General features: G+C 46.1%; 1 protein-coding gene across 1 annotated transcript; it reads right to left on the bottom strand.

The window, feature by feature from the left end:
• Positions 1-41,177: 41,177 nt before the first annotated feature.
• On the bottom strand, positions 41,178-42,119 carry LOC130360462 (olfactory receptor 13C9-like). Its single transcript, XM_056562951.1, has one exon. It carries the CDS (start codon positions 42,117-42,119, stop codon positions 41,178-41,180), a length of 942 nt encoding a protein of 313 aa, XP_056418926.1.
• Positions 42,120-72,089: the final 29,970 nt, after the last annotated feature.

Genomic DNA, 72,089 nt, shown 5'->3' with positions numbered 1-72,089 from the left:
TTTCAGGACACATGACATACTTGTATGTCATGTGCACGATCGGTGACTATGACATGAGTTCAGTGACTGATCAACACCCCTGCAATGCCCTTTTTGAAGGCCTCTATTCTAGCCATATTGGCTCTGCTAATCCAGTCTGCCGCAGGGAGACTGTACTAGGTCAGTCGATCAGTACAGTGACCCCCCGACCTACAATGGCCCCGACATATGATCATTTCAACATACAATGGCCCCGACATATGATCATTTCAGCATATGATCACTCTCAGTAGCCATCGCATGGTGAAGGCAGCATCAACATATGATGCCTTTGTATGTCGGGGCCATCGCATAAACGGCTATCCGGCAGCGCTGATTGCTTCAGATGCCATCGGATAGCCGTTTACGGTGCCCCTTGTGGTCCGCTGATGATCACTTACCTGTCCTCGGGGCTCCGGCACATCCTCTTCGGGCTCCTCTGCATCGTCGGTGCTCTCCATCATCGTCATCACGTCGCTGTGCACGCCGTCCCATCATCCAATAGGAGTGGCGTGCGTAACAAGGTGATGGCGGCAACGGAGAGTGAGGATGCCGGGGAAGCAGAGGCCTTGCCGGAGCGTCGGGAACACCCCGGGGACGCAGCGACAGCGATGGAAGGCAACATCCAGGGCAGAGGTGACGAGCGGTGATGGTTCGGAGTGGCGGGGACACGTGAGTATAACCTCCAATAATAGTGGTCTTCAACCTGCAGACCTCCAGATGTTGCAAAACCACAACTCCCAGCATGCCCGGACAGCCGTTGGCTGTCCGGGCATGCTGGGTGTTGTAGTTTTGCAACATCTGGTGGTCCGTTGGTTGTAGACCACTGTCCTATACTTTACATTGCACGGATCCCTCAACATACGATGATTTCAACAAACGATGTTCCATTTGGAACGGATTGCCATCATATGTTGGGGGACCACTGTATAAGCAATCAAATGATTACCCATAATAGTTCCCTATGGGGGCTCAAAAAGTGTAATAAGAAAATAGTAATTGAAAAAAAAAGTTTAAAAAAATAAAACCTCCTCCTCTAATAAAAATTCTCCCCTTTTCCCATTTTTTTCAAATATAAAAATGTAAACAAATAAGCCAAAAAAAGAAATCTTATCAGTCTGACCCGTAAGCAGAATTCTTGAATCGCTGATTATATAGATTTTTTATCAAATAATCAGAAAAGACAACATTCTTAAGAAATGATCAAAAAGTCCAATCTAAACAAGTATTATACCAATAAAAACTACATATAAAAAGGCTCATTTATTGACTTTGTAATAATTAATTAAATAATTCCCCTCCCCTTCCATACAACACATTTACTACATTATTATCAGACCGAAAGGCCGGGCTCACAATTATTTTGGTTTGTATTTTTAGCCAAAACCAGGAGTGGAAACCAAAACTGAACAAAAAAAAAAAAATACAATTATAATAACAATTCAATACAATTAAAAACTATAGTGGTAGTGGAAGAGATTTCCTTTTTTCGTATCACATCCACTTCTGGTTTTGGCTGAAAGCACTGACCAAATATCCAAAATACACAAAATGTAAACCAATCCATAAAGGTTGAAACAATTGTAGCAGTTTCAGTGCAAATTTAATTAAATTAAAATAAATTAAAGATATTGATCAAAAAACTTATCCTGGAGATCTATAATAGTTCTCTATATGGACTTAAAAAATGTAATAAAAAAAATAGTAATTGAACAAAAAGATTTTAAAAATAAAACCCACTCCCCTAATAAAAATTCTCCCCTTTTCCCATTTTTTTCAAATATAAAAATGTAAACAAACAAGCCAAAAAAAGGAAACCATAACAGTCTGACCCATAAGCAGAATTCTTGAATTGCTGATTACCGTATTTTTCGCCCTATAGGACACACCGGCGTATAAGACACACCCAATTTATAGGTGCAAAATCTAAAAAAAATAAAAATTTTAACCCAATAACGGGTGTCCGGGCATGCTGGGAGTTGTAGTTTTGCAACATCTGGAGGTCCGCAGATTGAAGACCACTGCATAGGAGGTAATACTCACGTGTCCCCGCCGCTCCGGACTCGTCACCGCTGCCCTGGATGTCGCTCCATCGCTGTCCCCGTCGCTCCGGAACATCTCTGCTGCCGGCCGGATATCCTTGCTCTCCGTCATCACGTTGTTACGCACGCCGACGCACGTACGCGACGACGTGATGATGAGGAAGGAGAGCGCCGGCCATACAGGGGATCCCTGAACGGAGAAGACACCGAGGAGGCAGGTAAGGTCCCTCCCGGTGTCCTGTAAGCACTAACCCGGCTATTCAGTCGGGCTGTTCGGGACCGCCGCCGTGAAATCGCGGCGGGCCCGAACAGCCTGACTGAACAGCCGGGTTAGTGTCACTTTCCCTTCAGATGCGGCGGTCAGCTTTGATTGCCGCATCTGAAGGGTTAATACAGAGCATCACCGCGATCGGTGATGTCCTGTATTAGCCGCGGGTCCCGGCCGTTGATGGCTGCAGGGACCGCCGCGATAGGGGTGTATTCGCCGTATAAGACGCACCGACTTTTCCCCCCAGTTTTGGGGAAGAAAAAGTGCGTCTTATACGGCGAAAAATACGGTATATAGATTTTTTTTAATCAAATAATCAAAAAAGACAACATTCTTAAGAAATTATCAAAAAGTCCAATCTAAACAAGTATGATACCAATAAAAACTACATATAAAAAGGCTCATTTATTGACTTTGCAATAATTCATTCAATAATTCAAATATCCACCAAAATACACAAAATGTAAACCAATCCATAAAGATTGAAACAATTTTAACAGTTTCAGTGCAAATTAAATTAAAATAAATTAAAGATATTGATCGATCTAGAATAGTTCCCTATGGGGACTTAAAAAGTGTAATAAAAAAATAATAATTGAAAAAAAAAAAAGATTTTAAAAATAAAACCTCCTCCCCTAATAAAAATTCTCCCCTTTTCCCATTTTTTTTCAAATATAAAAATGTAAACAAACAAGCCAAAAAAAGGAAACCACAACAGTCTGACCCATAAGCAGAATTCTTGAATTGCTGATTATTTAGATTTTTTTTTATCAAATAATCAAAAAAGACAACATTCTTAAGAAATGATCAAAAAGTCCAATCTAAACAAATATGATACCAATAAAAACTACATACAAAAAGGCTCATTTATTGACTTTGTAATAATTCATTCAATAATTCAAATATCCACCAAAATACACAAAATGTAAACCAATACATAAAGATTGAAAAATTTTAGCAGTTTCAGTGCAAATTAAATTAAAATACATTAAAGATATTGATCAAAAATACTTATCCTGGAGATCTATAATAGTTCCCTATGGGGACTTAAAAAGTTTAATAAAAAAACAGTAATTGAACAAAAAAGATTTTTAAAATAAAACCTCCTCCCCTAATAAAAATTCTCCCCTTTTCCCATTTCTTTTCAAATATAAAAATGTAAACAAACAAGCCAAAAAAAAGGAAACCACAACAGTCTGACCCATAAGCAGAATTCTTGAATTGCTGATTATATAGATTTTTTATCAAATAATCAGAAAAGACAACATTCTTAAGAAATGATCAAAAAGTCCAAAAATATATTGATCAAAATACTTATCCTGGAGATCTATAGAAAGACGATAGATTTCTGTGATACATTACATGGAAAGGGGATTGGAGAAGATCCCTAACACAATTGGGGTCAACCATATATCACTGTGCAGTGTCCAGGAGATTATAAAATAAGATATCAAACAAATGTCAACTTACTAAGACGAGGGTGACCCTGTAAGTTTAGCCCAAGAACAGAACAGAATGGGGGGGGGGGGGGGGGGGATTGAAAAATGTTAGCACCAAAAACTGCACATTTTTGTGCAAAGCCTAATTCAAAGCCTGAGTTTTATTTACATCAATATTTTGTGTGAATTTAGAAGAAAAAGAAATTGGGAGAAACTTTTAGGGCAATACCATGTATTAAAACCAGGGGGTGCCTACTTTTCCATAAAATAAACTAACATTTTTGAATTTTTGGTGTGATATATTATTGCAAATGTATTTTATTTTTGATCCAGTTATGTCACCTTTTATTTACTGTTTGAAATAAGTTCAAACATTGATAGACACAGAAATCTTTAGATTCCAATATAAATGTAACTTTATGTTAGTAAATATTTAAAATAAGTGTTATCTCAAATAAGCAGTGTCACCGTTATGTAGTCTGTATCTTGTCTATCTGTCCTCACTGAATGCCCTTTATAAATCCTTTTTTTATAATAACACAAGAGGTTAAGAAGCCCAATGCTCATTATTTTTAATGAGAATATATTTTGAATGAATAGTTACATGTGAATTATTAGATATGAATTATTTCCCACAAGAAGAAAAAAAAAAAAAAAGAAAAGATAATGAAAACTGATATACAGGGTGGGCCATTTATATGGATACACCTTAATAAAATGGGAATGGTTGGTGATATTAACTTCCTGTTTGTGGCACATTAGTATATGGGAGGGGGGAAACTTTTCAAGATGGGTGGTGACCATGGCGGTCATTTTGAAGTCGGCCATTTTGAATTCAACTTTTGTTTTTTCAATAGGAAGAGGGTCATGTGACACATCAAACTTATTGGGAATTTCCACAGAAAAACACTGTTGTGCTTGGTTTTAACATAACTTTATTCTTTCATGAGTTATTTACAAGTTTTTGACCACTTATAAAATGTGTTCAATGTGCTGCCCATTGTGTTGGATTGTCAATGCAACCCTCTTCTCTGTATACTACTATATACTACTATATACACCGCAGGAGAAATGCTAGCACAGGCTTCCAGTATCCGTATACACAGCTATATACTACTATATACACCGCAGGAGAAATGCTAGCACAGGCTTCCAGTATCTGTATACACTGCTATATACTACTAAATACACCGCAGGAGAAATGCCAGCACAGGCTTCCAGGATCCGTATACACTGCTATATACTACTATATACACCTCAGGAGAAATGCTAGCACAGGCTTCCAGTATCCGTATACACTGCTATATACTACTATATACACCGCAGGAGAAATGCTAGCACAGGCTTCCAGTATCCGTATACACTGCTATATACTACTATATACACCGCAGGAGAAATGCTAGCACAGGCTTCCAGTATCCGTATACACAGCTATATACTACTATATACACCGCAGGAGAAATGCTAGCACAGGCTTCCAGTATCTGTATACACTGCTATATACTACTAAATACACCGCAGGAGAAATGCCAGCACAGGCTTCCAGGATCCGTATACACTGCTATATACTACTATATACACCGCAGGAGAAATGCTAGCACAGGCTTCCAGTATCCGTATACACTGCTATATACTACTATATACACGGCAGGAGAAATGCTAGCACAGGCTTCCAGTATCCGTATACACTGCTATATACTACTATATACACCGCAGGAGAAATGCCAGCACAGGCTTCCAGGATCCGTACACTCTGCTATATACTACTATATGTACGGCAGGAGAAATGCTAGCACAGGCTTCCAGTATCCGTATACACTGCTATATACTACTATATACACTGCAGGAGAAATGCCAGCACAGGCTTCCAGGATCTGTATACACTGCTATATACTACTATATACACCGCAGGAGAAATGCTAGCACAGGCTTCCAGTATCCGTATACACTGCTATATACTACTATATACACCGCAGGAGAAATGCCAGCACAGGCTTCCAGGATCCTTATACACTGCTATATACTACTATATACACCGCAAGAGAAATGCCAGCACAGGCTTCCAGAATCCGTATACACTGCTATATACTACTATATACACCGCAAGAGAAATGCTAGCACAGGCTTCCAGTATCTGTAGTTTCCGGTGCTGCACATCTCGTATCTTCACAACATAGACAATTGCCTTCAGATGACCCCAAAGATAAAAGTCTAAGGGGGTCAGATCAGGAGACCTTGGGGGCCATTCAACTGGCCCACGACGACCAATCCACTTTCCAGAAAACTGTTCATCTAGGAATGCTCAGACCTAACACCCATAATGTGGTGGTGCACCATCTTGCTGGAAAAACTCAGGGAACGTGCAGCTTCAGTGCATAAAGAGGGATACACATCATCATGGAGCAATTTCACATATCCAGTGGCCTTGAGGTTTCCATTGATGAAGAATGGCCCCACTATCTTTTTACCCCATATACCACACCATACCATCAATGTTTGTGTTCCAACAGTCTTAGAGGGATCTGTCCAATGTGGGTTAGTGCCAGACCAATAGCGCTGGTTTTGTTTGGTAACTTCACCATTCACATAAAAGTTTCCTCATCACTGAACAAAATCTTCTGCGGAAACTGAGGGTCCTGTTCCAATTTTTGTTTGAGATGCTGCAGTAGCTGGAGTTTGTAAGGGTGCCATTTGTGAGTAGCTAATACTGTATCAGCAGAAGGGATGTTCGACTAATGGCACTCTCCAGTGACATGTGGCGAGTGCTACGCTGTGGGCTCTTGCTGAATGAAGCTAGGACAGCCACTGATGTTTCTTCATTAGTGACAGGTTTAATGCGCCCACATTTTGGCAAATCCAACACTGAGCAAGTTTCACGAAACTTAGCAAGCAGTTTGCTAACTGTAGCATGGGAGATGGGTGGTCTCGTAGGGTGTCTTGCATTGAAATTTGCTGCAATGACCCGGTTACTGCGTTCACCAGACATCAACACAATTTCTATCCGCTCCTCACGTGTTCACCTCAACGACATGTTAATGGCTGTAAACAAAGAGAAACTTGTAAATATCTCATCAAAGAATAAAGTTATGTTAAAACCAAAAACATTATGTTATGTTTTTCTTGTGAAATTCCCAATAAGTTTGATGTGTCACATGACGCTCTTCCTATTGAAAAAACAAAAGTTGGATTCAAAATGGCCGACTTCAAAATGGCCGCCATGGTCAACACCCATCTTGAAAAGTTTCCCTCCTCACATATACTAATGTGACACAAACAGGAAGTTAATATCACCAACCAATCCCATTTTATTAAGGTGTATCCATATAAATGACCCACCCTGAATATTGAGGCTCTGTTGAACTGTTTGTACTAATTGACTTATTAGAGTCTTGTTTCTCGATATTGGGTATAATGTTTATGAAGAAATGCTGTAAATGCTTGGTTGTATTGAAATCAAAAAGATAAAAAAATATGTTTGCCTAAAATTTCGTTACCACCGTGTTGTGATTTATACATATCATTAGCATGAGAAAGGAAACCTCACCGTGTTTGCATTACATAAAAGTTCTGCCCCACAGTATTGTTGTAAACGGGTGAATGAGTGTAAACATACAAAAATTCTGTTGTGGTGTTGGTAGAGGGGGTGGGGGGGGGAGGGGGGGCACATGTGTTATCAAGTGGACCTCCAGTTGGCCTGTGTGATGGTTTAGGCCTGGGTTCTGTCCATTAAAAGAGTATTGACAAGCTGAAGGCCAAAGTGGGTTGGTTCAATTGGGGGTGAATTGGTGGGCTTGTTAATAGTAAGAGTGAGTGGGGTTGGGGAACCGTAAAGTAGTTGCAGCATTTTACAGACACTCAGAATACTGAGTCACCCCACATGTTTTGGGTAGACCTAGTGGTGTTCCTATCAGGTGTCATATTGCACTAGGGAGCTGCCGGTGAGCTGACGGTGGAATCCTTGTAGAGCACAGGAGCTGGGATAGTCTTAGCTACAGGAAACAGCAATTTGTAGGGAGGGAGCCAAGCAGGGTTGGGTGATGCTTGACTCACACCCAGTGAAGGCTCCACTTATGACTGGCTGGAGGTTGGTACACATAGTCTGGTAACATAGGCATCAGCAGCCTATTGCATTAGTGTGCACCTTGTACAAGTAAAACCTGGTGATGCACCATGTAAACACGAGGACCACCAACCTTATATTACTAACCACCAACCTTATACTACTGACCCCCAACCTTATATTACTGACCACCAACTTTATACTACTGACCACCAACCTTATATTACTAACCACCAACCTTATATTACTGACCGCCATCCTTATATTACTGACCACCCACCTTGTATTACTGACCACCGACCTTATATTACTAACCACCAACCTTATATTACTGACCACCAACCTTATATTACTGACCACCAACCTTATACTACTGACCACCAACCTTATATTACTGACCACCAAGCTTATACTACTGACCACCAACCTTATACTACTGACCACCAACCTTATATTACTAACCACCAACCTTATATTACTGACTGCCATCCTTATATTACTGACCACCCACCTTATATTACTGACCACCGACCTTATATTACTAACCACCAACCTTATATTACTGACCACCAACCTTATACTACTGACCACCAACCTTATATTACTGACCACCAAGCTTATACTACTGACCACCAACCTTATACTACTGACCACCAACCTTATATTACTGACCACAAACCTTATATTACTGACCACCAACCTTATACTACTGACCACCGACCTTATATTACTGACCACCAACCTCATATTACTGACCACCAACCTTATATTACTGACCACCAACCTTATACTACTGACCACCAACCTTTTATTACTAACCACCAACCACATATTACTGACCACCAATCTTATATTACTGACCACCAATCTTATATTACTGACCACCAACCACATATAACTGACCAATTGCCTTGATGGGAGCCACAAGCCAAGGAACCTCCCCACTCCACCTGCTCACACACACAAAAAAGCTTTACATACATATATGATTATCATAATTAGAGATGAGCAAATCGAAGTTGACGAACCCGAATTCGTTACGAATTTCATGAAAAATTCGATTCGCAATGAATGCGAATATCGCCGTGATTCGTTCGCGCAAATCGCTTCATTAAACTCCATTTTACAGCGTTCCAGGCTATTGGAGACCTAAGATGGCGGATCCACATGTGAGTACATGGGGCAGGTGATTATGGGAGGGCGGGAAACAGCGGCGGAAATGAAGGTAGGCGGGTTGACCCTGAATTACATGTGAGATGCAGCCTATCAGTGTTCACTGACCCCTGTGATGTCACAGCCCCTATATAATCGGCGGCCATCTTGCCTCTCTTCATTTCATCTATGCACTCAGATGGAGAGGACGGGACTGTGTGTGTGTGAATAGCTCATACCACAGCGTTACACTGCAACTGCTAGTCACATCAGCATTAGGGAAAGGCAGGAGTGCAGAGTGCTGTGCTGTTACTCTGAGAAGGATAATTGATTGCTAAACCTCCTATTCACGTTATTGAGCATTGCAGCAGAGAGGGGCAGATAGCTGTCAGCTGCCTCATACAGATCTCCAAGCTGCCTGAACTTTATCAACCATCTTATCTCCTAATTTTTCAGTGCAATTCAGTATTTTTTTTGCTCCACAAATCTTCTGCTGCTCAGAATTGTGTGACAGAGTGCAATTTAGGGTTTAATCCCTGGATTTTTTATTTTTTTTTGTGGCGCTGCACTGTTGGGTCCTGCTGCTGTTCAGAAATACGTGATTGTTCAGTGGACTGTAGTGCATTTGTACCATTTTGTACCTGTTAATCTTTCAAGGGGCTACATACTGTGCAAGTCCAAACAATAGTATTCACCGGCTGTTTTTTTTTTTTTTTTTAAATACAAAGTTTTTTCTGCGTATAGTTATGCAGATTACTGCCCTCATCAGTGCATACCGCATAGGTACATCCAAGTATTGCACCATTTAGTACCTGTTAAGCTGTCAAGGTGCTCCATACCGTCAAAGTCCAATCAATAGTATCCACCGGCTGGTGTTTTACAAAAATAAAGAGTTTTTTTCTGCCTATAGTTGCGCATCTTACTTCCCTCATCAGTGCATACCGCATACGTACATCCAAGTAGTGTACAGTCTTGTACCTGTTAATCTGTAAAGGGCCTACATACTGTCAAAGTCCAAACAATAGTATTAACCGGCTGGTGTTTTACAAAAATACAGAGTTTTTTCTGTGCATAGTGTCACGATTCGGCTTACAGGTAGTGGATCCTCTGTGTCAGCGAGGGATTGGCGTGGACCGTGCTGGTGGACCGGTTCTAAGAGGCTACTGGTGTTCACCAGAGCCCGCCGCAAAGCGGGATGGTCTTGCTGCGGCAGTAGCAACCAGGTCGTATCCACTAGCAACGGCTCAACCTCGCTGACTGCTGAGAAGGCGTGGGACAGAAGGACTAGGCAGAGGCAAGGTCAGACGTAGCAGAAGGTCGGGGCAGGCGGCAAGGTTCGTAGTCAAGATGGATAGCAGGAGTTCAGGTAACACAGGCTTTGGACAACACTAAACGCTTTCACTGGCACAAGGCAACAAGATCCGGCAAGGGAGTGCAGGGGAGGTGATCAGATATAGCCAGGGAGCAGGTGGAAGCCAATTAAGCTAATTGGGCCAGGCACCAATCATTGGTGCACTGGCCCTTTAAGTCTCAGAGAGTTGGCGCGCGCGCCCTAGAGAGCGGAGCCGCGCGCGCCAGCACATGACAGGAGGGGCCCGAGACGGGTAAGTGACCTGGGATGCGATTCGCGAGCGGGCGCGTCCCGCTGTGCGAATCGCATCCCCGACGGCCATGTCAGTGCAGCGCTCCCGGTCAGCGGGACTGACCGGGGCGCTGCAGGGAGAGAGACGCCGTGAGCGCTCCGGGGAGGAGCGGGGACCCGGAGCGCTAGGCGTAACAGTACCCCCCCCCTTAGGTCTCCCCCTTTTTTTGTCCGACAACTGCTTTACCTGGGACGAGGACACCGGGAAAGAATGGAGGGTTTCCTCAAAGGCAGGCAGTACAGCAGGAGTGGGAATGGGGAGGGAGGGCAGAGGGTGAAGCTTGGCACGGGGCAGGGTGACACAAGGATGGGGGCCATGAGGAGGCACTGAGGCTTGCCTGACGGAACTGGGAGGGGGGGAGAGGCATTTCTTGTGGCAAGCAGAGTCCCAGTTCTTGATCTCCCCGGTGGTCCAGTCAAGGGTGGGAGAATGAAGCTGGAGCCATGGCAGACCGAGGAGGACCTCAGAGGTGCAGTTGGGGAGGACGAAAAATTCAATCCTTTCGTGGTGGGGTCCAATGCACATTAAGAGGGGTTTTGTGCGGTAACGCACGGTGCAATCCAATCTAACTCCGTTGACCGCGGAAATGTAGAGCGGCTTGACGAGACAGGTCACCGGGATGCAGAACTTATTCACCAAAGACTCCAAAATGAAATTCCCAGAGGCACCAGAGTCCAAGCAGGCCACGGCTGAGAGGGAGGAATTGGCTGAAGGAGAAATCCGCACGGGCACCGTGAGACGTGGAGAAGCAGACTTTGAACCAAGAGACGCCACACCCACGTGAGCTGGGTGCGTGCGTTTCCCAGACGTGGAGGACGAATAGGGCAATCCACCAAGAAATGCTCGGTACTGGCACAGTACAGACAAAGATTTTCTTCCCTACGGCGATTCCTCTCTTCCTGGGTAAGGCGAGACCGATCCACTTGCATGGCCTCCTCGGCGGGAGGCCCAGGCGTAGATTGCAAAGGATGCTGTGGGAGAGGTGCCCAGAGATCTAAGTCTTTTTCCTGGCGGAGCTCCTGATGTCTCTCAGAAAAACGCATGTCAATGCGGGTGGCCAAATGGATAAGTTCTTGCAGGTTGGCAGGAATCTCTCGTGCGGCCAGCACATCCTTGATGCTACTGGATAGGCCTTTTTTAAAGGTCGCGCAGAGAGCCTCGTTATTCCATGATAATTCGGAAGCAAGAGTACGAAATTGGATGGCGTACTCGCCCACTGAAGAATTACCCTGGACCAGGTTCAGCAGGGCAGTCTCGGCAGAAGAAGCTCGGGCTGGTTCCTCGAAGACACTACGGACTTCAGCGAAGAAGGACTGGACTGTGGCTGTGGCAGGATCATTGCGGTCCCAGAGCGGTGTGGCCCAAGACAAGGCCTTTCCTGAAAGAAGGCTCACTACGAACGCCACCTTAGACCGTTCTGTAGGAAACAAGTCCAACAACATCTCCATATGCAGGGAACATTGAGACAGAAATCCACGGCAGAGTCTAGAGTCCCCATCAAATTTGTCCGGCAGGGACAAGCGGAGGCTAGGAGCGGCCACTCGCTGCGGAGGAGGTGCAGGAGCTGGCGGAGGAGATGGTTGCTGCTGTAGCAGAGGCAGAAGTTGCTGTAACGTGGCGGTCAACTGCGACAGCTGCTGTCCTTGTTGGGCAATTTGCTGCGATTGCTGAGCGACCACCGTGGTAAGGTCAGCGAGACTTGGCAGCGGCACCTCAGCGGGATCCATGGCCGGATCTACTGTCACGATTCGGCTTACAGGTAGTGGATCCTCTGTGTCAGCGAGGGATTGGCGTGGACCGTGCTGGTGGACCGGTTCTAAGAGGCTACTGGTGTTCACCAGAGCCCGCCGCAAAGCGGGATGGTCTTGCTGCGGCAGTAGCAACCAGGTCGTATCCACTAGCAACGGCTCAACCTCGCTGACTGCTGAGAAGGCGTGGGACAGAAGGACTAGGCAGAGGCAAGGTCAGACGTAGCAGAAGGTCGGGGCAGGCGGCAAGGTTCGTAGTCAAGATGGATAGCAGGAGTTCAGGTAACACAGGCTTTGGACAACACTAAACGCTTTCACTGGCACAAGGCAACAAGATCCGGCAAGGGAGTGCAGGGGAGGTGATCAGATATAGCCAGGGAGCAGGTGGAAGCCAATTAAGCTAATTGGGCCAGGCACCAATCATTGGTGCACTGGCCCTTTAAGTCTCAGAGAGCTGGCGCGCGCGCGCCCTAGGGAGCGGAGCCGCGCGCGCCAGCACATGACAGGAGGGGCCCGGGACGGGTAAGTGACCTGGGATGCGATTCGCGAGCGGGCGCGTCCCGCTGTGCGAATCGCATCCCCGACGGCCATGTCAGTGCAGCGAGAGAGACGCCGTGAGCGCTCCGGGGAGGAGCGGGGACCCGGAGCGCTAGGCGTAACACATAGTTGTGCATATTACTGCCCTCATCAGTGCATACCGCATAGGTACATCCAAGTATTGTACCATTTAGTACCTGTTAATCTGTTAAGGTGCTCCATACTGTCAAAGTCCAAACAATAGTATTCACCGGCTGGTGTTTTAGAAAAATACAGAGTTTTTTCTGCGTATAGTTGCACATATTACTGCCCTCATCAGTGCATACCGCATACGTACATTCAAGTATTGTACCATTTTGTACCTGTTAATCTGTCAAGGGGCTACATACTGTCAAAGTCCAAACAATAGTATTCACCGGCTGGTGTTTTTCAAAAATACAAAGTTTTTTTCTGCGTATAGTTGCGCACCTTACTGCCCTCATCAGTGCATACCGCATAGGTACATCCAAGTATTTATACTATTTTTTACCTGTTAATCTGTCAAGGGGCTACATACTGTCAAAGTCCAAACCATAGTATCCACCGGCTGGTGTTTTTAAAAAATACAGAGTTTTTTCTGCTAATAGTTAGGCATATTACTGTCCTTATCAGTGCATAGCGCATAGGTACATCCAAGTATTGTACCATTTAGCAACTGTTAAGCTGTCAAGGTGCTCCATGCCATCAAAGTACAAACCATAGTATTCACCGGCTGGTGTTTTTCAAAAATACAGAGTTTTTTCTGCGTATAGTTGCGCACATTACTGCCCTCATCAGTGCATACCGCATACGTACCTCCAAGTAGTATACCATCATGTATCTGTTAATCTGTCAAGGGCCTACATACTGTGAAAGGACAGCCATAAGTAATCACCTGCTGCTGTTCTAGACAAATACTGTTTAAAGGGGTACTCCGCCCCTAGACATCTTATCCCCTATCCAAAGGATAGGGGATAAGATGTCAGATCGCCGGGGTCCCGCTGCTGGGGACCCCGGGGATCGCTGCTGCAGCACCCCGCTATCATTACTGCGCAGAGCGAGATCGCTCTGCACGTAATGACAAGCAATACAGGGGCCGGAGCATCGTTATGTCACGGGTCCGCCCCCTTGTGACGTCACGGCACGCCTCCGTCAATACAAGTCTATGGGAGGGGGCGTGGCGATCGTCACGCCTCCTGCCATAGACTTGCATTAAGGGGACGGGCCGTGATGTCATGAGGGGCGGAGCCATGTTGTCACGCTGCTCCGGCCCCTGTATCGCCCGTCATTACGCACAGAGCGAACTCGCTCTGCACAGTAATGATGGCGGGGTGCCGCAATGGCGATCCCTGGGCTCCCCAGCAGCGGGACCGCGGCGATCGAACATCTTATCCTCTATCCTTTGGATAGGGGATAGGATGCCAGGGGCGGAATACCCCTTTAAAGAGTAGTGTAGCGTATTGTAATACCCTCATAAACGCACTAAGTATGTCAGGCAGAGAAGTGCCAGGACGTGCACAGAGGAGTGGCAGAGGCCTAAATACTTCAGGCAGAGTTGGCAGCAGACTTGGGGCGAGTGGCAGTAGGAGTCACAGAGAGAGGCCTGAGCTCCCTTTATCAGCCAGCGGTCGTGTCTCCACCAGCAACCCATCTGCCGTCGTGGATTGGATAACACGCTCATCCACATCATCACAAGTGACATCTGACACCCCCAGTCAACAGTCGGTGGGTTCCTCAGACACAATCCTCAGTTGGCATGGCCCGGGAGCAGTCCGTGCCCTCCCATTGCCTTTGTACTATGCTGTTCCCTCTCCTAGAGAAGTATCTTATGCTGTGGGTTCAGCGCCACTATTTACTGAGGACGATCTAATAGAGGACAGTCAGCAGCTACTGCCCAGCCAAGAAGGGGAGGAGACATGCGCCGCTTGATCCACTAGGCGGCCAAGTAGTGATGCGGAGAGTGACGTGGGAGACGGTGTTGCAAGGTTTCTGAAGCAGGCACTGTTGGGGAACCTGAGGAGGACATCAGTGATGTGCACACACCTGTTGATGATGATGATCATCATCAGGAGAAGAGAGTTGCAGGTTGCCCTTGAGGCAGCAAGGCGGTAGCATGGCTGGCAGTCAGCGTGGTGGCAGGAGTCGAAATTCAGGAGCCAAACGTGCCCAGGGGAGACCACCTGCTTCGCGGCACCCTTCCTTTCCGGGAGGTAGTGGAACAGGGGTTCCTGGAGACGGCGCCAGTAGCAGTCAATTAGTGCGGACTGCAGGTGGGAAAATCAGCTACTCGGTGGTGTGAAAGTTTTTCATCAGGCATATGGAAGAGGTTCACTTAGCCACATGCAAGATCTGTGGCCAGGGTCCCAATGGCAGCACCACAGCCCTGCGTCAACACATGCTTCGCCACCATAAGGCGGCCTGGGAGAACCGTGGCTCCAATGTGGTGGTCCAGCCTGCTGCATCACCCAGTGGCACGCCACTATCTCCTTCATCCTGCCAAGGCTCCACCACCTCAGCCGAAGGGAGCTGTGTGTCAAGACCTCCTTCTGTCGCTCCTGCTTCTCCCGTTTTAATAAGCCATTCCACCAACAATCTATCGGCGAAGCCATGTCCAAGAGACAACAGTATGCGCCCACTCATCCAACGGCGCAGAAGTTGAATGTGCTCCTGTCCAAATTGCTGGCGTTGCAGTCCCTCCCTTTTCAAGTGGTGGACTCTACACCTTTCAGAGAATTGATGGCTTGCGCCGAGCCGAGGTGGAGAGTCCCAAGCCGTCATATCTTTGCGAAGAAGGCAGTACCAGCCCTGCATAATTTTGTGGAAGAAAAGGTGGGCCAGTCCTTGAGCCTGTTGGTGTGTTCAAAAGTGCACAGCAGCGCCGATGTGTGGAGCTGTAACTACGGATGGGGACAATACTTGTCTTTTACCGCCCACTGGGTAAATGTGGTTCCTGCACAGCCACAACAGCAACTTGGACAGGTCACACCGCTTCCTCCTCCACGCTCTCACTCCCAGGCAGTTGGTCCTGTTACAGTGTGTGACGCCGCCTCCTCATCCTCCACCGTGTCCTCGGCCTCCACTGCACACACAAATCTCGGTGGCCCTTCATCGTACCATGTGTGTAGAGCTTGGCGGTGTCAAGCTGTTCTTCACATGTTTTGCCTTGGCGAATGGAGTCACACAGGGGAGGAACTGCTAAAGTTCATTCGTAAAGAAATACGAGTATGGCTTACTCCACGACATCTGGAAATGGGAACCATGGTGATCGACAACGGGAAGAACATCGTGTCCGCGCTGCGACAAGGAATTGTGAAACATGCGCCCTGCATGGCACAAGTGTTAAATCTGGTTGCCAAGCACTTCCTCAAGTCTTCACCCCATTTGCAAAACATTCAGAAAATGGCAAGGAAACTGTACATGCACTTCAGCCACTCATACACCGCCAAGCACACCTTCCTTGAGCTGCAGTGTCAGAACGCTATCCCACAACATAGTCTTATTTGTGACGTTGCCACACGTTGAAATTCCACCCTCCATATGTTGGACAGACTATACGAACAAAGTAAAGCCATCACCGATTTCTTGATGATCCAAGCAGATAGGAGTACTCCCCTGTGTAACTTCAATGTGAACCAGTGGCAGCTCATACGTGACACCTGTCGTTTGCTGAGGCCCTTTGAGGAAGCCACATTATTTGTAAGTCGCCTGGATTACGATATGAACGACGTAATTCCACTACATTTCCTACAACAAATTATTGAAACCATGGCTGGTCACGGCAATGGAGACGTTGCGCCTACAACTCAAGGCTACATGAGCCCTGTGGGGGCTGAACTGGAGGAGGAGGATGATGAGGGGCAGAGAGGAGCACAGTTTAGGTTGGATGAGATGGCCGGTGTTTCTAGTCATCGGACAGGAGAGGAGGAGCTGGAACAGCTAGAAGAGCTGGAGGGTTATGAGGAAGGCGAGACAGAGGGCCCAGACACACCGTGGAGTATGCAGTGGAGATGGAGGCAGGTAGTCCCTCCGAGTCACTGGTGCAAATGGCACGATGCATGCTCAGTTGCTTTGCGTAGTGACCCCCGAATTGTCAAAATTCATCAGCGGGATGACTTCTGGATCTCCACCTTATTAGACCCTCGTTACCGTCCCAAAATGGGGGCTTTTTTTACACCCACTTAGAGGGAGGACAAACTGACCTACTACAGAGAGATTCTACGTAGTCAGTTGGCCAATGCCTTTCGGCCACATGGTCCATCCACTCGCAGGTCTGACTGGGGGGCACTCTGCGCTCACCTTCCACTGCTATAGCTGCTGGGGAGGGGTGGCAGGAGCAGTACCAGCTCAATCAGCAGCAGCCTGAGTCTACAGTTGCTGATGAGTAGCTTTCTTCACCCGCATAGTGAAGCAACTCATCAGCAGCAGGTAGACATGGAGCAGGACCTGAACCAGCAGGTGATGGCATACCTTGACATGACCCTGCCCACAACCATTGAAGATCCGCTGGACTTCTGGGCAGCCAAACTTGATTTATGGCCGCAACTAGCAGAGTTTGCCCTGGAAAAGCTGTCCTGCCCGGCCAGTAGTGAGCGGGTGTTAAGTGCGGCCGGGGCCATAGTCACCCCAAGGCGAACTCGTCTGTCCACTAAAAAAGTGGAGAGACTGACGTTTGTCAAGATGAATCAGGGATGTATCAGCCAGGATTTCCAGCCACCAATGCCAGATGCCTCTGAGTAGATTGACCATGCTGCTTCACCAACGTTTCCCAATTATGGTTGGTTATGAAACCCTCTTGGGTTATCAATTAGGGTTATGAAACCCTCTTTGGTACTGCCATTGCCTGCTCCTGGCTCATCCTGTGTCTTTCAGGAACCACTTGCCTCACTGATCCTTCTGGCCTTGGGCCTTTAATTTTTGGAAGTTTAGCAGTAGCTAAATACATGCTTAATGCAAATTTCAACATTGATCTTTAAATGTAAGGGGTTATGAAACCCTCTTGGGTACTGCAAATGACTGCTCCTGACTCATTCTGTGTCTTTCAGGAACTACTTGCCTACCCGATGCCTCGGGCCTTGGGCCTTTAATTTTTTGAAGTTTAGCAGTAGCTAAATATATGCTTAATGCAAATTCCTGCATTGATCTTTAAATGTAATGGGGTTATGAAACCCTCTTGGGTACTGCTCCTGACTGCTCCTGACTCATTCTGTGTCTTTCAGGAACTACTTGCCTCCCTGATGCCTCAGGCCTTGGGCCTTTAATTTTTGGAAGTTTAGCAGTAGCTAATACATGCTTAATGCAAATTTCAGCAATGATCTTTAAATTCTTGGCGCTCTGCCAAGGCCTTCTCGTACCCCGCCGGGGACGATCCGAGGACCTCATTAAACCATCCAATTGGTAGTAGAGACATGCGGTGTGTACAAAGGGCAGGGACTTAATGATCCTGAGCTTATGACCCGCACTTAGTTGGGATTCTTCTTTCCTGGCAAATAATTGCAATCCCTGATCCCTATCACAAACGGGGTTCAGCAGGTTACCCGCACCTGTCGGTGAAGGATAGACACACGCTGGTCCGTTCAGTGTAGCGTGCGTGCAGCCCCGGACATCTGAGGGCATAACACACCTGTTATTGCTCGATCTCGCGATTGATCATGCAATGTAAGGGGTTATGAAAGCCTCTTGGGTACTGCTGATGCCTACTCCTGACTGCTCCTTGTCAGGATCCGGACTGGTATGCAGCGAGGACACTGGAGGTGGATCCTCTGTGTCAGTAAGGTGATGGCGTGGGCCGTACCAGGGGAACGAAATCTAAGGGGTTACTGGTTTTCACCAGAGCCCGCCGCAAAGCGGGATGGACTTGCAGTGGCAGGTAACCCCCAGGTCATTCCACCCGATAGCGACTCAACCTCACTGACAGCTGAAACAGGCGCGGTACACAGGGACAAGGCAAGAGCAAGGTCGGACGTAGCAGAAGGTCAGGGCAGGCAGCAAGAGTCGTTGTCAGGGGCAACAGCAGAAGGTCTGGGTACACAGGCTTGGGAACACACTAAAACGCTTTCTCAGGGCACTAAGGCAACAAGATCCGGCAGGGACAGGAAGGGGAAGTGGGTTTTTATAACAATGGAAGTGATTGACACTGATTGGGCCAGGCACCAATTAGTGGTGCACTGGCCCTTTAAATCTCAGAGAGCCGGCGCGCGCGCGCCCTAGAGGGCGGGGCCGTGCACGCCGGGACGTGACAGCCGGGGAACGGGACAGGTGAGTGGATTGGGATGCGTCCTTCCAGATAACAGAGAAATCCCAGGTTACTTCATCTACGGCAGGAACTCCAGAAGAAGTGGGAATGGGGAGGGGGGGCAGAGGGTGACGGCTGTACACCACAAAGAATGGGGATTTGGCGGAGGATTCAGAATTTTTGAAATTGTACGAGAATTCAGCCCAGGGCAGAAGGTCGACCCAATCATCTTGGCGGGAGGAGACAAAATGTCGCAAGTAGTCACCAAGAATCTGGTTTACTCTCTCTACTTGTCCATTGGATTGGGGGTGATAGGAGGACGAGAAATGTAATTTGATCATTAATTGATTACAGAGAGCTCTCCAAAATTTTGACACAAATTGAACGCCTCTATCCGAGACAATATGCGTGGGAAGCCCGTGAAGACGAAAAATGTGCAGAAAAAATTGCTTCGCCAACTGTGGCACAGAAGGAAGGCCTGGAATCGAAATGAAGTGAGTCATTTTGGAAAAACGATCAACGACCACCCAGATGACGGTATTGCCATGGGATACGGGAAGATCAGTAATGAAATCCATGGCAATTTGAGACCATGGTTGCTCAGGGACGGGCAAAGGAAGGAGGAGTCCAGCAGGCTTCTGGCGAGGGGTTTTATCCCGGGCACAAATAGTACAGGCCCGAACAAAATCAGTAACGTCACCCTCTAGTGTAGGCCACCAATACAGACGGGAAATGAGCTGAATGGACTTTTTAATGCCAGCATGACCAGCCAGATGAGAAGAATGCCCCCATTTGAGAATCTTGAGGCGAAGGCGTGGAGGAACAAAAGTCTTTCCAGGGGGGGTTTGCCCCAGTGAGGCTGGAGCAGAGGAGACCAGGCACTCAGGCGGTACGATATGCTGCAGAGGGGCTTCAGATTCGGAGGCATCAGTGGAACGAGAAAGGGCGTCAGCTCTGACATTCTTGTCAGCGGGACAGAAGTGTATCTCGAAGTTAAAGCGGGCAAAAAACAACGACCATCTAGCCTGGCGAGGATTCAGACGCTGAGCGGACTGGAGGTAAGAGAAATTCTTGTGGTCAGTGTAAATGACAATGGGGTGTTTGGAACCCTCCAATAGATGCCTCCACTCTTCGAGTGCTAACTTGATGGCCAGAAGTTCACGATCTCCAATAGAGTAATTCTTTTCTGCCGGAGAGAACGTTTTTAAGAAAAAAACCACAAGTAATGTTACGTCCGGTAGCGTTTTTTTGAAGAAGTATGGCTCCGGCTCCGACTGAGGAAGCATCTACTTCCAGGAAGAATGGTTTCAACGGATCAGGTCTGGACAATAGTGTTGCTCGCGAATATTCGCAATTCGAATGTTATTCGCGAATATCGCATATTCGCGAATTCGCGAATTTCGCGAATATAGCGCTATATATTCGTAATTACGAATATTCGTTTTTTGTTTTTTTTTGTTTTTTTTCCTTCACAGTACACATCACAGTGATCACCCCTCTCTGCTTCCAGCTTGTGTGGTGTAAAGAAGGCTGTAATACTACTGTGTGAGACTGGCGTGCGAAAATTCGCATATACGAAAATTAACATATGCTAATTTTCGCATATGCGAATTTTCGCGTGTGTTAATTTTGTATATGCCAATATTCACTTATGTTAATTTTCGCATATGCGTATTTTCGCATATGCGAAAATAAAACGAGAATATAACGAATATGCGAATATTCGCGAATATATGACGAATATTCGTCCATATATTCGCGAATATTCACGAATTCGAATATGGCCTATGCCGCTCAACACTACTGGACAAAACTGGTGCAGAGGCAAGGCAGCTTTGAGACGATTGAAGGCCTCATCCGCTTGTGGAGGCCACGATTTAGGATTAGCATTCTTCCTGGTCAGAGCCACAATAGGGGCCACAATGGTGGAGAAGTGGGGAATAAACTGTCGGTAATAGTTGGCAAATCCCAGGAAGCGTTGGATAGCGCAGAGTCCAGAAAGGCGTGGCCAATTCAAAACCGCCGACTGTTTATCTGGATCCATTTGAAGGCCTTGGCCAGAGACTAGGTAACCTAGGAAAGGAAGACTGTTGCATTCAAAGAGACATTTTTCAAATTTAGCGTACAGGTGGTTTTCGCTGAGTCTTTGGAGCACTTGACGCACATGATGACGGTGTTCCTCTAAGTTAGAGGAAAAAATCAAGATGTCATCCAAGTAAACCACACCACAGGTATACAATAAGTCCCGAAAGATCTCATTAACGAAGTCCTGGATGACTGTAGGGGCGTTGCAGAGCCCAAAGGGCATAACTAGATATTCAAAATGTCCATATCTGGTATTGAAAGCGGTTTTCCACTCATCACCTTTCCGGATGCAAATAAGATTATACGTGCCCCTTAAGTCCAGTTTGGTGAAGATACTTGCTCCGCGTAGACGGTTAAAGAGTTCGAAGATCAAAGGCAGGGGATAGCGGTTTTTTATTTAACTGCGGTAATCAATACATGGTCGTAAGGATCCATCCTTTTTTGAAACAAAGAAGAACCCCGCTCCAGCAGGGGATGAGGACTTCCGAATAAAACCTCTCTTTAGGTTCTCCTGGATATACTCTGACATGGCTTGAGTCTCTGGGGCTGACAGAGGGTAAATCCTGCCACGGGGCGGAGTGGTACCAGGAAGGAGGTCAATGGGACAATCATAAGGTCTATGAGGAGGTAAGATCTCTGCTTGCTTTTTGCAGAAAACATCTGAAAAGTCCTGGTAAGCCTTGGGAAGGCCCGGTAAAGGTGAAGCCTCAGGGGTTTGACAAGTGGGAGCAGATGTGAGGCATCGCTTGTGACAAGAAGGACCCCAACCTTTGATCTCGGTAGCTCACAGTGCAGTTCAATTTCTCTCCATTAACAGAAGAGATAAAGAGCGGTTTGACGAGACGGGTTACTGGGATACTGAACCTATTAACGAAAGAGGCCAAGATAAAGTTTCCTGCAGAACCTGAGTCCAAGAAGGCCACTGCTGAGAAGGAGGAGTTGGCGGAAGGAGAAATCCGCACAGATACAGTCAGACGTGGAGAGGTAGAATTCACACCAAGAGTCGTTTCACCCTTGTGAAGTAGGTGTGTGCATTTCTCCTGATGCAGAGTGCGGATAAGACAGTCTTTTAGGAAGTGTTCGGTACTTGCACAGTACAGGCACAAATTCTCATTACGGTGGCGAGTCCTCTCTTGTAGGGTCAGGCGAGACCGATCCACTTGCATAGCCTCCTCGGCGGAAGGCACAGGAACAGATTGCAAAGGACGTTGGAAGAGAGGAGCCGGAAAGAGAAACCGCCTGGTGTGAACAAGATCCTTTTCCTGTCTAAGTTCCTGGCGTCTTTCTGAGAAACGCATGTCGATGCGGGTGGCCAAATGGATTAGTTCAGACAGATTAGCAGGAATTTCTCGTGCGGCCAGGACTTCTTTGATGTTACTGGATAAGCCTTTCTTGAAGGTCGGGCAGAGGGCCTCATTGTTCCAGGAAAGCTCAGAGGCGAGGGTGCGGAACAGGATGGCGTATTCGCCCACAGAAGAACTGCCTTGGACGAGGTTCAGCAAAGCAGTCTCGGCTGAGGAGGCCCGGGCTGGCTCCTCAAAAACACTATGTACTTCTGAGAAGAAGGACTGGATAGTGGCGGTGGCAGGATCGTTGCGGTCCCAGAGCGGTGTAGCCCATGACAAGGCCTTTCCAGACAGGAGGCTGACCACGAAAGCCACCTTAGACCGTTCATTATGGAATTGGTCCGACATTATCTCCAGGTGTAGGGAACCACGGAATCCACGGCACTGTTTAGAGTCCCCATCAAACTTGTCCGGTAGAGACAGGCGGAAGCTGGGAGCAGCCACTCGCTGCGGAGGAGATGCAGGAGCTGGCGGAGGAGATGATTGCTGTAGTTGCGTCAGAAGCTGTTGCAGCATAACGGTCAGTTGACTCAGCTGCTGTCCTTGTTGCGCGATCTGTTGAGATTGCTTGGCGACCACCGTGGTTAGGTCAGCGACACTAGGCAGCAGGACCTCAGCGGGATCCATGGAGGGATCTACTGTCAGGATCCGGACTGGTATGCAGCGAGGACACTGGAGGTGGATCCTCTGTGTCAGTAAGGTGATGGCGTGGGCCTTACCAGGGGAACGGAATCTAAGGGGTTACTGGTTTTCACCAGAGCCCGCCGCAAAGCGGGATGGACTTGCAGTGGCAGGTAACCCCCAGGTCGTTCCACCCGATAGCGACTCAACCCCACTGACAGCTGAGACAGGCGCGGTACACAGGGACAAGGCAAGAGCAAGGTCGGACGTAGCAGAAGGTCAGGGCCGGCAGCAAGAGTCGTAGTCAGGGGCAACAGCAGAACGTCTGGGTACACAGACTTGGGAACACACTAAAACGCTTTCTCAGGGCACTAAGGTAACAAGATCCGCCAGGGACAGGAAGGGGAAGTGGGTTTTTATAACAATGGAAGTGATTGACACTGATTGGGCCAGGCACCAATTAGTGGTGCACTGGCCCTTTAAATCTCAGAGAGCCGGCGCACGCGCGCCCTAGAGAGCGGGGCCGCGCGCGCCAGGACATGACAGCCGGGGAACGGGACAGGAGAGTGGATTGGGATGCGATCCGCGGGCGGGCTCGTCCCACTACGCGGATCGCATCCCCGCCGGCAGAGACAGTGCAGCGCTCCCGGTCAGTGGGTCTGACCGGGGTGTTGCAGAGAGGAGAACGCCGCGAGCGCTCCGGGGGAGGAGCAGGGACCCGGAGCGCTCGGCGCAACACTTCTGTGTCCTTCAGGAACTACTTGACTTCATGATGCTTCTGGGCTTGGGCCTTTAATTTTAGGATTTTTGAAATACATACATACATGCTTAATTTAAATTACAAAATTTATGGTGCAATGTATGGGGTTATTAAACACTCTTGGGTAGTGTTCTTTTCAAATTTTCCGATAGTTATCACAGTAATAAATTTGAATTTTCCAGAATAATAACCATTACACCATTGAACGCTTGTTGCGTGTGATTTTTTAAGTAAAATTTTCCAAAAAAATATGGAGAGGGATGAACTCTGTTTCTTTATTTCCCAAAAAAATTTTTTATAGAAGAATGTCTTTTGGTGGTCCACCGTCCTGCATTATAGAGTCTTCTGGACTCTTGGATATGCGCTTGTTCTTAAACAAAGGTACAAAAACTAAAAATGGCCGGTCAGGGCTATGTAGATGTTGCGCCTACATCTTATGACCTCATGAGCCCTGTGGGTGCTTGTGAGATTAAGTCCTTTGTACCCACACGGCGGGGTCCGGGACACACATTTTGATTTAAATTTCAAATAAAAAAATTAGACATTTCAATGGTCAAAGCCAACTCAAGGCTGCGTCATTCAGGTAATATATAGAGAGCACCCGCTGTCCTAAAATTTCGTCAACATTTTTCGTCAAAAATGTTTGACTTTTTTAGTAGGGATTGTGAAGCCCTAGTGTGTACTCATGCATCAGCCAACTCCAGGCTGTGTCATTCAGGCAATATATGGTTTACTGATTCCACTGCTGAGCCTGAGTCTGGGAATTTCAATTTTTCTCATAGGTAGCACTCGCTATCCAAAAGTCTTCTTCATAAATTTCTACAATTGTTGTGTTTTTTAAGGGGGATTGTGAAGCCCTGCTGTGTCCTTGTAACAGTGAGCGCTCCGGTCCCCTCCTCTGTACCGAAGCGCTCGCTGTCTCGGCCCCTGTCTACTGATTCCCGGCGCTTCCCGGCCAGACACGCTGGCCGAGAGCGCAGGGATTCTTCCGGCGGGGTTGCGGTGAGCGTGGCGGCTGATCCCCGCACACGCGCCGCATCCCGTTCCTCCTTACCTGCAGCTCCGTTCCCGAGTGCTGTCTCTGTCCCCCGGCACGCGCGGCCCCGCTCCTTAGGGCACGTGTGCGCCGGATTCATGAAATTTTAAGGGCCAGCGCACCATTGATTGGTGCCTGGCTCTCACTGTGTGTATTTTTTGCATTGAAATTCCACATCTCCCCCCCCCGTCACATTCCCCCTCCCTTGTCACATTTCCCCCTCCCCCCATATCACATTCTCCCCCTCCTTGTCACATTCTCCCCCTCCTTGTCACATTCCCCCCCTGTCACATTCCCCCCCCTTGTTGCATTCCCCCCCCCCTGTCACATTCATCCCCCCTGTCACATTCTCCCCCCTTGTTACACTCTCCCCCCCGTCACATTCATCCCCCCCTGTCACATTCCCCCCCTTGTTACATTCTCCCCCCCCTTGTTACATTCTCCCCCCTCCATGTTACATTCCACTCCCCCCCCCTGTCACATCCCCCCTTTGTCACATTCCTCCCCCCTGTCACCCCCCCCCTTGTCACATTCCCCCCTCTGTCACATTCCCCCCTATGTCACATTCCCCCCCCTTGTCACATCCCCCCCCCCCTTTGTTACATTCTCCCCTGTGTCACATTCCCCCCTCTGTCACCTTTTCTTGTCCTGCAGTAACATACACTAGGTTTGCCGGCAGATTTCAAACCTAGTGTATTTGCTGCAGAACAAGCCCTTTCCCCTTCAGCCAATCACAGGCTTTACACCACTGCGGCCTGTGATTGGCTGAAAAGGGAAAGGTCCTGTAAGATGAAGAGAGCAGTGACCAGAGCGCACGGAGGGGAACGACATCTTCAGGGACCGGGACTAGGTGAGCAAAAGGTTTTTTTATTTTCTTCCTTTTTACTTTTACACTTAGTTCAGGGTTTTTCTACCAGGGGGCCTCCAGCTGTTGTTAAACTACTGCTCCCAGCATGCCCGGACAGCCTTTGGCTGTCCGGGCATGCTGAGAGTTGTAGTTTTGCAACATCTGGAGGCCCCCTGGTTGAGAAACACTGACTTTTAGTATATGTCTTTACCTGCTCTGGCCGGCCCCCGCCACGGGAGCCGACCCGAGCAGATAATCACATATTTTCCCGGGGGCTGCATCACTACATCGCAAAAAGCAAAAATCGCGATTTGATTGCTTTTGCGATATACTGTGCAGCCCGCACAGCAACTCTGCAATTCTACCCCGAGCATGACTCGGGGTTACCGCTTCTAGCAGCGAAAATTAACCCCGAGTCACGCTCGGGAATACCGCTAGGCTGGTTAAGATTTTAAACATTTTTAAAACAAAAACTATACACCAACAGTAAACCCCTCCCTCCACCCACCCCACCCACCTTACAAACAAAACATCCGTCTCTCCCCGCCGCAGCATCAATAATACACACTAGTAGTGAACTAGAAGTTCAAATATACCCACATCCCGATGAACTCGCTCCCTCACACCTTGCACACATACCTCAACAAGCAGCACCTACAGGCATGCCAACAGAGCTACCAGAGAAACACAAAGATAGTGAGTAAGGAAGGAGGGATGCCACATACAGAAATCCCCAGAGTTCGAGCCAAACATACCACGGCAAGTACAGCCCAAGGACTCACAGTCATTTACGAGTCAGTCGTCGGGGGATCAAAATAGTAAACCCAGGGTCCCCAAACACCATCAGATTTCCGTTCAACGTTACGTTTAATATATATCCCTTTCTCCAAGCGCACTATCTGCCGTAATCTTTTAATAAGATCAGCCACTCCCGGAGGAGACGGTCTGATCCAGAACTGCGCGATCAGCTTCTTGGCTTGATACAACACCCGTAAGATCCCCACTTCTCTCAAGGAGGGTTCATCATCACAACCAATAAGGCCAAGTAAGCATACCTTAGGTTCTCTAGGCAGGGTAACCCCATAAATATCCCTGATAAGATGTAACACATCAGCCCAATATGTATCTAAGACGGGACACGCCCACATCATGTGAAGCAGATGGGCCTCCAACGCACCACACCGAGGACAGGCAGAGTCAGACCGCACCCCAATAGTATGTAAGAACAGTGGGGTCTTATACACCCTGTGCAAAAAGAACAGCTTTGACAGTCTATTAGACTCCGACAGGGACAATGACGGGGTAAGCGACAAAGCAGTAGACCATTCCTCGTCACTCAGCCCGCCAAGGTCTCTCTCCCACTTTGTTCTGACTGTTAAGGGTAAACGTTCATGATAAAAACTCAAGAGCTCACCGTACAGCCAAGAAATAACTCCCGCAGAGTCCCTCTTCGTAACTACAGATTCAAGGACCCTGTTAGTTTGTACCTCCAGCACTCGCAGCCGATTCTGAGTTTCGTACACATGACGGAGTTGCAGGTATCGATAAAATGAGGAACGCGGTAAAGCGAACTCCTCCTGCAAATCCTCAAAAGATCGGACTACCCCCTGTACAGCCAGCTGCCCCACTTCACACAGTCCCTTTCTCTCCCAATAACCAGCATCCACAAAAGAGCAGAATACTGGCAAGCCCGGGTTATGCCACAGCGGTGTACACGACATGAAACTTGTAATACCTAGTAGCTTACGCGTGTGGCCCCAAAGCTTGCAGAGAAGTTGGGCAGTGGGAGAGGAATCCGGAGGTCTGGTCAGGGCTCCATTTTCCAGAATATACAATGGCACCCTCCCTCCATGTTTGGCCATAAACAATCTACCCGTAGGACCCAGGAGAGACGTCTTTGCCCACCCCCTAACCTGATGCAGTTGCGAGGCAAGAAAATACAACCAGGGATTAGGTAGCGCCAATCCACCCGAAGATTTTCCCCTTTGCAATGTCTCAAGTTTGATCCGAGCAGTCGCACCCCCCCACACCAACTGCCTGAAAAGTCGCTGTATCCTATCAAAGTAAAATATTGCAATCCACACAGGTGAGTTCTGCAGCACATACAACTGCGGCATGAGCACCATTTTTATTAGATTAGTCCTGCCAACCACTGATATCGGCAATTTACACCAGACGGCTACCTTCTGAGAACTCCTGTCCAGTAGGGGCGTCAGATTCCGGGGTAAGAAATCATGTACAAGTGGTGTGATGGTAATACCCAAATATTTAAATTCCTTAACTACATGGATATTAGAGAGGGCAATCTGAGGAATACTAGGCAAGGGATCCAGGGGCATCAGTACCGACTTCTCCCAATTAATGAGCAGGCCAAAGTAGGTACCAAACTCAGAAATAATAGACATAGCAGGGGTCAGGGACCTAACAGTATCACCCAAAAACAGTAGCATATTATCTGCATAAAGCGCTACTCTCTCGTCCATGGAACCATAACGAAATCCAATTAGATCAGGTGAAGAGCGCAGGAGGCAAGCCAGCGGCTCTATAACTTGTGCAAAGAGTAGGGGCGACAGGGGGCACCACTGCCGCGTACCTCTCCTCAACTCAAATGATGGGGAAAGCCGTCCATTAACTCGAATACGGGCAGTTGGGCGCTTATAAAGGAGTTTAACATAGGAAATAAACCTGGGCCCGAACCCCATAGCCCCCACCACCTTCCATAGATATGTCCATTCGACACTATCAAATGCCTTGGCAGCGTCCAATGAAAAAATCGATCTAGCCCCCGCACCCTCCTGAGTCATCTGCAAGTTAAGATACACCCTTCTAATATTATCTACCGTAGATTTACCCGGAATAAAGCCAGTCTGATCCCCATGGACAAGGGACAGTACAACCTTAACTAATTTGTTAGCGAGTACCCGGGCCAGCAACTTCACATCAGCACACAACAATGAGATCGGTCTGTAAGAACCTGCACATAGAGGGTCCTTTCCCGGTTTTGGGATAAGTACTATAATGGCCTCCATCATTGAACGAGGCAGAGCTCCCTCCAAAGCCGCTGACCCGATCACTCGCAATAGCTGGGGGAGGAGTATCCCTGAGAATTTTTTATATACCTCACTCGGAAGGCCATCCGGCCCCGGGGCCTTTTCATTAGCAGCTTCCTTCAGTGCTTGTTCCAATTCCTCCAGAGAGATGGGCGAGTCCAGCTCGTCCCTCTGCTCCAGAGAAAGGGAAGGAAGCGAAGCCCTGCCCACAAAATCCACCAAGGCCTCCTCAGTACAAGAGGCCTTAGGCCTTGACCAGTAGTCCAGTAGTCCCTTAGACTCCGTTCCCCTGGTACGGCCCACGTCATCGCCCCTCTGGTTCAGTGGATCCACCTCCTGTCGCCTTACCGGTACGTTACAGTAAGATCCGGCTATGGATCCCGCTGAGGCGCCTCTTCCTAGCCTTGTGGATCTTACCACCGTAGTGGCTAAACAGAATCAGCAGATATCCAAGCAAGGTCAACAGTTGGCCCAGTTGGCCACCATGATGCAGCAACTCCTGTCTGCCCAGCAACAGCCGTCACCTCCGCCTGCACCTGCTGCTCCATCTCAGCCTGCAGTCGTCTCCAGTGCCAGAGTCCGTTTGTCCTTGCAGAACAAGTACGACGGTGATCCGAAGCAGTGCCGTGGGTTCCTGTCGCAGTGCTCACTCCATCTCGAGTTACTGGCCGACCAGTTCCCGTCCGAACGAGCCAAGGTGGCTTTCATACTCAGCTTGCTCTCCGGGAAGGCCCTGGCCTGGGCTACACCTTTATGGGACCGCTTTGATCCAACCACCACCTCCGTCCAGAGCTTCTGTCAAGAATTCCGGAGTGTGTTTGAGGAACCAGCCCGGGTTACCTCTGCAGAATCTGCTTTGCTGTACCTGACCCAAGGAGGCTCTACCGTGGGTGAATACGTCATCCAATTCCGTACCCTCGCCTCCGAGTTGAATTGGAACAATGATGCCCTTTGTGTCACTTTCAAGAAGGGACTAAGTAGTGAAGTTAAAGACGTCCATGCTGCACGGGAAATACCGTCTACCCTCAGTGACCTTATTCTACTGGCCACAAGGATCGACAAGCAATTCGCCGAGAGACAAGAGGTCTCGCCTGACCCCGCAGGAACGGAGCCGTTGTAGAGACGAGAACCTGTGTCTGTACTGTTCTAGTACCGAGCACTTCCTCAGAGATTGTCCTCTTCGTCCACCACGTTCGGGAAACGCTAGCACCTAGTAAACGTAGGAGAGGCATTGCTAGGTGTTGATTCTTCCTCTCCACGTCTCAGTGCAGCTTTCCGTTCCCTCCAAGTCTACCTTCACTGCCACTGCCTTCTTGGATTCTGGATCAGCTGGCAACTTCATCCATGCCTCCTTGGTTGACAAGCACCAAATCCCTGTGGTCCGGTTGCCCAAGCCATTTTTCATCTCTACTGTCAATGGGGAGAGACTTTCAGCCACTGTGCAGTACCGCACCTGACCATTACAGATGGGCATTGGATTTTCGCATACCGAAACGCTGGAGTTCTTGGTCCTCACCTTCTGTTCCTCAGAACTCCTCTTGGGTTTGCCCTGGCTTCAGCGCCACTGTCCCATCCTGGGTTGGACCTCTGGAGAGATCCTGAAGTGGGGTCCCTCCTGCTCCGGTCGTTGTCTCAAGTCTGTTCTTGTCAAACGAGACCCCGTTTTTCCTCCGCCACCTGGTATTCCGGAGCCTTACCACTGCTTCGCTGACGTTTTCTGCAAGAAGCAAGCCAAAGTTCTTCCACCTCATAGACCTTACGATTGTCCAATCGATTTGGTGTCCGGTTCTACTCCACCCCGGGGTAGAACCTATCCACTCTCACCACCAGAGACTCTCGCCATGTCAGAGTACATTCTTGAAAATCTGCAGAGAGGTTTCATAAGGAAATCTTCCTCTCCCACTGGGGCCGTTTTTTTCTTTGTTACCAAGACTACATAGTTGCATAGACTACAGAGGTTTAAACAAGATTACTGTCAAGAACTGTAACCCTCTTCCCTTGATCTCAGAGCTATTTGACCGTCTCCGTGGGGCTAGGATCTTCACCAAGTTGGATCTGCGAGGAGCCTACAATCTGATCCGAATCCGAGAGGGTGACGAGTGGAAGACCGCCTTCAACACCCGGGATGGCCATTTTGAATACCTGGTGATGCCATTCGGTCTTTGCAACGCACCTGCCGTATTCCAAGAATTTGTCAACGACATTTTCAGAGATTTGCTTTACACCTGCGTGGTCGTATACCTTGACGACATCCTCATCTTCTCCTCCAACCTGGACCAACACCGGGTCCATGTCCATCAAGTTCATTCTCGTCTTAGAAGGAATTGCCTCTATGCAAATATCGAGAAGTGTCTGTTCGAGTGGCCCAGTCTACCCTTCCTTGGGTACATTATTTCAGCCCAGGGTCTACAGATGGACCCAGCCAAGCTCTCAGCGGTACTGGACTGGCCACGCCCCTCTGGACTCTGTGCTATTCAAAGATTTTTAGGTTTCGCCAACTATTATAGGCAATTCATTTCCCATTATTCCACTCTGGTGTCACCCATTGTAGCTCTGACCAAAAAGGGGGCTAATCCCAAATCTTGGCCTTCTCAAGCTGAAGAAGCCTTCCAGTCATTGAAAGCTTCTTTTGCCTCCGCACCAGTACTCTCCAGACCTGACCCCACTAAGCCATTTTCTCTGGAAGTGGATGCCCCCTCCGTGGGAGCCAAAGCCATACTTACCCAGAAATCACCCAGGGGCAGGACTCTTTCTTGCAGATTTTACTCTAAGACCTTCACTCCCGCCGAGAGAAATTATTTTATTGGGGATAGGGAACTATTGGCCATAAAATTGGCACTCGAGGGGCGGAGACATCTTCTCGAGGGTTCCATCCACCCTGTGAGTATCTTCACGAACCACAAAAACCTGGCCTACCTCCAATCTGCACAAAGGCTGAATCCACGCCAGGCACGCTGGTCCTTGTTCCTTGCCCTGATTCATTTTCGTCCAGCGAGCAAGAACATCAGGGCTGATGCCCTTTCCCGCTCTTCCGACGTGCTGGGAGATGAGCAGCAGCATATAATTCCCAAAGATACTGGTGGCCTACTATGGAGAAAGATGTCTCGGATTACGTCCAAGCTTTGTGCTCGGGACAAGTCACCTTGCCAGAAGCCTGCTGGTCTCCTCTTGCCTCTCCCTATTCCTGAGGTTCCGTGGTCTCACATCGCCATGGACTTTGTTACCGATCTCCCCTCCTCCCATGGAATGACGGTCATTTGGGTCGTAGTTGACCGCTTCTCGAAGATGGCCCACTTTGTACCTCTGCCAGGTCTTCCGTCTGCACCAGTGTTAGCCAAACAGTTTTTCCAGCATATTTTTCGCCTCCACGGTCTTCCCAAGCACATTGTCTCTGACCGTGGGGTACAATTTGTCTCCAAATTTTGGAGGGCTCTATGTGGTCAGCTTGGGGTCAAGTTGGATTTCTCATCTTCCCATCACCCTCAGTCCAATGGCCAGGTGGAACGGGTGAATCAAATTTTAGGAGACTATCCACGCCATTTCGTGTCCTCACGCCACAGTGACTGGTCCGATCTGCTTCCCTGGGCAGAATTTTCTTATAATTGCAAACACTCCTCTGCTTCTAACAAGTCTCCATTTTTTGTAGTCTTTGGTCGCCATCCTCTTCCACCTCTGCCACTGTCCTCCTCTTCTCCCGTACCGGCTGTTGAAGACTTTGTCAGAGATTTCTCTTCCATCTGGCGAGAGACCCGCACTGCTCTCCTCAAAGCCTCTGCCCGCATGAAGTCCCAGGCTGACAAGAGACGCAGAGCTCCTCCAGAATTTTCTCCTGGTGACAAGGTTTGGCTCTCCTCCAAATATATCCGATTATGGGTTCCTAGCTACAAATTGGGTCCTCGCTACTTGGGACCCTCTTAGATCAAGAAGCGAATCAATCCAGTATCCTACCAACTCCATCTTCCTTCCTCCCTCAGGATCCCCAACTCTTTTCATGTCTCCCTCCTAAAACCTGCCATCTTTAATCGCTTCTCCCCAGAGGTCTCTACTCCTACCCCTGTGACCGGCACTACGGACGTATTCTCTGTCAAGGAGATTTTGGCATCCAAGTTCATCCGGGGGAGAAGATTTTTTCTGGTCGACTGGGAGGGCTGCGGTCCTGAGGAGAAATCTTGGGAGCCTGAGGAGAACATCTTGGACCGCAGCCTCATCCTCACTTTTCTTGGAACCAAAAGGAGGGGGAGACCTAAGGGGGGGGGGTACTGTAACAGTGAGCGCTCCGGTCCCCTCTTCTGTACCGGAGCGCTCGCTGTCTCGGCCCCTGTCTACTGATTACCGGCGCTTCCCGGCCAGACACGCTGGCCGAGAGCGCAGGGATTCTTCCGGCGGGGTTGCGGTGAGCATGGCGGCTGATCCCCGCACACGTGCCGCATCCCGTTCCTCCTTACCTGCAGCTACGTTCCCGAGTGTTGTCTCTATCCCCCGGCGCGTGCGGCCCTGCTCCTTAGGGCGCGCTCGAGCCGGCTTCATGAAATTTAAAGGGCCAGCGCACCATTGATTGGTGCCTGGCTCTCACTGTGTGTATAAATGTTTCCTGCCCCTTCCTGCCCTCGCCGGATCTTTAGTGCCTTGTGCCTAGTGAAAGCGTTCCTCTGTTCTGTGTTTGCCCTTGCCTGTTGCCGACCCGTTGCCCTGTTGCCTGACTACCGCCTGTGAACCTGTGCCGCCTGCCCTGAACTTTGCTACGTCTGACTACGCTTCTGCCTGCTCCTCCTGTACCGCGCCATTCTCAGCTACCAGAGGGGTCGAGTCGCTACCGGGTGGAACGACCTGGGGGCCACCTGCCGCAGCAAGACCATCCCGCTTTGCGGCGGGCCTTGGTGAAGACCAGTAGTCCCTTAGACTCTGTTCCCCTGGTACGGCCCACGTCATCACCCCTCTGGTTCAGTGGATCCACCTCCTGTCGCCTGACTGGTACGTTACAGTAAGATCCGGCTATGGATCCTCATGCATCAGCCAACTCCAGGCTGTGTCATTCAGGCAATATATGGGTTACTGATGCCGCTGTAGGGCCTGGGTCTGGGAATTTCACATTTTCTCATAGGTAGCACCCGCTATCCAAAATCTTTTTCAAAAATTTCTAAAATTGTGGTGTTTTTTGGTGGGGATTGTGAAGCCCTGCTGTGTACTCGTTCATCAGCCAAGCATCAGCCAACTCCAGGCTGTGTCATTCAGGCAATATATGGTTTACTGATGCTGGTGCGGGGCCTGGGTCTGGGAATTTCAAATTTTCTCATAGGTAGCACCCGCTATCCAAAATCTTTTTCTAACATTTCTAAAATTGTTGTGTTTTTGGGGGGGTATTGTGAAGCCCTGGTGTGTACTCATGCATCAACCAACTCCAGCCTGTGTCATTCAGGCACTATATGGTTTACTAATGCCGCTGCATGGCCTGGGTCTGGGAAAGTCAAATTTTCTCATAGGTAGCATCCGCTATCCTAAATCTTCGGTTAAAATTTCTTAATTCATCTTTTAATCTTAGGGATTGTGAAGGCCTAGTGCCTACTCATGCTGTTGGTAACTCCGGGCTGTGCCATTCATCCACTATATGGTCTCCTCATGCTGCCAACACCTCCACGCTGTGTCATTCAGTCACTATATGGTGTCCTCATGCTTCAGCCTCATCCAAGCTGTGTCATTCAGACACTATATGGTCTCTTCATGCTGCCAACACCTCCACGCTGTATCATTCAGCCACTATATGGTCTCCTCATGCTGCCAACACCTCCACGCTGTGTCATTCAGCCTCTATATTGTCTCCTCATGCTGCCAACACCTCCACACTGTATCATTCAGCCACTATATGGTGTCGTCATGCTGCCAATACCTCCACGCTGTGCCATTCAGCCACTGTATGGTCTCCTCATGCTGCCAACACCTCCACGCTGTGCCATTCAGCCATTATATGGTGTCCTCATGCTGCCAACACCTCCAGGCTGTGTCATTTAGCCACTATATGGTCTCCTCATGCAGCCAACACCTCCATGCTGTGTCATTAAGCCTCTATATAGTTTTTGGGTGTGTAGACTAGGGTTTGAGTGATGCTATAATTGTATAAGCCAAGTGTGATGATGAAATTTGGAGTAATGTTAATCCCTTATGGTCACACATCGGACCAGGGACTGTCCATGATAGCTGGGAAGTTACCCCTTACCATAGATATGTGGGGAGGGGGTTATTGGGGAAATTCAACATATATACGAGATATATCATTGCAAAGAATTTGCATATATAATAGAAAAAAAGGGGAGGGGAGAGACAGGTAGGAGCGCAACTTGTGTTACTCTGGTGGATACCAGTTTGAGTGAAATAATAAAGTTTAGGCTAACCTGGGGATGTTGTATGAAGAGTACAACATCTAATACCCAAATCCAGGGTAGGAAATCAGGAGCTGCCCGAGGAGAGTCCCGTGTCGGAGAGGATCTCTGACCGGTGGTAGGAAGCTGAAGATGTTCTGGGCGAACAGGCAAAAGAATCCCCGTAGTGGCGCTCACACAGTAGATTTCTTGTAGTAAAAGCAGGAGGAGAATATATCTCCGACAGTAAGTAACCGTTGTGGACAGGCAAAGTAAAAGAAACAAAGTGCGCTTTATTAAAATACAAGTAATGGACTACGCGTTGCGAGGGGCTAGACCCCCTCTTCCTCAGGTCCAATAGTGTATCAGCCACACATGGCAACATTATATACAGGAATAACCCGTGAAAAACGGGTTGGAAAGAAAACATGGATAACAGAAAAACAAGGTTAGTAGCCTATAAACATCTTATAAGAATTAAATCAAAGTGAAAATCTTTATAATCAGCAATATAGCGCATACGCACTATTCAAAGAAGGTATAGCCGGCTAAAATCTAAAAGATACCGTATGTATTGTTGTATTCAATAGAACTGCCAGAACTTATAATAAGTAGCAGTAATTAGCTTATTATCTTCGTGTGAAATAAAAAGATCAAGAAACTCTATAGATGTTTTTGAATATTTGGGGGTTTAGGTTATTCTCCAATTATTTGAATTAAGCTAATTACTGCTACTTATTTTAAACCTGTCGATTCGAATAGTTGTGTCTCGTTTCTCAGTGGTCACTGTCGGACATGGCGCGAGAACATGCCATACAGTCAATTCCGCAGAATTAGAAAAAATTGTACAAAAGATTCAACATTCCTCTCTGAAGCTGCTATTTTTAAATTACGTTTTATCAAGAAAGGATACCCCAAACAATTAGTGGATGATACCCTAACAAAAGCCTCCGCACTCACCTTGAGATATGCTGTCAGAAACCGGGGGATGACAAGGACAAGCCTGCAAAGAAAAATAAAGAAATCATGAGGAAAAAATGAAAAAATAAGAACAACCAGAAATACATTACAAACTTAGTCACGACCTATTCAGGAGGACACAAAAAAATAAAAAATGTCCTAACTAAATAATGAGACATTCTAATATCTGACCCTTACCTTAAAAAGATCTTACCCTCTAAGCCAGGTCTCACTTTCCACAGAGCACCCTCTTTAGGAAATATCATAGCGCCCAGTCAGATTAAGAAACAAACTAAAAAATATACCCAGAGGGACACTCCCCCTTCTATTTTGAAAGGAGTATTCAAGTGCAATGCTCCATAGTCTCTCCCGAAACATTACCCTAGTGCAGAAAGAGGAAGAAATTGACAATATTATTTCTATCATACCAATAGATTATATTCCACCGCATATACATAATAGATTTGAAGTTTTATCTAAAAAATAAATCTTTTGGATTTATAGTCTTAATTGTTTACAACCACATGGTCTAAATGAGGCGACTGAATTAAAGGGTTTATCCAGGAAAAAACTTTGTTTTTTTAGATCAACTAGCTCCAGAAAGTTAAACAGATTTGTAAATTACTTCTATTAAAAAATCTTAATCCTTCCAATAATTATCAGTTGCTGAAGTTGAGTTGTTCTTTTCTGTCTAAGTGCTCTCTGATGACACGTGTCTCGGGAGCTGTCCAGAGTGGAAGCAAATTCCCAGAGCAAACCTCTTCTACTCTGTGCAGTTCCTATGGGAATTTGCTTCTACTCTGGACAGCTCCCGAGACACGTGTCATCAGAGAGCACTTAGACAGAAAAGAACAACTCAACTTCAGCAGCTCATGAGTACTGAAAGGATTAAGAATTTTTTAATAGAAGTAATTTACAAATCTGTTTAACTTTCTGGAGCCAGTTGATATATATAAAAAAGTTTTTTCCTGGATAACCCCTTTAATTCATTTACTGGTTATCTTTTTTTGAGATCGAGTTACCATAATTAGCTTTTGCCTCTTAATTTAATACAATTGTATTTTTATATTAGTTTCCTATATATATATTTATATATATATATATATATATATATATATATATATATAATTGTATTTATAATATATTCTTTAATAGATATGTGAATAATGCAACCTTTTTATTTATTTCACCCTTGGTCTCCCATACCACATAAGACCATAGTTATACCTGCAGCAGCCCATTTCCGATATAGAGAATCATCCCCACACGCCACTTTACTGAGACCTTTTTCCTATAGTAAAGACCTGTATTGTAATTTCTGGCAGTTCTATTGAATACAACAATACATACGGTATTTTTTAGATTTTAGCCGGCTATACCTTCTTTGAATAGTGTGTATGCGCTATATTGCTGATTATAAAGATTTTCACTTTGATTTAATTCTTATAAGATGTTTATAGGTTACTAACCTTGATTTTATGTTATCCATGTTTTCTTTCCAACCCGTTTTTCGTGGGTTTTTCCCGTATATAATGTTGCCATGTAATGCTGATGCACTATTGGACCTGAGGAAGAGGGGGTCTAGCCCCACGCAACGCGTTGTCTTACTTATATAGTTACTTATATTTTAATAAAGCGCACTTCATTTTTAGTACTTTTCCTGTCCGCATCGGTTACTTACCGTCGGAGATATATTCTCCTCCTGCTTTTACAACAAGAAATCTGCTGTGTGAGCGCCACTACAGGGGTTCTTTTGCCTGTTCGCCCAGAACATCTTCAGATTGCAAAGAATTTGTGAGAAGTGGAACAATGTAGTAAAAGGTTTTGTATTAGAATGGTGAATAATAAGTAATGTTCACAAGCTACGCACATGTTTTGCGCCGATCACTTCTCTTCTTGACCACAGGTTCTGATCTTAGGGTATTTTGAGGACTGAACAAGAAAAATGTAAACTCCAGCTAGGTGCCAATAGAGTGGGGAGTGACTATTAAAACATAACTTTTACTTATTATCAATAAAATAATAATAAACTCCAAATCCCATTTCTAGGGAAAGATTACAATGTCATTAATCCTGCCGCACAAAAGTTATAGGTGACCAAGTTCGACAGCGAGCTGCAGTCACCACAATTCTACCAGAAAATTAACACATAAAGCTCAACAATAGCTCATGCACTGTGTCCACAGTTTGTCATGGAAAGAGTCCATGAACTGACTAGATGGTTTCTCAACGCGTTTCTGCTGAGATATAACGGCGTCCTCAGGGGAAACCAAAAACAAATATTGTATAAAGTGCAGCTTGCATACAGTGATTCTAATGCAAATCTTATAGTCAACCCATGCAGCCCTATGGAAGTCTGATACATATAATGTCAAGTATGCCGATATATTAGACTTCAGGGAAAGCAGAAACCTACAGGACTCTGGGTACAACCAGTCAATGCTGTAATCGGTGGGTGTTTAACCCCTTAGTTTTCAGTTTTTGCACCTTCACCTTCTAAAAATCATAACGCTTTCAATTTTGCACATAAAATTCCATATGATGGCTTATTTTTTGCGCCACCAATTTTACTTTGCAGTGTCCCACTTTGAGTTAGGGATATCATTCCCTCTTTAAGGACACCTTAGAGGAGTCCCTTTACTCCGGACATCTAGTGATTTGTAAGTTTTGTAACTGATTTTAGTAAATAGACTTTTGGATACTAGTAAAGATTTGTTAATTTTAGATGTTTTTTCTCTTGGTATTTTTTGGTCTATGACAGCTATAGGGGATCTACAGGTCCCCATTTGTCAGTGAATTTTTGCAGTGACATTAGTCATTTTACTAAAAAATCCATGGCGAAACGGAAAAAAAAATTAATTGTGCGACAAAATTTAAGAAAAAATGTCATTTTGTAACTTTTGGGGGCTTCCGTTTCTACGCAGTGCATTTTTTGGTAAAAATTACACCTTATCTTTATTCTGTAGGCCCGTATGGTTAAAATGGTACCCTACTAATATAGGTTTAATTTTGTCATTCTGAAAAAAATCTACATGCAGGAAAATTTCTATGTTTAAAATTGTCATATTCTGACCCCTATAACTTTTTTATTTTTTCCGCGTACGGGCCGGGATGAGGGCTAATTTTTTGTGCCATGTTCTGAAGTTTTTATTGGTACCATTTTTGCATTGATCAGAATTTTTGATCACTTTTTATTCACTTTTTTAATTATATAAAAAGTGACCAAAAATATGCAATGTTGGACTTTGGAATTTTTTTGCGCATACGCCATTGACCGTGTGGTTTAATTAACAATATATTCTTATAGTTCGGACATTTACGCACGCAGCGATACCATATATGTTTAGTTTTATTTACACATTTTTTTTTTTTTATTAGGGAAGGGGTTAAATGACCTTTGTTAACTTTTTTTTCACTTTTTTTTTTTTGCAGTGCTATAGCTCCCATAGAGACCTATAACACTGCACACACTGGTCTTTTACCCTGATCCCTGCAAAGCCATAGCTTTGCATGGATCAGCGAGATAGGGGCTCGATTGCTCAAGCCTGTAGCTCAGGCTTGGAGCAATCAAATGCCGATTGGACACGACGGAGCAAGTTAAGGGGGTCTCCGCTCGCGTCCTAGCTGATCAGCACATCACGATTTTATCATGATGTTCCGATCAGCCCGACTGAGCTGCTGGGAAGCGTTGACTTTCACTTTCAGACGTAGCGGTCAACTTTGATCACCGCGTCTGAAGGGTTAATAGCGCACGGCACGACGATCGGTGCCGCGCGCTGTTAGCCCAGGGTCCCGGCTATGAATAGCAGCCGGGACCGACCCGGTGTGAATTTAAATCCCGGGATCGTGCTCAGAGTCCTTAAGAGTCCTTAAGAGGTTAAATGGTGGAGTGCATTAGTCGGGAGCTGTAACATTCGGCTGTGCTGCACACACGGTGGTAATTATATACCTTTTGTCCGGCAGGGCTTAGGACATTGTAATTTTTCCCAAGAAATGGAATTTGGAGTTTATTATTATTATTTTATTGATAGAAATTAAAAGTTATGTGTTAACAGTCACTCCCCACTCTATTGGCACCTAGCTGGAGTTTACATTTTCTTGTTGTTTCTGACTGGGAGTTTGGGTTATCTGCTAGACCCAATGGCCCACATTTATCACTGTTTTTTGTGTTTAAAAAGGGGCAAAAAAAAGGAGCAAGCAGGGTTTTTTGCGCCTTTTTTGCGCCTTTTTTTTACACATTTCTGCTGATTTTGAGTTGCAATCCACTGATTTTGGCAATGCACATGATATAGAAGGGATTTATCAATGCCTTTTTGTGAAAATGAGCAAAAAAGGCGCAAAGCCACTGAAAAATCTCTAAAACTACACTAGCCCAGGCTTGGTGTAGCTTTTTGGTGTATGTGACCTGCACAAAATTTATCACATGCTCTTTGACCATTTAATACATTTGGTGCTCCTACACATTACAGCACACAAAAAAAGGTGTAGAAAAATGCTTCACTTACACTACAATGATAAATGTGGGCCAATATTCCGATAGCAGCTTTTATATTTTCGGTTTTTTGAGGACTGTGAGATGTTTACACATATATGGATAATGAGGGACACATACATCGTTTATATTCTCCTGAAGATCTCACTAAATATTCTTTATTGATGACATCTTTAATGACAGGATAAATGGTCTGATGAGAAGTTAAAATATTTCCTGCACATCTGGGTGAAGAAATATCACATTCTTTGGGTTCAGGTGGAGCTTTTCATTGTTTTTTTTTTTTTTTACGATTGAAGAGCCGAGTATCTTTGCAGCGAGCCCCGATCTAGTTTCTTTTTAACTCCCTTCACTGAATTAATCTTTTTATTTCTATAAATGTTTTAATTTCCCATCACTACTGAATAATATGTTCTCTCACCTATCGAAGGGGCCTTCTTATTACGATCTCTAAACCAATTTAGAAAGTTCTACAGCATCGTATGTGTCATACACCCTGTGGTCAGGATTTTCAGGAATCCCTCTTTTACTTCATTGTTCCTCAGGCTGTAGATCACTGGATTTAATACAGGAGTAAACATTGCATAAATAAGGGAAATATACTTGACATGAGATGAGAACCTCCTTGTCTGCCCCATGTACATGATCATAATCGTAACAAAATATATGAACACCACAGTGAGGTGGGAGGCGCAGGTGGAGAAAGCCTTGGATCTTCCTTCTACTGAATGGATTTTTAATATAGAAATAATAATACAAATATAAGACACAACAATGAGGACAAGAGGGGATAATAATGTGAAAAACCCTATAGCAACTATAGTTATCTTGTAAAAGGAGAGGTCACCACACGCCACCTCCAGAAGGGCCAAGACCTCACAAACAAAATGGTTCAATATGTTTTCTTTACAAAATTTAAGAGGTTTTACCATAGTGGGAACAGTAGATAAAATGAAACTTCCCAACCACATAATAACAGTGAAGTATCTACAGACCCTCCAGCTCATAATGGTGGTGTAATATAAGGGGGAGCATATAGCGATATACCGGTCATAGGCCATCACCGCCAGCAGGATGCATTCTGTCCCCCCTAGAAATAGACTAAAGTTCATTTGTATGAGACAACCAATGAGCGAGATCCTTCTAATCTTCGATAAAGTATCAAGTAACAATCTTGGTACCGAGCACGATGAACAACACAAATCCAGGAAAGACAAATTACAGAGGAAATAATACATAGGAGTGTGTAACTTAGGACTGACGATAACGGTGAAGATCAGGAAGCTGTTCCCCAAGATGATCAGCGTATACAATAATAAAAAGATGACAAAGAGTAAAATACTAATCTGTAAGTTCTGGGAGAATCCGATCAGGATGAAATATGTAACAAGAGTTTGGTTACTAAGATCCATGTTACAACTCATGTAATATTATCCACGACCCTGTGATATGTACAAAATAGGATTGTTATAAAATGCAGCATTTTTGAATGATTGTTAGAAATAAAAAAAAAATTAATAAAAATATTAATAATAATAAAATTAATAATAATAGCAATTAATATAATTATTACTATTATTATTATTGCAAATTTTGCAAAATGTAAATGTTTCTTGGACTAGCATCCAATACACACATATATCTTTATAAACCATAATATTTTTTATTATTAATATTATTATTCTCAAATTTATTTTTCATAAATGGATTTACTACTTCTAGATTTCACAAGTTCGTTAATAAAAATACATTTTATCACAAACATAAATGTGATTTGTTGTCTTCTTAGTTGTCAGGACAAGGAAAAACATCAGAAGCCATCACTTTTGAAGGGTGGTCAGTTTTTGAGTCCACATTATATATTTTTTTATGTTTCACCGTTTCTATTTTATTACATGGCTTTCAGTAGTCCAATTAACCCCTTAAGGACCACAGGCATATGGGTATGCCCTGACGCCCTGGTACTTAAGGAATAAGGGCATACCTGTACGCCCATTGGAATTTTGGTCCCGCTGCTCGCCTGGCGGGGACCGGACCGAGATGCCTGCTGAAATCAATCAGTAGGCACCCCGTGCAAAGCCTTGGGGGGGCCTGATCAATTTAGATCGTCGATTTGCGGCGTTTCCAGGTCATTCGGGTCACCAGTGACCGAGTGACCCGGAAAAAATGGTAATTGGTGCAGTCTTAGTCGGCACCAATCGCCCTTGCCCAGCAGGAGTGAGGTGGCACCAGTGCCACCTCACAATCGGCATGATTAGTCGGAACGGCCGACCCATCGGCAGGGCATTGGCGGTGAAGGGAGGGGGTGATTAGCAGTGGGGGGTGGTGGGAGTCTCACCCGGGGTCCGTTGTGGTGGCGGTCCCGAACAGCTGCTGTCCTGAGCGGTGGGTTGTCCCCTGTGGCGGCGGTCCCGGCGGTCTTTGGCGGAGGGATCTAACAGCAGGAGGTAAGCGCTGTTTGCCTCCTGCTGTTGCCTAGCAATAACTCCTAGCATGCACAGCCAAAGGGCATGCTGGGAGTCGTAGTTTTGCAACAGCTAGAGGCACAACTGCAACTCCCAGCATGCCCTTTGGCTGTATGGGCATGCTGGGAGTTGGAGTTATGTAGTTATGAAACATTGTACCTCCAGCTGATGCATAGCTACAACTCCCACCATGCATGGACAGCCAAAGGCATGCTGGGAGCTGCAGTAGTGTGCATCACAGCGGAAGGCAGTGAACCCCCACATGTTACCCCATTTTGGAAACTACACCCCTCATGGAATGTAATAAGGGGTGCAGTGAGCCTTTATGCCCCACTGGTGTCTGACAGATTTTTGGAACAGTGGTCCATGAAAAATGAAATTTTAAATTTGCACAGCCCACTGTACCAAAAGTCTGTACAACGCCAGTGGGGTGTAAATGCTCACTGCCCCCTTATTAAATTCTGTGAGGGGTGTAGTTTCCGAAATAGGGTCACATGTGGGGGGGGGGTCCACTGCTCTGGCACCATGGGGACTTTGTAAACGCACATGGCCCCCGACTTGAATTCCAGCCAAATTCTCTTTTCAACAGCCCAATGGTGCTCCTTCCGTTCTGAGCATTGTAGTTCGCCCACAGAGTACTTTACATCCACACATGGGATATTTCCATACTCAGAAGTAACGGGGTTACACATTTTGGGGGGATTTTTCTCCTATTACCTCAAATTCATTTGCACATCTGACTTTAACGAAAAGTTGTCAAACACCTGTTGGGTGTTAAGGTTCACTGACCCCTTGTTACATTACTTGAGGGGTGTAGTTTCCAAAATAGTATGCCATGTGTTTTTTTTTTTTTGCTGTTTTGGCACCATAGGGGCTTCATAAATGCGACATGCCCCCCAAAAAACATTTCAGAAAAACTCACTCTCCAAAATCCCATTGTCCCTTCTGAGCCCTCTACATCCGAACACTTTACATCCACATATGAGGCATTCCTTACTCAAGAGAAATTGGGTTAAAAAATTTTGGGTGATTTCTCTCTTTTACCCTTTCAGAAAAATTCAAAAACTGGGTCTACAAGAACATGCGAGTGTAAAAAATTAAGATCTTGAATTTTCTCCTTCACTTTGCTACTATTCCTGTGAAACACCTAAAGGGTTAACACACTGAATGTCATTTTGAATACTTTGAGGGGTGCAGTTTTTATAATGGGGTAATTTATGGGGTATTTCTAATTTGAAGGCCCTTCAAATCCACTTCAAAACTCAACTAGTCCCTGAAAAATTCTGATTTTGAAAATTTTGCGAAAAATAGGAAAATTGCTGCTGAACTTTGAAGCCTCTGATGTCTTCCAGAAGTAAAAACTTAAAGTAGACATATTGTACATGTGAATCAATATATAATTTATTTGGTATGTCTATTTTCCTTCTGAGTTAGTTTCATGAAATTTTGGAATTTTTCTCCAAGAAATTATGTAAGTATCAGTAAAAAATTATCACTATTGTGGCAGTGTGGCAAGGAAAGGGTGTATTTCCCTTGCTATCTCTGCAGAATGCTCCACCTGTGGCCTGATTAATGAGGTATCAGGAAGGGAAAGTGTGTTTAAAAGGAAAAGAAACAGAATAGTTGGGGCTCTCCCTGGGTAACAGCATGTCGCTGTAGGGGGAGACACACGGACCCTGTTGAGGAAACACACAGCGAACTGTGAGCGGTCCAAGAAGTGAAATGAAGGGGCATTAAAGGGAAGCCTCCTGAAATTGTGGAGGATGACTTAGAAGACCTGCAAATGGATGATACAGGCTCGGTTGGCCATCAGCAAAGTTCGGACGATGGTCATACCAGTGACAGAAGAAGACAAAGGCCTGGAGCATCTGCCTTGTCCGCACCTAGTGTCCAGAGCACTGCACAGACCAAGATGAAGAACCTGGTGTTGGAAAGGTGTGACATGAATGGAGCTTTTTACAAGGAATTTGTCAAAGGTGACCAAAAGTCTTGTGCTCGGTGGCTGATGAAAGTGCGAATGAAAGAAGGGTGCACCATTGAAGTGGTGCAGATAAAATCTACTGATGAAGGAAGCCAAGTGCCTCAAAATCTGTTGGACGTAGTTGTTCAAGGAAAAGGAAAGGCAGTTGGACTCTGCCTTTTGAATACAAGTGCTCCTTCCCGGTGGTCTGAGCAGAGGGGCGGGATATGTGGCAGTGTGGCAAGGAAAGGGTGTATTTCCCTTGCTATCTCTGCAGAATGCTCCACCTGTGGCCTGATTAATGAGGTATCAGGAAGGGAAAGTGTGTTTAAAAGGAAAAGAAACAGAATAGTTGGGGCTCTCCCTGGGTAACAGCATGTCGCTGTAGGGGGAGACACACGGACCCTGTTGAGGAAACACACAGCGAACTGTGAGCGGTCCAAGAAGTGAAGAAGTGGTGTGAACTGTGAGTAACAGGTTGCAGGGGCACATGTTTTATGCTGGCCTAGGGTAGCTCACCAGATAGTAGTCAGGGCATGCTGATATGTGTAGTCAGTGACCAGACGGTCTAGGACTTTGGTTTGTTCCTGAGTTATGTTTTGTTTTACCTGTAACCTGTCTAAATAAAGCTGGCAAGGTGCCAGGCTTGCATGAATAACCGTTGTCTGCGGGTTTATTGAGTGGAAAAGTGTCCCGTGGCAGTGTCCAGGACGATCCCGGAGCTAATCCCCTAGGAGGAATCCTTACAGTTGGTGTCGGATGCGGGCAAACACGTTGCTAGGAGCAACCAGTGGTCGAGTTGCAGTGAAGTTGTTGCCAAGAGAAAACTACCGTGCATGGTGCAAGGGTGTACTCTTTCTCAGAGAGGAGACAGTGGGACGAGCCCAGCTGTGGAGTACAAGAGCAGGACTGCGCCTGTGGTGAAGTTGTTGCTTGGGGCAACAGATCACATCAAGCAAGTGGGCGCTCTTTCTTAAGTAAGGAGACAGGTGGACGGGCCACCTGCAGTGTGCAGATTACGTTTTGAGACTGTGTATAAAGGCGTTGCTAGGGGCAACGGAAAATTTTGTTGGCAAGCGGCTGACATTTCGGCAGAAGCCTGTACTGTGTTTGCAAGGTTTGAAGTGTTGCAAGATGGATGTCCTGATAAGTGTGGTGTTGCAGACGGCTGCAGCGCAAGAGGAAGCAAGCTTTGCAGAGTTTGAAAAGATTGCTACGCATGAGGCATGGCCCAAGACACACTGGGGAAACTTGGTGTTTGGATTCATTGGAGGAGATGCCCAAAAAGTTCATTGTGAACTGGATCCAAAGATCTTACGGGACTATGAGAAAGTCAAGACAGAGATCCTGACTAAAGTGGGAGTAAGCCAAGCTGCAAGATTACAGTGTGCACTGCAGCCTAACAGTGATGCTGGGTTTAAGGTTGCAGAGCTACTTAAAGAGCAAGTGGAGCGATGTTCTGCAGCAGAGGAGCTGGTGAGAGGTGTCCAGCACCAGCCCTTAACTGACTGGACGGCAAGAGATTCTGGTAAGACTGTTCCAGGGGTTATGGGGGCCATGTTTAGTGACTATGAGACTGTGCATAAAAATTATGGGACTGTGCATAAAAAGGCTGAGTCGGAGAGTGGTGTTTCCCTAGTTGACTGTGTGAACAGTGTTCAAGGTGGTACCAACCTATGTCCAGTTGCAAAATCATGTGAGGGTGGGGAACCCCTCATGAAGACTGATGGGACTGTTCACACTGTGCAGATCGGATTGAAAAAATCTGGTGAACAGAAAATGTTAAATGCAGAACTGGGAACAAATGTAACAAAACACACTTTGCCTGAGTTAGGTCCTAGTGCTATGAACTGTCCTGTAAATTTTGAACATGTGCAATCTGATAATGTTTTTGTTGAAAAATTTATGTTGATGTGTTCAGATGTAAAGAGAACTGCTGCCACCTCTGACAGGACAAAAGAAAACCGGTGTGAGCTGGCAATAGAAGGTAAAAAGATGATGGTTTTGTTAGACCCTAGATGTGTAATAAGTCTGGTAAAGTCCAGCAGCAGAAAGCCAGACCCCGCTATAGTGTCTATGCAGGCCGGACCCCGCTATAGTGTCTATGCAGGCTGGTATTTGGGGTTATAAAACGGTTAATGTCTGTATTTCTACTCCCTATGGTACTATAGGTCACAAGGTTGCAATAGAGCCCTCCTTGGAGTATGATGTAGTACTGGGGATGGATTTTCCATTTTTTCAGCAATTATGGGAAGACTGTCAGGTGACTAGAGCAGGTACACCTGATAGGCCCACAACACTTGACTTGCATCACACAATAGAGGAGAGTTACTCAGCAGAGGCTGAGGACGGGGATTGTCAGCAGTCACTAGATGTAGGTCAGTTAGGGGTCTGCCAGACTGCTGGGGGAGCTGAAGACCAGACCGTGAGTCAAGTCCAAGAGGATCCAGTGACTCAAGTGACAAGTGTGCCTCTGACTGAAAGAGAATCTTCAGTGAAACCAGAAACAGATCAGGTACAGGAACATGGGTTCCATCCGCCAGCTGAAGGTGAGCCCAAGGTGGGGCTAGAGTTGCGCTGTCACCTGGAAGAAGTGAATGAGACTGGAAAAGAGGAAGCTATGCTGAACCTTGTGAATAAAGATGAGTCAAAAGGGGGGTTGAAATTGCGTGGTCATCTGGAAGAGGTGACCGGAAAAGAGGCTACAGAGATGTCTGTGGATAATACAGAAGTACTGAAGAGAGTACATGTGGAGCTGGGGGCTGCGCTTACTGTCACAGACAGAGTCCTGAGTGAAGGAGATGTCACGTCTGGACCAGAGATGGATCATGACCAGGAAGGTCGAACCACTGGACCAGATGTTGTTGCAGACCCAGGAGCCCTAGACCTTTCTGCTGGGCAGCAGAGAGACAGTGTTGAAGTGAAAGAGGAGTCTGCCAATGAGCAGAGAGACAGTCCAGAGAGACTGTCCAGGAACTACCCTGAAGCCCAAGTGGCCAAGACCCTTGAAAAGGGGGAGACTACTCCTAAAGGTGAAGAGTCTGAACGAGTTGGCTTGAAGGAAGAGACAGGCCAAGGACAGGTGACTGTCAAAGGACAAGAGAATGTCTCAAGGTCCAGCAGCGAGAGTAAGGAGACCGCTGTAAGTAAGAGATCTCGGAAAAAACACTCTGGTCTTGGTAAAAAAAGGGAGCAGATCCAGAACCTCGAAGAAATCTTACAGATGGTTTCTGCTAAATTGTCTCAAAAGGAAGAAGTAGTTCATCACATGACAGAGGAGAAAGAAAAAACGCTTGCAGACTTGAATAAAGAGCAGGAAGCTTCAGCTGCAGAAAGATATGGAGAGCCACAAAAGTGAGTTTGCGACTCTGCAGGAGGAACTGTCCAGCTCTCAGGGTCTTATGACCAGCAAGGAGAGAGAATTGGACATTCTGGCCAAGCATATCTCATTCAAGGATGAAGAAGTGAACGTCCTGTGTGGGGCATATCTGGCTCTACAAAATGATCACAAGGCTAGGTTGGTAGCCATGGAAGAGATGGAGAGGGAGAAAGTGGTAATGGCTCATAAGGTGCAGAGCCTAGAGGCGCAGAATGAAACGCACATTAAGTTTCATGCAGCTGCCTTGGATTCACTGGGTACTCAGCTCTCTGAACAAGAGTCTCAGCTAAAAGTCTATGAGCAGAAAGTGTCCAAGATGGCGCAACTGAATAAAGACAATGAGCAAATGAGAGAACAACTGCTGTCCCTGGAGGATACTGTCAAAAACTTGACAGAATTGCGGGAAAGTGAGAAGAAGAACCCTGCTAAGCTCAAGAGTGAGCAGCAGAAATGTTTAAAGCTGGAAGGGGACATGAAGGTCCTAAAAGAAAGCAGTGACCAAGCTATAGTAGAACTGGCTAACGAGAGGTTAAAAGTGTCTCAGATGGAAACTGAGGCCAAAGCCACAGCCGTCTGTGTAAAAGAAAAACTGCTTGTGGGGCAAAAGCTACTGGAGACAGGGATGCTTTCTCTAAAAAAGGCGGAGTCTGAACAATGGACGCAAGAAACAGTAGAGACTGAAGACCATGAGAAGAAGCCATATGAAAGGTCCTCTGAAGCTGAGACTGAGGTGAAACCATATGGGAAGTCCTCTGAAGCTGAGACTGAGGTGAAACCATATGGGAAGTCCTCTGAAGCTGCAAAGATATTGGCATTGAATGGTGAAAATTCTGAGGCAGAGAAGTTCTCTGAGGTAGAAGTTAAACCAGAGATAACTGCAGAAGCTGCAAGTAAAGTCAGTGACATATCTGAAGGTGCAGGTGAAAAACTGCCTAAAGGAGCCAAGAGTTCTCAGCATAAAAATGAGCCTGTGAGGGTTGGTGTCCCTAAAGAAAGGGCTAATAAGAAAGCAGAGTCCTTAAAAAGAGGTCACTGTGATAGAAGACTGGGTCGTGGTAGAATCCCTGAGAGGCGCTGGATTAGTTCCAGAAAACATCGGAAGAAAGTCCGCAGAAGTAGAATTTGGAGAAGAGTCCGTCTCAAGGAGAAGATGGACAGGTGCATTAAAGGGAAGCCTCCTGAAATTGTGGAGGATGACTTAGAAGACCTGCAAATGGATGATACAGGCTCGGTTGGCCATCAGCAAAGTTCGTGCAATGGTCATACCAGTGACAGAAGAAGACAAAGGCCTGGAGCATCTGCCTTGTCCGCACCTAGTGTCCAGAGCACTGCACAGACCAAGATGAAGAACCTGGTGTTGGAAAGGTGTGACATGAATGGAGCTTTTTACAAGGAATTTGTCAAAGGTGACCAAAAGTCTTGTGCTCGGTGGCTGATGAAAGTGCGAATGAAAGAAGGGTGCACCATTGAAGTGGTGCAGATAAAATCTACTGATGAAGGAAGCCAAGTGCCTCAAAATCTGTTGGACGTAGTTGTTCAAGGAAAAGGAAAGGCAGTTGGACTCTGCCTTTTGAATACAAGTGCTCCTTCCCGGTGGTCTGAGCAGAGGGGCGGGATATGTGGCAGTGTGGCAAGGAAAGGGTGTATTTCCCTTGCTATCTCTGCAGAATGCTCCACCTGTGGCCTGATTAATGAGGTATCAGGAAGGGAAAGTGTGTTTAAAAGGAAAAGAAACAGAATAGTTGGGGGCTCTCCCTGGGTAACAGCATGTCGCTGTAGGGGGAGACACACGGACCCTGTTGAGGAAACACACAGCGAACTGTGAGCGGTCCAAGAAGTGAAGAAGTGGTGTGAACTGTGAGTAACAGGTTGCAGGGGCACATGTTTTATGCTGGCCTAGGGTAGCTCACCAGATAGTAGTCAGGGCATGCTGATATGTGTAGTCAGTGACCAGACGGTCTAGGACTTTGGTTTGTTCCTGAGTTATGTTTTGTTTTACCTGCAACCTGTCTAAATAAAGCTGGCAAGGTGCCAGGCGTGCATGAATAACCGTTGTCTGCGGGTTTATTGATTGGAAACGTGTCCCGTGGCCGTGTCCAGGACGATCCCGGAGCTAATCCCCTAGGAGGAATCCTTACACTATGTTAAAGTAGAATATGTCATGAAAAAACATTCTTTAAATCAAATTCATAAGTAAAAGTATCCCAGAGTTATTATTGCTTAAAGTGACAGTGGTCAGATGTGCAAAAAATGCTTGGGTCCTTAAGGTGAAAATGGGCTTTGTGCTTAACCTCTTAAGTCCTTTCCCTTTCTATAACGCGGGGCCACGACGTGGTCAAGCGTCATAGCGGGTCGGGCCCTGCCTCTAACAACGGCCGGGACCCATGGCTAATAGTCCGGCAACGATTGCGGTGCCGCACGCTATTAACCCTTTAGACGCAGCATTCAAAGTTAAACGCCGTGTCTAATGTTCGGGATGTCTGTTTTTTTTATCAGAAGTACAACAAAATCAAACCTATATAAGTAGGGGATCATTTTAATCGTATGGACCTACAAAATAAAGAGTGTGTCATTTTTACCGAAAAATGTACTGGGTAGAAATGGAAGCCCCCAAAAGTTACAAAATGGCATTCTTTTTTTCAATTTTGTCTCACAATGATTTTTTTGCCGTTTTTCTGTAAATTTTTGGGTAAAATGACTGATGTCATTACAAAGTAGAATTGGTGGCGCAAAAAATAAGCCATTATTTTTAAAGGTAAGGAGGAAAAAATGAAAGTGCAAAAACGGAAAAACCCCTGGTCCTTAACCCCTTAAGGACGCAGGACGTAAATGTACGTCCTGGCGAGGTGGTACTTAACACACCAGGACATACATTTACGTCCTATGCATAACCGCGGGCATCGGAGCGATGCCCGTGTCATGCGCGGCTGATCCCGGCTGCTGATCGCAGCCAGGGACCCGCCGGCAATGGCCGACGCCCGCGATCTCGCGGGCGTCCGCCATTAACCCCTCAGGTGCCGGGATCAATACAGATCCCGGCATCTGCGGCAGTTCGCGATTTGAATGAATGATCGGATCGCCCGCGAATGAATGATCGGAGCGCTGCTGTGGGGATCCGATCATTCATAACGCCGGACGGAGGTCCCCTCTCCTGCCTCCATCCGGCTCCCGGCGTCTCCTGCTCTGGTCTGTGATCGAGCAGACCAGAGCAGAAGATGACCGATAATACTGATCTGTTCTATGTCCTATACATAGAACAGATCAGTATTAGCAATCATGGTATTGCTATGAATAGTCCCCTATGGGGACTATTCAAGTGTAAAAAAAAATGTAAAAGTAAAAGTAAAAAAAATGTGAAAAATCCCCTCCCCCAATAAAAAAGTAAAACGTCAGTTTTTTCCTATTTTACCCCCAAAAAGCGTAACATTTTTTTTATAGACATATTTGGTATTGCCGCATGCGTAAATGTCCGAACTATTAAAATAAAATGTTAATGATCCCGTACGGTGAACGGCGTGAACGAAAAAAGAAAAAGTCCCAAATTCCTACTTTTGTAATACATTTTATTAAAAAAAATTATAAAAAATTAATTAAAAGTTTTTCATATGCAAATGTGGTATCAAAAAAAAGTACAGATCATAGCACAAAAAATGAGCCCCCATACCGCCGCGTATACGGAAAAATAAAAAAGTTAGAGGTCATCAAAATAAAGGGATTATAAACGTACTAATTTGGTTAAAAAGTTTGTGATTTTTTTTAAGCGCAACAATAATATAAAAGTATGTAATAATGGGTATCATTTTAATCGTATTGACCCTCAGAATAAAGAACACATGTCATTTTTACCATAAATTGTACGGCGTGAAAACTAAACCTTTCAAAATTAGCAAAATTGCGTTTTTTGTTTCAATTTCCCCACAAAAATAGTGTTTTTTGGTTGCGCCATACATTTTATGATATAATGAGTGATGTCATTACAAAGGACAACTGGTCGCGCAAAAAACAAGCCCTCATACTAGTCTGTGGATGAAAATATAAAAGTTATGATTTTTAGAAGGCGAGGAGGAAAAAATGAAAACGTAAAAATTAAATTGTCTGAGTCCTTAAGGCCAAAATGGGCTGAGTCCTTAAGGGGTTAAGGGCCTAAGGGGTTAAAGTCCCCGGTGGTGAAGAAAAATATTGCCAGAGAACACAATTCAAAAAGATGGTAAAGAAAAAACATTTTCTGGTTGTTATATCTAGAACCATTTTCCCAAAAATGTGATGAAACTTAGAGTAGACGAGCACCAAAATCGATATCAGGGATGACGCTATCCCGGTGGTGAACACATGGTGGCTGTCACTTATGGTAAGGGAACAGTGAAGCCCTAACTCACCCACAGCCACTGTCCCTACCTATTGCTTATCTGCTATAAGTGATAGATCAACCACCATGATGACCAACCCTGCTAAATGCTGGGGCAGCGTTGTCAAAATAATAAAATACAAAAACAGTAGGAGTCGTAGAACAGCTGGAGGCACACAAACTAACAGAGATACACTAAGACACACTCACAATCAATCAATGTCAGTCTAGCCGAGATCGGTACCAGGCGATAGCGGATTACAGGAATGCATGGCAAGAGAAGAGACAAGGGAAAAGCTAAAAATCAATTAACAGGAGGTGTCGGCTAAGGTATAACCTTTCACAGACAATGGAATTATCACTGCTCCTAGCTTATATAGGCAGGTGATCAGGGATACATGTTTCTGATAGGTAGCAGTGCTGAGAACCACACCCAGACGACACAGGTGAGCTCCCAGCAGCTCCAGCCCAACCAGAGTCATTCATGAAGACATAGAGACATTAATGGAGGGGGTGTGGCCATGAAATCACAAGCACTGCTGCAGGAACCCGGTGTTTGTTTAGAATGCTGGGTGCTGCTGGAGATCAACGTGGGGGGGTATTTGCTAACAGCAGGGCCCCCCCCCAATCAGACATCTTATCCCCTACCCTTTTTTCCAAATAAATGTTTGTTGCATTTTTTTTTCACACACAAATGAACAATCAGAAACAACTGTAAAGCTTGGTAAGTTGGAATAGCAATAGAAAGGAGTATTACTCACACGACAGGAACTACAAGCATCAGTTCAACCGCTAGTAAGTATAGAAATAATAGAGGGGACATCAATCTAATGCGGCATATGACCATCTATCTGAGGGAGAGGGGGGAGGGGGAATGGGATAGAGGAGGGAGGGGGGGAGAAGAGGAGGAGAGAAGAGCAAAATCCACAGTACACACTGAAGTGATGAACTCACTATCCCCACGCGGTCCCGGCTCCGAGCCTCTAAACCCTCATACAAGGCCCAAGCATCCGTTATGTATACAGGCAACCTGATTCGGGTAGGGCAAGGTTAGGGAGAAGAAGTCTGAGATGGTATGTGCATGGACGTGAAATCTCGCGAGTGGAGTAATGTCAGCCATGGGGACCAAGTTGACGTATATTTGCGAAGGAAGCCATGAGAGTCCTCAAGGAGCTCTTCCATTCTATGCAGATACACTACTTCCTGAAGCCAAGACGAAAGGGTTGGTGGTACAGTTGATCTTCAGAGACGGGGAATTACTGTGCGGGCTGCAAGTAATAGGAAGCCAAATAAGGGCCTAACGTTCCTGGGGACAGAGCTAGGCAAGATGGAGAGGAGCAGGGGAGCTGGGTCGCTTGTGAAACAGACCTCTGTGATACGGGGAATAGTGTCCTACACTTGCGTCCTGTAGGAGGACAGAGAGGGGCAATTAATCCAGATGTGCGTAATAGTCCCCCCGGGGCCCCACACCTCCAACATACATTTGGCACAGTGGGAAAGGAGCGTGAAAGGAGCTCTTGTACCCTGTACCATCGCGTGAGAAGTTTATAATTTGTTTCCTGTGCCTTGCAAGATATGGATGTGGCGTGGCAGCACCTAACAGCCGCCACCCACTCTACCATCTGTTAACGGGCGTCCTATGGCTGACTCCCAGGAACGTCTAAAAGGGAGTTGCGTATCATTAAGCGAGTCCAGACAAATACCATACACTACCTTGATCTGGGGGTAAACAGGTGAAGTGGATGCACAGATTCGCTCGAAGGGGGTGAGGGAGTGATGCAGCTGCAGAGACTGCCCAGGTGCCCTATAGAAGTGACTTAATTGTGCATACCATCCATAATGGAAGTAGTAGCACCTTCTAGGATCACCGCCAGTGACTTTAGGCTAGAGGCATCTTGGAATTCTCTGAACAACATGCCCGACATTCTGCTCCTGCCCAAGAAGGAAGACACCGAGAGAGCTGGGGGGAAGGTTGCATTTCCAAAAAACCGGGGACAGGGGGCCATTCGGTGACACTAAGAGGGATCGTCGAAGGTACGACCGTCTCAGCATCGCAATGGAGGCCATCCCCGGGGCAAAGAGTTGAAAGCTGGTTTGGTGAGAGCTGAGTGAGGGAGCCAGAGGAGGGCCTGCCGGGTCGGAATGGGTCTCCCACTATTCTAGGGCATTCCACAATTTCTTATTTCTATTGTGAAAACTGTCGAGAACTATCGTAAGGACTGCTGACAAGTAATAGAGTCGACAGTCCGGGAGGGCCAGACTGCCGTCAGTCTTCCTCCGAGTCAGTATAGATCATGCAATACGTGGGTGCCCGTTGGCCCAGACAAAGCCAGAGAGGAGCTGAGCCACCTAAGTATAAGAGCAGAGGGAAAAAAATGAATCTTCAGAATATTTATTCTTCCCAGCCAGGAAAAAATGTTGCACTCCCATCTGGCTAGGTCTGTGTCAAGTAGCGAGAGGAGGGGGGGGGGGGGGGGGGGGGGGGAGTTAAGTTTGTAGGAATCAGACAGATTGGAGGGAATGTGAATGCCCAAGTACTTTATGGAAGTAGAATGCCACGTAAAGGGATAGGAATCTTGTAGCTGGCATACCATACGGGGGTTCAGGGATATGTTAAGTGCTTCACATTTAGTCTGATTCAATTTATAGTTACTATGTGTTGAATACCTGTGAAGTGAGGACATTAACAAAGGGAGGGAGGTGAGAGGAGAGAGACAGGAGAAGGTCGTCTGCGAATGCGGAGTGAGGACAGTCCTCTAATATCAGGGTTTTTGCGAATGTCATTCAAGAGATGTTCCACACATAGAACATTGAGCAGTGTAGACAACTTGATCAGGGTGGATTAGGGCCTCCAGGCAGTCAGCCAGCCTATTTGCAATTAGTTTAGCATAAATTTTCACATCCGTATAAAGGAGAGAGATAGGTCTGTAACTAGAGCAGAGAGAAGGGTCTTTCCTCTCTTTTAGGGATTACCGTGACAAAGAGCAGAAGAAATGACTGAGGAGGAGGTGAAGAGGTGGAAATTGAGTTGAGTGCTAAGAGGAGGGGATTCGAGAGCTCAGGGTGTAAGGATTTATAAAATTTTGCGGTGTATCCGTCCGGGCCTTGACTCTTACCAGCTGGTAAAGACGATATTACAGAGGCTAATTCCTCCGGCATGAATGGGTCTTCCAACATTTGGACAGTGTCCGCAGAGAGGGTAGGAAGTGCTGTGGAGGCGATATATTCGGAGAGGATAGGTGTTGGGTGGCACGTGATGTCGAAGATTCGGGTTTCTGAAGGTTATATAGTAGTAGTATGTTTGAAATCCATCTGTGATTTCCTGGGTCACATGCAAGACTGTATATGAGGAAGTGCGAATGGACTGGATAAACAGGGAGGATTTCTTAAGTTTCATAGCTCTAGCCATCAATCTGCTCGCTTTGTTCCCCCATTCCTAATAGGTTTTCCCTGTCAGTTGCTTATAGCGCCTATATCCGTCCTGCATGTGAGCCAGGAGATCATGACGGACCCTGATCAGATCTCGGAGGACTCCTTCCGACCTGCTCTGTTTATGAAGCGATTAAATTGCTTGGAGTTGTGCGGTCAGGGAGCAATATTTGGCTGCTTTCTCCGTCTTGAGCCGAGTCCCATGCTTGATCAGGACACCTCGCAACACGCATTTAAGAGTGTCCCAGCAGATGGTCGGGGTTTTGCTGTCTCCCCTGTGATTACTATCAAAATGGTACACCGTTTCCTTAAGATCTTGGGTACAAAGTGGATCCATGAGCAAGGACTCATTAAGTCTCCACGTAGCATGGGGCTTGGCCAAGGAGGGAAATGTGAAGGTGAATGTGACTGTGGCATGATCTGACAGCGTCGTTATGTCAATAGTCGCCTCGGTGACAGCCGGCAGAATATTTTGTAGACAGAAGATATAATCAATTCTGGAGTATGTTTGATGGGGGTGGGAGAAAAACGTGTAATCACGCGTGTCAGGATGGAGGGCGCACCACACGTCACGTAATTGGTGTAATTTTCTTTTCAGTGCGCGTAACTTGCTATAAGAAATATAAGAGTGACCCGTAGATGTGTCTAAAAGGGGAAAGATAGGAAGATTGAGATCCCCGCAGAAGATTTTGGGTCCCGTTGCAAAATCTACAAGCAGGTCAAGCGCTCTAACAAGAAAAGGCACCTGGTCATGATTAGGAGCATAAACCATGGCAACCGTGAATCTCTTGCCCGCTAGTTCACAATTGGCAAAAATATAGCGGGCTTGAGGGTCAATTTGAGAATCAGTGATAATAATAGGAAGGGATTTGTGTATGGCCAGCGATACACCTTTGTCTTGGCTTCAGGGTTGGTGCTATGGAGCCATGTAGAATAATATCTATTAGGGATTGAGGGTAAACTATCTGTCCTGAAGTGGGTCTCTTGTAAAGAGAATATGTGCCCGTTTTTTGGTGGAAGGAGAAGAGAAGCTGAGCTCTCTTCTCGGGTGTATTAAACCCCTTAAAATTAAGGGAAGCTACTTTAATGTCAGCCATGACTGGGGTGTAGGGGCCATATAGACTTATCAGGACCCATGAGAGCTTGGATTGGGATCCGTCCAGGAGGGATCATGCCACCACCCGCATGTGCGCTGCAATGAAGAGCGCTGTGGAGGAAGAAGAACATTAGAGAGAGGGGACAAGAAAAAGGGGATACACAGAAGAAGAGCAACTGTAAGGGGACAGTTACAAGAGTACTACGGGATAGGGCCTTAATGGCCAGAGGTAACACCAGAGCCAGTCTGGTCAGGTCCCTACTGGGGGTAACGCAGAAGGTGCACTGGGAGAGCATGGTATATAGATAACCACAAGGCCACAGTAGAGGGGCCTAACAACTAGCGAACAGATACTCCACCAGGTAGGAAAGTGGAGCTTGAAGAAGGTAACGGGGCTGAAGCACTGTAAAGTGCATAAGGCACAGTAGTGCCAAGTAACTCTACAACGGGGAGACAGAACAGGCAACATTAACTATAATTGTCACCAGTGGGTAGGAACACAAAGTTCAGATCATCATACAATCGGAGTCAGCGGAAACAGCACAGGAGCAGTAACATCGTCCACAGCTTGAGGGATTTCTCAGGAAAAGCCTTGATAGCTAGAGGAAATCAAGTCTTGCGTTTCGGCCTTAAAAGGTGCAGGAGGTAGGTCTCTCGAGTGCTGGGAAGTCAGGACCAAAGGAAGGTGAAGTTGTGTGTTGGGGTCCGGTGGTCCCCCCATCAGAGGAGGCATCTGTGGGAGATACATTTGTTCCCAGTCAGGTAGAGGGATTGGGGGAAGTTTAAAAGTCTCCAGGAAGGCACAGAGATCTCCAGGATGTCGTAGAGTCGCCACAGAGGAGCCATATCGGTCAGTGAGAGAAAGGGAATCCCCATCGATAAACAATTTTAGCGTTCTGTAACATTAGTAGAAGTGGGCGTAGGGTCATTCTCAGTCACAGTGTGCACAGAGAGAGGTCAGGAAACAGCCGTATTTCAGAGCCATTGTAGGTGAGATGTTGAAGTGTACGAGCCTTTCTCATTATGTCTTCTTTATATTGGTAATGATGGACCCGACAAATAACATCCCGTGGTTTCTTGGGATCTGGATGCTTGGCTTTCAGGGCCCTGTGAGCTCTGTCCAGTTCCAAAGGCGTATCAGCCGGTTTCTGTAAAACTTCATCAAATATTCTCTGCAACGTATAAGAAATATCTTGCAGGAGCACAGTCTCAGGAAGCCCCTTGACTTTAATATTGTTCCTTCAATTGCGATTGTCCAGGTCATCAATGTGTGCCATTGTGGTGGCCTGCCAGGAATGGTGTACACAGACAGTGGCATGTAAATCCGCGACTTGCTTAGTAATAGAGTTGCGGAACTGTTCCAGTTCTTGCACTTTGTGTTGAAGTTGAGTGACATCAGAACAAACTGGTTGGAGGTCAGCGGTCCACGACGCTTTTAAGTCAGTAGCCAGCGTTAGCAAGTCCATTTTAGTGGGTAGCAGGGCTAAGAGAGCCTGGTGTGTCGGGTGCTTACGTAGTATATGAGCCGCCATTTTGAGTGTCGGCAACTGCAGAGTGCAGGTAGCAGTAAAACGTGAAGTAGTATCTCCGTAGGTGTACGGGAGAGCGAGCGTCTGCGTGGGTTCAACTCATGAGCTTTAGAATCATCAGAAGAGGAGTAGTCTGAGCCATATTTGCCAGCAAGGTGGGCTATCTCCCCAAAAAGCGGATGGGCTGGTATGATCAGAAGATTGTCCACTAGAGGCATGGTCATCAGAGTCCATGTGCACAGAGGGGTTCACCACCTCCTCATATAATGAGTCTTATCCCCTATCCTATCCTGGATAGAGGATAAGATGTCTAGCAGCAGAGTTCCCCTTTTTGTTGTAATTTGATAAAACTACTGACAATATTTACTGCAGGATTGATTTGGTGATTTCATGCGTGCACTTTCTTTCACTTAGAGAAAAAGGGAAAAGTTGTTCAGCTCACCACTCGCTGCAGACATCAATAGATAGGATTGCGGTAGAGATGAGCGAACTTACAGTAAATTTGATTCGTCATGACTTCTCGGCTCGGCAGTTGATAACTTATCCTGTGTAAATTAGTTCAGCCTTAAGGTGCTCCAATGGGCTGGAAAAGGTGGATACAGTCCTAGGAAAGAGTCTCCTAGGACTGTATCCACCTTTTCCAGCTCACCGGAGCACATGAAAGCTGAACTCATTTATGCAGGAAAAGTCATCAACTGCTGAGCCGAGAAGTTTGTGACGAATCGAATTTACTGTAAGTTCGCTCATCTCTAGATTGCGTCTCTCATGCAGCTTTGCAGCTAGGCTTTGGAGCACGGACAGTGCGGGCCGTATCCCGGAAAGTGCAGAACAAACAATAAAGGTCGGGGGTCCAGCTCAAAAAAATAGGTAAAACATAACTTTTACTTCACATGGGTAAAAAACATGGACAAATATAGAAAACAAAAACCTATAGGTACATTAAAAACAAACGCTGACGCGTTTCGAACTTACTAAGAGTTCTTAGTCTTTCACTTACCTAATTTGCTATTTTACTCATAGAAGGTAAAATGGCCACATAAACCTGGAAACATTAATAGTAATAAAACAATAAGAAGTATTTAGTGAATGATCAATTTTGCCTCTTAGATCAATAGCAAGAAACCGAAGAAACCAACACATTCCAGGGCAGGGATCAAAAAGAGTGGAAAAACTGTTTTATTACTTTTTTGGAGACTTTTTTGAGAATATGTGAGCTCAAAGTAAAAAAAAAATGTGGACAGCAGAAAACATTGACAGTCAGCACCACATCTATGTAATGATTGACCCTAGGCATAAAGTGCCTGGATGAATCATAAAATCATTGTATCTGGGGAGGATTTTTTATAATATTTGCCTAATAAAAGCCTCTGGAGATGCTCTGTGATGATGCATTTTATACTTTACATGTGCTCATATGCTAAAGAATACAGTACAAAAAAAATCCCCACATAAGTTAAAAAATGTATATTAATAATAATAAAGATTTCAAAGAAGAGGGATGAATTAAAAACAAACAGATAATAAACTGTTGTAAGTAAATACATTTCCTACACCATTTCTTTAAAAAAATGTGAACAGAATAAAAAAAAAAAAAAAAAACTATAACAAAAATTAATACAAAATAAACATTTAGTTGTCTTAGTTATAGATACAGAAAGATTGTACAGCAAGAAAATATGCTTTAAAATACACATGAAAACATTTGTACAACATGAAAAAAAAAGTTCTGTCTATTTTCTGAAGACAAATAAGTATCTGTTTTTTCAGGGATCAAGTTCCCATTTAAAAGATGCCCAAAAAAAAAAAAGCAGAACATCCTGACGGTCCTGACATGTGGAGATAGTGAGGCCGTACTATGTGTCTTTTATAAGATATTCTCTCTAGGAAGAAATACAATAAGAGGTAAATATCATTATTGTGTAATTTCCCCGGTGTACAGGACTTAATGTCTTCAGGTGGACGCGGCCAACACTCCAGACACAACAATTATCTCTACGGTAATAAAGGAAATGTTTCACTCTTGATACATTAATCCAAAAATATTTAGATTTGTATCTTATCACTCATAATATATAATATATATACATATAATGTGAAAGGACAGCCAAAAGTAATCACCGTCTGGTGTTTTACTCAAATAATTTTTTAAGCGTACTGTAGCGTGTTTTGTGCATACCACATACCTACATCTAAGTAGTGTACCATTTTGTACCTGTTAATCTGTCAAGGGCCTAGATACTGTGAAAGTCCAAGCAAAAGTAATCAACGGCTGGTGTTTTACTCCAGTAAATTTTTTTAAGCATATTTTTCTGCCCTCTTTGTTCCACCACAAATGGTCTGCTGGTTATACTAGCCTGTAGAAAGTATAATACATACCCAGCAGTCCATTCCTAATAGTCTGTGAAAGAGTGCAATTTTGTGTTTAGTACACAAACACTGCAGCACTGTTGTGTACTTCCGGTGTTGTGCAAAAATAATTATTTTAAGCGTACTGTAGCGCATTTTTCTGGTCTCATAAGTGAATACTGCATAACTACATCTAAGTAGTGTACTAGTTTTTACCTGTTAATCTGTCAAGGGCCTAGATACTGTGAAAGTCCAGATTTAAATTAAAAAAGTTTAATTTAAGATGCCAATAGCATGAGGAGACCATTTGGTGGCACAATGACACAGCCTGGAGGTGGCAGCATTATGAGGAGACCATAATGTGGCAGAAGGACACAGCCTGGAATTGGCGGCAGCAAGAGGAGACCATATAGTGGCAGAATGACCCAGCCTGGAGGTGGCAACAGCCTGACGAGACCATAGGGCCTCACAATTGAAAATATTAAAGATATTTTGGAAAATTTTAATTGAAGATTTAAAATAGATTAAGATAAACTTTCATTTAATGTGCCAGCAGCATGAGGAGACCACATGTCCATGGCGTGTCTCGTCTTCCTCTTCACCTTGTAGCTCCTCTGGCTGCTCCTGCTCCTCCTCTCCTGTCAGATGACAATAAAAACCACCCATTTCAAAAAACCTTGCCTGTGCTCCACTGTCCCCCTCCTCCTCCAGTTCAGCCCCAACAGGGCTCATGTGGCTGCGAGATGTAGGTGCCACTTCTCTAGTGTCCTGACTAGTGTTGCTCGCGAATATTTGCAATTCAAATTTTAATTGCGAATATAGCATATTCGAGAATTTGCGAATATTGCGAATATAGCACTATATATTCGTAATTACGAATATTAGTTTTTTTCCTCATATGCAAAAATGTATGCGCATTTTCGAAAATGTATGCGCATATGTGCATATTCGCGAATATTGAGTCCTCCCTTATTTAATGGTATAGGGAACTATGACTAGTGCATTAACTCTGTGCTTTTTTGCCTATTAAAACCAATAGGCCAAGTCTGGTCTATGGGGATCTCACGGCATGTAAAACAGTAAGATAAACAGGACCGTCTTGGCAGCACAATAGATGGGAGACCATCACTGGTTCGAGTTCACGGGTGGAACAGAGTGTTACAGTGTTGTGGTTAAACTTTACTTTCCTGGAAAAGCTGCTGAGTTGCCCATAGCAACCATCAGATTGCTTCTTTCATTTTTCACAAGGCCTCTGCAAAATGAAGCGTTAATTTTTAACGTAAATTTGTTTTCCCTTAGTCCTAACAGCAGCACAAGTGGGGTGTTCTGCCCCTGTGAAGCTGGCAGGACGGTGGAATTTTTAATTCCGCCCAAGTAATTAAACATTTAATTAGTACTCCATATAAGGCCTCCTCCCTTAGGCCACATTGCTTTATAACAAGTAACAAACAAAAATATACGGGCGGGAAATTTGCGTGCTGCTGTTAGGACTAAGGGAAAACAAATTTACGTTAAAAATTAACGCTTCCCTTACGTCCTAACCAGCAGCACAAGTGGGGACTTAGCAAGTAACAACACAAATAGGGAGGGACTATGGATTGATTGCCCAAAGGCCAACTCTTCCGATCGTTTGGCATTAACCCTGTAATGACTAATAAACGTATTATGGGTGCCCCAGGAGGCAGCCGCACAGATTTGTTCTAGAGGAACAGCTTTCCTTTCTGCAAAGGAAGTAGAGACTGCCCTAGTAGAATGGGCAGTAACAAAGGCAGGAGGAGTTAAGTCCTGGGCTACAAAGGCCTCCCGGATTGCCTCCTTAACCCGTTCAGGACGGAGCCCATTTTGGCCTTAAGGACCGGAGTGTTTTTTGCACATCTGACCACTGTCACTTTAAACATTAATAACTCTGGAATGCTTTTAGTTATCATTCTGATTCCGAGATTGTTTTTTCGTGACATATTCTACTTTAACATAGTGGTAAATTTTTGTCGATACTTGCATCCTTTCTTGGTGAAAAATCCGTAAATTTGATGAAAAATTTGAAAATTTTGCATTTTTCTAACTTTGAAGCTCTCTGCTTGTAAGGAAAATGGATATTACGAATACATTTTTTTTGGTTCACATATGCAATATGTCTACTTTATGTTTGCATCATAAAATTGACGTGTTTTTACTTTTGGAAGACACCAGAGGGCTTCAACGGTCAGCAGAAATTTTCCGATTTTTCACAAAATTTTCAAACTCAGTATTTTTCAGGGACCAGTTCAGGTTTGAAGTGGATTTGAAGGGTCTTCATATTAGAAATACCCCATAAATGACCCCATTATAAAAACTACACCCCCCAAAGTATTCAAAATGACATTCAGTCAGCGTTTTAACCCTTTAGGTGTTTCATACGAATAGCAGCAAAGTGAAGGAGAAAATTCACAATCTTCATTTTTTACACTCGCATGTTCTTCTAGACCCAATTTTTGAATTTTTACAAGGGGTAAAAGGACAAACTTTTTACTTGTATTTGTAGCCCAATTTCTCTTGAGTAAGCACATACCTCATATGTCTATGTAAAGTGTTCGGCGGGCGCAGTAGAGGGCTCAGAAGGGAAGGAGCGACAAGGGGATTTTGGAGAGTACGTTTTTCTGAAATGGTTTTTGGGGGGCATGTTACCTTTAGGAAGCCCTTATGGTGCCAGAACAGCAAAAAAAAAAACACATGGCATACCATTTTGGAAACTAGACCCCTCGGGGAATGTAACATGGGATAAAGTGAACCTTAATACCCCACAGGTGTTTCACGACTTTTGCAAATGTAAATTTACCTAAAATGCTTGTTTTCCCCCAAAATTTTTATTTTTAAAAAGGGTAATAGCAGAAAAAGCCCAATTTCTCCCGATTCAGAAAACATCCCATATGGGGGTGGAAAGTGCTCTGCTGGCGAACTACAGGTCTCGGAAGAGAAGGAGTCACATTTGGCTTTTTGAACGCAAATTTTTCTCTGGGGGCATGCCGCATTTAGGAAGCCCCTATGGTGCCAGGATAGCAAAAAAAAAAACACATGGCATACCATTTTGTAAACTAGACCCCTCGGGGAACGTAACAAGGGGTTAAGTGAACCTTTATACCCACAGGTGTTTCACGACTTTTGCATATGTAAAAAAAAATTTTTTTTTTACATAAAATGCTTGTTTTCCCAAAAATTTTACATTTTTAAAAAGGGTAAAAGCAGAAAATACCCCCCAAAATTTGTAACACAATTTCTCCCGAGTACGGCGATACCCCATATGTGACCCTAAACTGTTGCCTTGAAATACGACAGGGCTCCAAAGTGAGAGCGCCATGCGCATTTGAGGCCTAAATTAGGGATTGCATAGGGGTGGACATAGGGGTATTCTACGCCAGTGATTCCCAAACAGGGTGCCTCCAGCTGTTGCAAAACTCCCAGCATGCCTGGACAGTCAACGGCTGTCCGACAATACTGGGAGTTGTTTTGCAACAGCTGGAGGCTCCGTTCTGGAAACAGTGGCGTACCAGACGTTTTTCATTTTTATTGGGGAGGGGAGGGGGGCTGTGTAGGGGTATGTGTATACGTAGTGTTTTTTACTTTTTATTTTATTTTATTGTGTGTTAGTGTAGTGTTTTTAGGGTACAGTCGCACGGGCGGGGGTTCACAGTAGTTTCTCGCTGGCAATTTGAGCTGCAGCAGAAAGTTTGCGGCAGCTCAAATTTGCAGCCAGATACTTACTGTAATCCTCCGCCCATGTGAGTGTACCCTGTACGTTCACATTGGGGGGGGGACATCCAGCTGTTGCATAACTACAACTCCCAGCATGCCCGTTGGCTGTCGGTGACTGCTGAGAGTTGCAGTTTTGCAACAACTGTAGGCACACTGGTTATGTATCACTGAGTTTGTGACCTAACTCAGTGTTTCACAACCAGTGTGCCTCCAGCTGTTGCAAAACTACAACTCCCAGCATGTACGGTGCATGGTGTACGGTGACTGCAGAGAGTTGTAGTTTGCAACAGCTGGAGGCACACCGGTCATGAAACACTGAGTTAGGTAAAAAAAAACTCTGAGTTTCACAACCAGTGTGCCTTCAGCTGTTGCAAAACTTCAACTCTCAGCAGTCACCGACAGCCAACGGGCATGCTGGGAGTTGTAGTTATGCAACCAGCAGATGCACCACTACAACTCCCAGCATGCACTTTAGCTGTTTGTGCAAGCTGGGAGTTGTAGTTAGACAACAGCTGAAGGTACACTTTTCCATAGAAAGAATGTGCCTCCAGCTGTTGCAAAACCATAAGTCCCAGCATGCCCATAAGGGAATGCTGGGAGTTGTGGTGGTCTGCCTCCTGCTGTTGCATAACTACAGCTCCCAGCATGCCCTTTTTGCATGCTGGGAGCTGTTGCTAAGCAACAGCAGGAGGCTGTCACTCACCTCCAACGATCCAGACGCTGCAGGTCAGTCCCGCCGCCGCAGCTGCTCCTGGGGCCCGATCCCAACAGGGGCGCCGGGGATCGGGGTCCCCAGCACCCGGGGTGCACATCCCGCACCCGCTCACGTCCTCCGGAAGAGGGGCGGAGCGGGTGCGGGAGTGACACCCGCAGCAGGCGCCCTGATTGGTCGGCCGGTAATCCGTCCGACGAATCAGGGCGATCGTGAGGTGGCACCAGTGCCACCTCACCCCTGCAGGCTCTGGCTGTTCGGGGCCGTAAGAGACGGCCCCGAACAGCCAGTAATTCCGGGTCACTGGGTCACTGGAGACCCGATTGACCCGGAATCGCCGCAGATCGCTGGACTGAATTGTCCAGCGATCTGCGGCGATCGCCGACATGGGGGGGCATAATGACCCCCCTGGGTGATATGCCGGGATGCCTGCTGAACGATTTCAGCAGGCATCCGGCTCCGGTCCCCAACCGGCTAGCGGTGGGGGCCGGAATTCCCACGGGCGTATGGATACGCCCTCGGTCCTTAAGGACTCGGGATGCAGGGCGTATCCATACGCCCTATGTCCTGAAGAGGTTAATCCATCTACTCAGAGAGGGTTTAGAGGCTTTAAGACCTTTGTTCTTCTCTGAAAAGGAAACAAGAAGGTGCTCCGATCTTCTAAATTCTTCAGTTCTGGAGATGTAGACTCTGAGAATTCTTGAGATGTCCAGAGTGTGGTCAGCAACTTCCTCGGGAGAGGCTGGATTAGGACACAGAACTGGAAGGGATATGACCTGGTTGGTGTTGGAAAACGTCGGAACCTTAGGAACAAAGGTGGGTAAATATCTCAACAGGACTCTGTCCTGGAGAAACAATGTATAAGGCTCAAGGGCCGAAAGGGCCTGAAGCTCGCCAACCCTTTTGGCTGAGGTTATGGCCAATAAGAAGGTGACTTTAAGGGACAAATACCTAAAGTCGACTTCTTCTAGCGGTTCAAAGGGATGGGAGCATAACCCCTTAAGAACGGTAGGCAAATCCCATTTGGGAATGGGTCTGAGAACTGTAGGTTTAAGTCTTTCAGTTCCCTTAAGGAATCTTTTGATTAGAGATTCTTGTGATAAGGACCTGCCTAAAAAGGCAGAGAGTGCTGAGACTTGTACCTTTAGAGTGGATGGGCTAAGACCCTTGTCAAGGCCATCCTGAAGAAACCGTAGTATTGCAGAAAGAGGAGGATCTGAGGTTACTACCTCTTTCGTAGCACACCATTGAAGGAAAATCTTCTTTATCCTGGAATAGACCTTATTTGTAGACTCTGCTCTAGAGTGTGCAATGGTTCTCAAGACCTCCGCAGGAAGCCCACTACTTAGTAGGGTCCTGTCAATGTCCAGGCTGTCAGATTGAGTCTCCTCAGATCTAGGCAGGAGCCTGTGTTGTGAGACACAAGGTTCTGCACGTGGGGAAGCCTCCAATAACACCCCTGACTCATCCTCATGAGTTGGGTGAACCAGGACCTCTTGGGCCAGAATGGTATGATGGCAATCACTGAGGTCTGGTCTTGCCTGACTTTCATCAATACCTTCGGTATCATGGAAAGTGGAGGGAATATGTAGGCCAGCCTGAACCTCCATGGAATGGACAGAGCATCTATCGCCACTGGATTGTCCTCTTTGTAAAGAGAGCAGAATTAGTTCACCTTGGCGTTCAGACAAGTTGCCATGAGATCTATCTCTGGCATACCCCACCTTAGGGTTATCTTCTTGTAGATGTCTTCGTTCAGGGACCATTCTCCTTGGACCGGAAGCCCGCGACTTAGACGATCTGCCACTATATTGAGATCCCCCTTGATGTGGATTGCAGAAAGGTGGGTTAGATTGAGCTCTGCCCAAGAGAGGATCAGTCCGGTCTCCTTGAGGAGCACTTGGGACTTCGTGCCACCCTGTCTGTTGATGTAAGCCACTACAGTGGTGTTGTCTGACCAGACTCTTACCACCTTCCCTAAAACAAGAGGCGAGAAGTGGAGGAGAGCTAGACGAACTGCCCTCAGTTCTCTCATGTTGGAGGAGAGAAGTCTCTCCTGAGGGGTCCAGATACCTTGTACCGGAATCTCATCCAGGTGGGCTCCCCAGCCCAGAAGGGAGGCGTCCATTGTCAAAGTGATCCAACGAGGTTGAATCAAGGACTTCCCATCTGTCAGATCCCTCCACCATCTGAGGGATGCTTGGACTTCGGGCGACAGGGTGCACTTTCTGTCCAACACTCTGGGGTTGTGGTTCCAGACAGTCAAGACCTGATCTTGTAGAGGTCGTAGATGCCATAGGGCCCAGGGAACTGCCTCTGCAGATGCTGACATGTGACCCAACATCTTCATCAGAGTTCTGATGGATACCCTGCGAGGGACCATTAGAAACTCGGCGGCTCTTATGACCCTTTCTCTTCTTTCTGTAGTGAGGGACAAAGTCATCTGAGACGAGTTGAGAACGAAGCCCAGAAACTTTCTGGAGGTGGAAGGGATTATTTTGGATTTTTCCCAATTTATAATCCAGCCCAGATGCTGGAGAAAATCTAGAGCCAGATGAAGATGGGATTGTAGCACATCTAGAGTAGCGGCCTTTAGAAGCCAATCGTCTAGGTAAGGTATAATCTCTAGACCTCTTAGTCTGAGGGCAGAGACTACCGGAGCCACCACCTTTGTGAAGGTGTGGGGAGCAGAAGTGATGCCGAAGAGCAAAACAGCAAACTGGAAATGCCTTACCACACCTCTTATGGAGACAGCAACCCTCAAGAATTTCCTGTGGGCAGGAAAAATAGGAACATGAAGGTAAGCATCCTTCAGGTCCAGAATGCTGATGACAGAGCGAATGGTCTCCATCCTGAACCTTCTTTTCCTTATGAACCGGTTCAAATAGCGCAGATCTATGATCGTACGTCAGTCGCCCGATGGTTTCGGCACCAGAAAAATCGAGGAGTTTACCCCTGAACTCCTTTGATCGGGGGGAACGTCTTTCAAAGCCTGCTTTTCTATGTATTGAAGAATAGAGTTCTCTAGAATAGCCTGCTTTGGCTGAGGGAGTAGTTTTGTTAATACAAATTTTCTTGGAGGAAGGGACGTAAACTCTATTTTGTAACCTGACTGGATAACATCCAGTACCCAGGGATCTTGGATTTCTTTCATCCAAGCTGGAAGAAATAAACTTAAACGACCTCCTATCAGAGGGGGATCGGTAGATGACTTCTCTACCTGACATAGAAGGGAAGGGAGAGGGGAAACGTTGGTGGGTTCTATAGAAGAGTCACAGCTCGGCTTTGCGATCTTTACCACTGCCACGGCCCCCTCCACGCTTCTGGTTGGACTGGCGCTTTTGGGATCTGGAAGAGCCCTGGTACCTCCCTCCCCTGGCTCTGCCCTTACCCCGAAAGGATTGGACAGGTAAGGATTTTCCTTTTCTTTCCGCATATCCCTCCATGATGCGGTCTAATTCGGACCCAAAAAGCCAATTGGGCTCTAGAGGCATACCACAGAGATTAAATTTGGAGGTATTGTCCACCATCCAGGGGCGTAACCATAAGGGGCGCCTACTAGCCGAAGAAAGTCCCATAGACTTGGCCGCAAGCTTGAGGTGCTGTTGGGTCGATTCACAGAGAAAGTCCACTCCTAGAAGCAATGTTTTAAAACTGTCCAGGATATCTTCCCTGGCAACATTTCCCTCAATCTCGGACTGGATCCGAAGAACTCTATCCTTCACGAATTCAGCAACTTCGTTAGAAGCGATAGCCACAGTAGCAGAAGCTGAAGCTGCAGTGTAACTGCGCCTCAATAATGAGTCCACCTTTCTATCAAGGGGATCCTGAAGGTTACTTCCATCGTCCGCTGGAACAAGGACCCTCCTAGACAGTCTATTGACCGCCATGTCGACTTTAGGTGGAGGAACCCAGGAATCTAATTCAGCTTCCGGCAATGGGAACATGAGTCTGAACCTCCGGGTGAGAACTGCCGGCTTGTCCGGATGTTTCCATTCAGTTTTCATTATTTTCCTGAGGGTATCATCCACCTTGAAAACCCAAGGTTCCCTAGCGGTGGATGTTGAGGCTTGCCCCTGATCAACATCCTGGTCCCCTGACCGAATGGATCTAAGTAATCTCAGAATTTTCTCTACTGGAAAAAGTAGTTGAGAGACTACTTCTTCTACAGATAGCTCCGACTAATCTCCCACTGACATGGCGGGGTCTTCCACAACCGAAGGAGGGCTAGATGAGGTTCTAGGCCTTTTGGGAGCTAACAAATTCTTTTTTTCTGAGATAGAATTGCCCATAAACTCTTTCATCCATACAAACATGTCATGGACAGTGGGCTCCGCAGGGTTAGCAGGTGGACGACACCCAGGACACCTATTATACTCATAGGCATCCGGTAGTGGGGTGCCGCAATTAGCACATGTCAAATGATGCTTCTTAGAGGTGGATTTGCGACCTCCAGACAAATGGTCACTCAAGGAAGGAGTAGACATTGTCTAAGAGAAAAGAAATCAAAGGGTTAGAAACAATTCTACCTAAACCTGTTGCAGCGCAACCTACAAAATAAATACCTATTAGGTAAATAGTTTTGCTCTAGCAAAAAACACCCAAGGTATAGCAGACGTTTACACCAGTGCAAGTACTCCAGCTAGGGTAGCAGCAAGAGACACACTGATGGTCCAGCTGCTTTTTATAGGGGAATGGGCACCCAGATTTAAGTTAAGCCCCGCCCCCTACAGGATGTGATGTACAATACCGTGCAAAACATCCAATTCATAGAGAAATGCAGATTATACAGGATGTGTCCCTTCCCACACTTGGAAGGGGCACATACACAACAGGATTTGCAAAAATTCCTAGAGATTAAGGTAATCTGCGCTTAGAAGCCGTCAGAAGACGCACTTCCGGTCCACGGAGCTGCCGCTGCAGCGATGGAGCGACACAGACAGCGCTGCCGTCTGAATAAGATAAGGGCGGACTTAGCCCAAACACAGAGGGATCAGCGGACCCCAAACAGTTAGGAGGGGCGCACAGCGCCGCTCACGCCAACTCCCGCAACTTCGGTCTGAGATCGAAGTCGCGGAATCCACTGAGCTTGGGACAGAACGCTGTCCCGCAGTCAAAGAGGGGCAGCCATAAGGCTGCAAGAGAGAAAAAAATAAATAAATATATATATAAAAAACCTCTCCCCTAAGGAAAGAAGGGGAGAGGGATCCATGCAGGCTCTGTTAAAAAAGTAGCAGAGCCTGCACCATCCTGCTGTCCGCACAGGACAGAAAAAAACCAATGTGTCCTAAGGGAGGAGGCCTTATATGGGGTACTAATTAAATGTTTAATTACTTGGGCAGAATTAAAAATTCCACCGTCCTGCCAGCTTCACAGGGGCAGAACACCCCACTTGTGCTGCGGGTTAGGACGTAAGGGAAAGAAGCGATCTGATTTGTTGCTATGGGCCACTCAGCAGCTTTTCCTGGAAAAGTTTCTGAGTTGCCCATAGCAAACAGATTGCTTCCTTAATTTTTCAGAGGCCTTTTCAAAAATGAAAGACGCAATCTGATTGGTTACTATGGGCAACTGCACAACTCTTTCTCTACAGTGGTTTTGATGAATCTCCCCCATAGAGGGAGATTTATCAAAACCTGTCCAGAGGAAAAGTTTCTGAATTGCCCATAGCAACCAATCAGATTGCTTCCTTCATTTTGCAGAGGCCTTGTGAAAAATGAAAGCAATCTGATTGGTTGCTATGGGCAATTCAGCTGCTTTTCCAGTAAAGTTAAACCACAACACTGTAGCACTCTGTCCCACCCCTGGACTCAAGCTCATGGTGGTCTCCCATCCACTGTGCTGCCAAGTCCTGATAAGTCCTGCTTATCTTACTGTTTTACATGCCATGAGACTCCCATAGCCCATCATGGGCCTATTGGTTTCAATGGGGAAAAAATCACAGAGTTAATGCACTAGTCATAGTTCCCAATACCATTAAAGAAGGGAGGGCTCAATATTGGCAAATATGCGCATATGCGGAAAACCAGTGTAGAGGAAGAGTTGCGCAGTTGCCCATTGCAACCAATCAGATTGCTTCTTTCATTTTTGAAAAGGCCTCTGAAAAATGAAGGAAGCAATCTGGTTGCTATGGGCAACTCTGAAACTTTTCCAGGAAAAGTTTCTGAGTTGCCCATAGCAACTAATCAGATCTCTTCTTTCATTTTGCAGAGGCCTTGTGAAAAATGAAAGAAACAATCTGATTGGTTGCTATGGGCAACTCAGCAGCTTTTCCAGGAAAGTAAGGTTAAACCACAACACTGTAACACTGTAACACTCTGTCCCACCCCAGGACTCAAACCAGTGATGGTCTCCCTTCCACTGTGCTGCCAAGATGGTCCTGTTTTTCTTACAGT

The sequence above is a fragment of the Hyla sarda genome, chromosome 3, assembly GCF_029499605.1.
Source record: "Hyla sarda isolate aHylSar1 chromosome 3, aHylSar1.hap1, whole genome shotgun sequence".
NCBI lineage: Eukaryota > Metazoa > Chordata > Amphibia > Anura > Hylidae > Hyla > Hyla sarda.
Note: the sequence above shows the minus strand (reverse complement) of the source record. Positions and strands in the feature narration are given on the sequence as shown.

Bases quoted from the DNA above. Each gene is read 5' to 3' on its own strand.
- LOC130360462 (XM_056562951.1), bottom strand. From the start codon at position 42,119: ATGGATCTTAGTAACCAAACTCTTGTTACATATTTCATCCTGATCGGA.